The sequence below is a fragment of the Mirounga angustirostris genome, unplaced genomic scaffold (assembly GCF_029215605.1).
Source record: "Mirounga angustirostris isolate CCGP_5_RB_7025 unplaced genomic scaffold, mMirAng1.0.hap1 SCAF_7, whole genome shotgun sequence".
In the NCBI taxonomy this organism is placed as follows: Eukaryota; Metazoa; Chordata; class Mammalia; order Carnivora; family Phocidae; genus Mirounga; species Mirounga angustirostris.
Window position 1 is genome coordinate 52,853,471 of NW_026991715.1, and position 72,089 is coordinate 52,925,559.

The window sequence follows — 72,089 nt, forward strand, 5'->3', positions numbered from 1 at the left end:
CCTGAGTTCGAATCCCAGCTTCTGCATTTAGCAACTGGGTGACACTGGACAAATCACTCTGTTTTTTTGTTGCCATCTGTACAACCAGATAATGATAATAGCTGCCTTGTAAGTTCTTTGAGATTTCATTTATAACCGTGACCATGTGCTTAATAAATAAGTGTTAAATAATTAAAGGATAAAAGAGATACAGACTGGGGTGCCTGGGTGGCTCAGTCGTTAAGCGTCTGCCTTCGGCTCAGGTCATGGTCCCAGGGTCCTGGGATCGAGCCCCACATCGGGCTCCCTGCCCCACGGGAAGCCTGCTTCTCCCTCTCCCACTCCCCCTGCTTGTGTTCCCTCTCTCGCTGTCTCTCTCTGTCAAATAAATAAATAAAATCTTTAAAAAAAAAAAAAGATACAGACTATCTTTGAATTTCTTTGCTGAAGAAATGGCCTCATCAACAAACAGAACCCACGGGCAGACTTCACCTTGTGACCAAACTGAATTCAAGGGCTCAAAGATAGAGGTATCTTCAGAGGTAAAACTTGGAATGAGGAAAAAATGAAGCTGTGTGCCACCTACTATTTATAGATGTGTGCTGGAGACCCGATTGTTAAATATTCAGGAATTTGTGAGCCAGCTGTTAAAATGTTATTAGCTTGAAATTGGCCACAGTAGGAGTATTTATACCATGAAAATTGGCAAAAGTTACAAATTAGGACTTTAAATTTTTTTCTGATTCTCACAAATGCTGTGAAGAGTAAGTGGAAATATTTGTTAAGCCATAAAGTACTATACAATAATATTTGCCTCTTGAACTACTTGATAATGCCTTTGATCTCTGCAGTGTTTGGCTCCACCCCAATAACGAGTCCTTGATGCTTCTGGCCATCACTCATTTCTTCTCCAAGAGCGCAAGGAAAATAAAATGGTGATCTGTATAGGACACCATGGGCTCACTAAGAAGTGTGTTATTACCTCAGTTTCAATCACCTTGTATGACATACACTGTAAATTTCTTCAATTTGTATCGAAGTTAAAAAAAATTTTTCAAATATAAATTTTATCCCACATTTAAAAATTAGGGGCACCTGGCTGGCTCAGTTGGTAGAGCATGTGACTCTTCACCTCAGGGTTGTATGTTCCAGCCCCATGTTGGATGTAGAGATTACTTAAAATAAATATAAATAAATAATAAAAAAATTAAAATTACATATATAATTTTCAGAGACTTGAACTACATTCAGTGCCTTGTTCTCCATCCCTAACCTCACCCCTGTTCACTAACTTTGCCCAGGTCTCTTCTATCTGGAGTGCTGTCTCCTCCAACATGCTGGCTTCCCCCTTCCCCAGCCTCCCACCCGGCCCAACATTTTTACCTCATAGATCTCTGTCCATGTATCAGTTGGGAACTCTTTCCTGATCTTCAGAATCAGGGAGGATGTGCCTTTCTACGTGTTCCCATTGTAGCCTCCTTGGACCTATAAGAAAATAATTTCTTATTTCTGTCAGTTACGACCATTTAAAAAGAGTTTACATCTCAGTATTCCCACAAAAAGATGTTCAAGATCTATTAAGTGAAAAAATACAAAAAGAAATATGTAATGTGTCTTTAGTAATATTTATACAAAGAGATACGCTTAGGAATATGTAGAAGAAATACCAGAAAACAATTGCAAATGGTCATCTCTGAGGAAGGAGTTTTAATTTTCATTATATGCTATATTTTACTGTCATTTTTTTCATAATAAAAAGAAAGAAGCCAGTTCACTTTCTGGTCCCTATTGATAGGCTATGCATTTTTTGTTCCTTGTTTATCCCCAACACTTAGTGCAATGCCCATAGTAGATGCTCATTAAAAACTGATAAATTACTTTATAGTTTTTTCCCCCATAATTCCTACATGGACACATTTTTATAGAAGAGCAGTTTTTCTATAGAAGAGCTTACTGGTGTGAGTAGAAAATTAGCAAATGAATCCTGAATAGTTCAGAAATTTACAAGCTGATGTCTAATAGAAGACACAGATATGTGCACACAATCTCACTAACATAAATCACCCACTCAGGATTCTTAAACTACCAAGTATTTATTTTCTAATAAATCATGGAATGGAAAGGAGGCTGAGAGCAAAGGGACCATTTCTGAAGTCTCTGATCACATCCAAGTACACATGGATCCTCAGATTTCACCACTAATGCTGGATTCACTCCATGGCAAAGACACTCACTATGACCACTTAGTCCTCTGGTCCTCCGTCTATTTCAAGGAATAATTTACTTAAAACGTTTCTAGCATATATGAGCTGGCTATACATACTAGAAATTTAATTCAAGCAGACCTAACTTTCTTATCGTCTGTGGCTTTGAACCAAGGAGTAGGTCACCAATGGAAGTGACACCCAAAAGCTACCTTTAGATTTGAAACTGTATTTATATATTTGAAAATGTTAGTATTATATTACATACATTAATATATAATTTTCCCCTCGGTAAGAAAACCCCAGCTTCTTACTAAATCTATGAGGGTCTCCATAGACCTCCATGGTCTGACTCCTGCCTGTCTTTCTGGCTTTACTTCCTTCCATTCATTCTCTCTCCCAAGACTTCCAGTCATACTGCCTTTGCTGTTCCTTAAATACATCAAGCTTGGGGCACCTGGGTGGCTCAGTCGGTTAAGCGACTGCCTTCGGCTCAGGTCATGATCCTGGAGTCCCGGGATCGAGTCCCGCATCGGGCTCCCTGCTCGGCGGGGAGCCTGCTTCTGCCTCTGACACTCCCCCCTCTCATGTGCTCTCTCTCTCTCATTCTCTCTCTCAAATAAATAAATAAAAATCTTAAAAAAAAAAATACATCAAGCTTATTCTTGCTTCAGAGTCTTCGTACTTATTGACCCTCCAACTGGAAAGATCTACCCGGAGGACTCCTTTTGAGTTGCCATCTCAGTTCAGACAAGTCCTGTTTGCCAGTAAGGTCTTCCACGGCACTAGATGGAAACAGTGCCCTCCTCTGTCCCCACTACTTGCCCTATCACAACATCATGCTTTTTAAAAAATACCATTTATCATCTTCTGAACTCATCTTGTACATTATTATCTCTTTGCCCCTTGGTTTCTGTAAGATGGAAACCAGGGTTAAGAGTAGGAACTTTGTCTATCTTATTCACATTACCCTGAGCCAAGAAAACACATAGGAGGAGCACAAGAAATACAAATGAATGTCTCAGTCAAGCCACGGAGGTCTTTCTAGCCACGTGATCCCCTCCTCTGTTCACGGAGAAAGCAGCAAATGATGTAGCTTCAGGAGGCCACAAATTTGCTTGAGCGAAAGGAACCCCCACACACACTCAAGAGAACTGCTATGCTATAAAATGTTCCCAATGCCCTGGGGGTTTGGAAACTGGAGAGCTGAGCAGATTGGAGTCTTCAAGGCATGGAAAATTCCCCTCAGTATACTGGGTAGGCCATTGCTTTGGTTCCAGAAGCTCTTTTTGGAAATCTTATATGGGGTCAAGATTCAGAATGTTCACCAATTCCTGTACGTTTCATGAATATTCTCTATTTTTGGATGTACCTGTGAATGAGACCAAGAAAAAACCATCCCTCTCTTAAAAAGCAGTTATGCATGTTTTCTGGGAGACAAGATAAAATAAAGAATCAGAGAAAAGTGACATTTCTGACATCTCTAACATCTTTTTCACATGACTTAACAGATTCTGTCCCATAAGCATCATTAGCTCCGATTTGAGAAAACTGTTAAGAAAGTTAAGAAAGCCCACACAGAACTGGATTAAACCCCCAGTTTGTCAATCAGGATGGTCTTCAAAACTCGGAAGCCCTCTCTTCTGCCTCACGAAGTCTCTCATGAGGTCCTTAAATAGCAGCAACCAATTGTTCAAGAGAAGGACACAGACAATTATATCACAAATCCCTTAGCTCTTGAATCAGCTCTAATATACACTGTACAAGTTCAAGGGTTCCATTACTAGTAACTTATGTCACCATTTTATTTAATAGGTTTTCAACCAAAACCTGTTTCCTCAATGGTTTGAATGCTCTATGAAGACAACCTCACTGTTCACAATAGTGTGTTCTTTAATGTAAAAATCTTGGATTTGTCCTCCTGTTTTCATGTATATTAAGACTCTTATTTTTAAATTTTTATGTATATGTTACTATATCACTATATCAATTTTTTAAATAAGCGACCTCAAAATCATTGTGAAATTAAGCTAAGTATAAAGAATAAATTATACCATATATACTTACTGTGGCAGACTACAAAAACATCCATACATTTTCAGCTTCTTTTTATCCATGGCCTTTGCCATATGCCTTCACTCCTCCCAGAAGGAGGTGGAATCTTGTTTTCCCATGCCTTAAATCTGAGCTACTTTTGTGACTTACTTTAGCCAAGAGAATACGGCAAAAACGATAGTAGGCCAGCTCCGAACTCAAGCCTTGAGGCCTTGAAAGCTTTTCTTCTTCTTGGATCTTTGAGATCACCACATGAATAAGCCCAGGCTGGCTTTTTTGAGGATGGGAAACATATGGATCATTGGTGCCACTGTCCCAATCAACAGCCAGCCACATCCCAAAAGCTGAAACACCTAGATGATTTGTCACTCACACCAGGTTCATAAGGGTGCCCAGCTAAAACTAGAAGAACTATCCAGCTGAGCCCAGCCTAACTAAGCTAAATGGTTGTTTTCTTAAATAACTAAAGAAGCCATACTACCTGATAAACCTATATTCATAACAGCCATTAGCACGTATGTGCTAATACATAGTAAGTCATTTGCTTACATAATCTCGGGCTTTTGAGGTTGATATAGCTTCATTTTACAGCTGATCCTTACAGAGGTCTAGTGAGTCACCTTTCTTCTTCTCTATGGTAAAGTAGATCAACTTACTAAATTACAACTACAGCAAAAGTTAGTTGAAGCTCCTTAGGTTTAGATTTTCTAGTATCTCACTTATATACCTTCCCATTTGGCCTCCAAAGAAAACATATATGAAGCCTGAAAAACTTTTACAAATCATTCTTATTTTTGCTTCAAAGGTAACCTTAGAACACTGAAAGGGAGAGACAAAGTCAAGTTACACAGAAGAGCCAACTTAACAGGGGAGGTTTTGCCCATCTCCTGACAGACTGATTAAGTACTGAGGAAGCCATGTGCCCTCTGAAGAATCCAGCCTGTTCTTGGTTGCCTGAACATCCCTGAAGGTTACTCTGTAGATCACTCCTCAGAGGGCTTTTGAGAATACAAATTACTCATGTGGAAATTTATGGGATGATATGTCTTGAGAATGTCTTTGAAGGTACACAAATGAACATTCTGTTTTCCTGACTACGAAACTCAAACAGTACCAAATCACAGGCCAAATTCTGTTTATTCTTCTTGTCTTTGTCCACTAAGCATCCCTCCCCAGTGAGCAGACATAAATCAGCCTCCCAGTGTAAGGATCTAACAACTTCATGAGAGACTGGGGGGGAAAAAAAAACAATAGTGTCCTTTCATGTTGGCTCTGCAGTGTATAACCTGTAAGACTCAAGATCTCCTCCAGTAAAAGAGACAGGTTAGGCATTCCAGTGGTTGGCTGAAGGTTATATTATGGGAGGATGAAATAAGGTGAGAGAGAACAAAATGTTCCTCAATAATCACATCTGTGCTCAGAAGGGCAAATACAAATTCATAAACTAAAATCAGCAATATTTAAATATTTCTACTTGATGCATTCCATTTTTTTTTATACTCATTCTGCCTCCAGTTTTTACTTTGCTTCTTGTTATTGTTTCTGGTATTTTATCTACTTTATCAATCCCTTCCTTCCCCCAAGGGCTCCGTTTGTGTGTGTGTGTGTGTATCTGAGTGCACACACATAGGAGCGATGGGCTTTGTGGACAATGGAGGTGGGGATGGATGGACCCAGAAAGTGAGAATGAGGCCGATGGACTCATAAAAGTCCAAGAAAAGAAAAAGGCATTTGATATAAAAATATATCCAACTGGATAACAAATTCAATTTACGAGCCTTAGGAAGGACTTGGTTATAATGGGCCATGTTAAATTTGATTGTCACAAATTTTCAGAAGGACCCTCCTTATACCTCACTTCCTACAATGACAGTTCTAAGTCAATTCATTAACTAATAGCTCTGCAGGGTTGGCCCTCAGCCAGCTAATGCTCCCTATCATCTCTGCTTTTTAGTATCGAATACAAATTTCTATTCTTCACTTGTTGTACCTTGTTTATTAGACTAACCTTCTGACATTTCACTAATACTCATTAGGGTAAAAGTGTGTCAGCCTCCTAGGCAGACAGGGTAACTGAGTGCTTCAACTGAGGGTCCACATGTGGTGCTCCTGACCGATGGGGAAAGGGCAAGTGAGCCTGGAAATACAGGCGAGAGACGGTGCAGAAATGTGGACAAGGGTAGACACTACAAATTAGCTTCCTGGTTTTTCTGCAACCTTTCTGCCTCTTGTTAGAGGAAAAAAATTCTCAGAATTATTAGTGCTAATATTTTGTTATTATACTTAATTATAGAAATACTTAACAGATGTATATAGCTGTAATATTATCCTAAAATCCAAAGAAATGTAAATCATTTAATTTTTACAAATTTAAATTTATACATTTTTATAATTTAATGAAATGGAAGATTTTGGTTTTGCTCAAATGAAATCATCCCTCTTAGATCTAATAATATAAAGATGCATGTGCATGCTTAATGACTTTTTTTTTTAAACTTGGATCTTTTCTGAAAGCTGTTGAGTCATTATTTTTAATTTTTGTTTGTTTAACAATTTAATTTTTAGTCATCAATTTATTAGGCTGATGAGCCATTCAAAACTGTGTACCCATGGGGTGCCTGGGTGGCTCAGTCGGTTAAGCATCTGCCTTTGGCTCAGGTCATGATCCTGGGGTCCTGGGATTTAGCCCCACATCCTGCTCTCTGCTCTGTGGGGAGCCTGCTTCTCCCTCTGCCTCTGCTGCTCTCCATGCTCATTCTCTCTTTCTCTGTCACTCTCTCTCTCTCAAATAAATAAAATCCTTCTAAAAAAAAATAAAAAAATAAAACTGTGTATACAAATGCAATACTGGGGAAAAAACATTAAATTTCGTTTAATAAGGGGAGCTGGGGTGGCTCAGTAGGTTAAGCATCTGCCTTAAGCTCAGGTCATGATCTCAGGGTCCTGGGATCCAGCCCCACTTTGGGCTCCCTGCTCAGCAGGGAGTCTGCTGCTCCCTCTCCTTCTGCTGCTCCCCCTCGCTCATGCTCTCTCCCTCTCTCTCCCTCCCTCTCTCTGACAAATAAATAAAATCTTTAAAAATTTTTCATTTAATAAAAAGTTTTGCCTGCATTTTTATAACTCCCCATTCTGCCTCCTATGAACTGCTCCACCTGCATGACTATAAAGAAGGGCACCCACCACCGTGCTTGCTCAGAGCACCATCATGGCAGTGACTGCTATGACTGAGGCCTTGTGGAGCTAGGCCGGTCTTGGCTGCCATTGGCTGAGAGTCTTCAATTTCGGCAAACACAAATGCCAGTTCAGGCATGGAAACTGAGTAGCAGCAAGCAATTGCAAGGTGACTGTTCAATGTCCAGAATGGTTTATAGTAACATGTGTCAACACACAAAACAAAAACCATCACAGAAATCCTATACCTCAGAGGACAGAGAGAGCAGAGAACTCACTTGTACAGTGGGACTGGGGAAGGAGGAGTTATATTCAGGCAGCTGCTAACTGAAGGTAAAAAGATTTTTTTGCTCAAAAGTGCTCCTGATTTAGATTTACCTTTCTCCCTTAGAGAACACAAACTAGAAAGTTAAAAATGTAGTTCCTTTAAGAAACAATAACCTAAAAACTTTGTATCTGCAGACCCAATATTCAAAGTGACCATTCAAAGACTATTTTCAAGTTTATCAAGGTAAAAGCTGCTCCCTCATGGAATTTTACTGTCTCTTGGGGAGGGGGGAATCCTTCATGTCATAGAGAAATGAGACAATAACAATAAAATTAAGCAAAAATATTTTCTGTCCTCTTTAAAAAGTTCACCTAAAAACCCAAGCGATTATTTTAAGTTCTGTTAGAGGGCCACGGTCATACAAGGGATAGGTTTGTCCACCAGGGCACTCAAAATTCTTAATTAAGCACCTTATTTCACCTGGCATTCCATGCCTTTCCCCACAAATGTCCAGCCTATATACATCCCCCCCATCAACATATATACACCTTCCCCACACCTTGCTTTAACTCAAGTGTCACCGTCTCCCCCGGCATCCTGCTTCTCTATAACAAAATATGTAGACGTGACAGGCATGGGATACTGTTTCCTGGCACTAAGTTGAAATAATTCTGGCAACTGGGACCCCAGAGAGCTTTCAGAGATTTCACCATCTGAGTGGCTGGCTGAGTTGCTTAAGATCACAGACCAACATAATAGCTCAGAGAATTATTGCAATATTGGGGAAAACATTCCAGAACAAGTCATCACTATTTACAGTAATAGCTTAAAAATGTTCCCAATATATAACTCTGTCTACTTGACTTAAAATATAACTATTACGTATGTAAGTCCTGACCTATATAAATTGGTGTGTTTGTACATATACCAGGGTAGGTAATGATGTGCCCTCCGAGGACAAATCATTTGGTTTACTTTGTAGAAATGTGTACTTCTTCTTTTTACCAAGAACACCACCCCCCCACACAATCTATTTTTAGAATAGATTCTTACAGCTGAGGCTGCTAGTTATTCTCTACTATCCATTCTCACCTTCTTTTCTAGTATTGCAATTTTTAACATGCACGTGGCTGCTCTAAATAGACGCCATGTTACCCAGCCTCCCTTGCAGCTGAGCATGGTCCTGTGAGGAAGGTCTGGTCAATGGGAAGTAATCCAAAATGTCAGAGAGCAGCTCCTGGGAACCTTGAGAGAGAGTTGGCCTACACATGCCCTTTGCCTCTCTCATCACTTCCTCCTGCTGTCTGGGAAGATACCACCTTGGACCATGAACAGGAGGTCACACTGTCCAGAAAAAAGCCCAGTGGACTGTTTTCTAAGGATTTCCTGGAGCAGAGCCATGCTACCAGCCCTACACAATTTTATTCTACTCTTTCACATGAGAGAAATCCATGCATGTTTCTGGAGCTCCTTTGAGTTTCTATAATTTGGGATTTTTCTGTTGCTTGTACACAAACCTCAAGTTACAGGATGCGATTTGGTATGAAGCAAATTGCTAAGTCCCCATCTGATGGCACTGAGAGAGCACAAAGATATAGGAGAATACAGGAAAAGGCATTAAATCTACCAAGAACAATAAAGACTTTTGAACAGATGTCTATTAAAGTGAGGGTGACCATTTCCATACAAAATAGAGGATCAGTCCCAAGCCCACACAGGATAGGGTGAGGGTGAGTCAAATGTCAAGAGCTGTTTGAACAGCTTGGTGGGCTAAAATGAGGTAATCCAGGGGCGCCTGGGTGGCTCAGTTGGTTAGGCGACTGCCTTCGGCTCAGGTCATGATCCTGGAGTCCCAGGATCGAGTCCTGCATCAGGCTCCCTGCTCGGCAGGGAGTCTGCTTCTCCCACTGACCCTCCTCCCTCTCATGCTCTCTGTCTCAAATAAATAAACAAAATCTTTAAAAAAAATAAATAAATAAAATAAAATAAAATGAGGTAATCCAGACCCATGGCCTCTTGGTCCTAAGCTCAGAGGTTCGAAAGGAAGACTAGATGGAAGGGACTTTGAGAAGGTATGTGGGCTAGGCTGACACCAGCTCAGCTCCCGCTCCGTGAAGCTGAGGCAGCCGGCTCTAACCTGTGACCACCCCCCTACCCCACCCCACCCCGCCACCCTGCACAGTCCCACGTGGAGGACAGCCCTGCACAACTGCACTCGTGTTCTCTAACGCCCCCACTGCAAAAATAATCCCCAGCTGCTCCAGTCGCGCTGGAGGCCATGGGGACCAGCCCGGCCCTACACTCCACGCTCAGAGTCTGAGAGGGAAGGGCAGCCCACTCAAGCAAGCATCGGATGCCTCAAGAGTCCCCTTCCTTCTCCAAGTGTGGCAGCTGCTCAAGAAGGAAGGAGACCCAGATAGTGCTTGCCATCCCACATACTTGGGAAGCGCCCAGGAATTGCAGCAGAGGAGGTAGCCGTTGCTGGGTGCCCAGGCTCCCCTCGAGAGGGACTGAAAAGTACAGGGGTGCAGAGTTAAAAAAAAAAAAAAAAAAAAAGTCCGCGGAAAGCCCCCACCGAGGCGGCAGTCAGGGTGAAACTGAACAGGCTCCCGTCTGCCCCAGCATCAACACCCGGAGGGGACAGCTGGTGTGACCCGGGCGGGATTCCACGAAAACCAGCCGGGACTAGAGCCGCAGGAACTGGAGCCCAGCAATGTCTGAGAGATGTGCAAAGGCACGGGGCCCCTCTGGAGAACAGGGCAGGGGCAGCAGAGACTAGGAAAGTGCCCGGATCGTCCAGCAAAGATGCAGGTTTTTCGGTGCCACACTATTTCGAGGGAAAGGGGTTTATTTTTAACAGTTGGTTCGGGTCTCTGCTTCCTCATTTTCTTAATAGGGCTCAGACATATTCCTCTCAGAAGGAATGACACATTCGTCTGCTCCGGTGACTCCTTTTGATGTGGCGGCTTCCCCTGTTGCAATTCTGCAGACACTCGGACTAAGAAGATAAATACCTCCTACATAGACAGCGCTCTGCATTTCTCAACCTGACAGTCTCCCACTCAGTCATTTGGACAGCGCTTCGGTGAAAGTGACCAAAGGTTCTCTGCCTGGTGGGCAGAATAGTAACTAGAACAAGTAGACAGAAGTGCAAGGGCACCCAGAGAAGGACTGGCCAGACGCCCGACTCAGGCTGCCTGCGTCAGCTTGGTAAGTCCTCCAAAGCACCATCCTATCACTGCAGGGGGGAGCGGTACGGATGATGCTGATGATGCAAAATGCTGTTAACCTTGACTCACCCAGTTTTTAATTAGTTTGAGTATCAAGAGACTTGCTTTTCTTCTCTCTCCCCCTCTTTCCCCTTGGTCAGCTCCTGGCTTTTAAGCACCACACCACCTGAAAGCATGCTCTTAGATTCTCTCCAACCAATGTACTGATGAGATCCTTCATTCAAGGATACAACAATATTAGATCATTTCCCGTTACTGAAATAATCTCCGCACACTCCCCACCCCAAACTAAACACTCTTAAATTTTCTGAAATGAAATCACCAAATATTTATTGAGTACCTATCATAGGTGTCCTGAGTGTAATAATGAGATCAATAAGACACAATGGCTGTCTTTGAAGAGCTCGTGTTCTGTCTGGAAAGGACGGACACATGGACACACACACATACACACACACACAAAGTTAAGTGTTTAAAGACAACTGAGAAGACACATTCAAGGTTTAGTTGTTATTTTTCCAAATGCATGGACAAAAACTATTGTATTACTGAGATGGAGGAGGGGCCTTTTGCCTAAGTCACAAAGGAGGCTAAAGACATCAGGAACCAAACAGGACTGTGATAGCCTATGTTGTAGGCTGAATTGTGTCCCCTTCCAAAAATTCCTATGTTAAAATCCTAACCCCCAGTGCCTCAGAATGTGCTCTTATTTGGAGAGAGGGTCTTTATATAGGTAATTAAATTAAAACAAGGTCATTAGTATGGGTCTGAATTTACCAGGACTAGTATTCTTTTAAGGACAAATTTGCAGAGACACATCCAGAGAGAGAAGACAATATGGAGAGACACAAAAAGATGTCCCTCTACAAGCCACAGAGAGAGGCCTCAAACAGACATGTCCCTCACAGCTTTCAGAAGGACACAACCCTGCTCACACCTTGATTTTGGACTTCTAACTTCCAGAAAAGTGAGACGATGCATTTCTAGATCACGTTTTAAGCCACCCAGGCTGTAGTCCTCTCTTACGGAAGACTGTGGAAAAGAACACAGCTTGTCACATGGGTAAGATCAGAGTAAGCCCAGGAGGATGAGGCAAGACTTACATGCGAGCGAAACAGCAAAAACAAAATAACTAAGCCAATCAGAATGCCAGGCGTCATCTGAGAAAAGCAGTTTACCTAAAGCAAAACGTTCGTGTAGAGGAATGGTAGAACAGCCTGCTCAGGTGAGGAGTTTTCAGGTCTGTGCGTACTGGGCTGCATTCTCCACTAAGGAATTTGGGGTGTATTCTAAAGGCAGGGGAGTTTAGTGGCATTTCATCAGAGGCCATGTGATAATAGGGATGGTGTATTAGGAGAATGGTGAACAAGACTGATTAGAAAAAGAAGTCTGGAAGAAAGTTGGTCAGTTCTAAAAGTGGTTCTTAAGCTTGACTGCAAATTAGAATCACCTGGTGTGATTGACGGACTGACAGACAGACCGACCGACCCCAAGGATATCCACAGCTTCATCCTTGAAACCTGTGATGTTACGTCACAAGGCAAAAAGACTTTGCTGACTTACTTTAGGGTGACATGGGGAGATTATCCTGGCTTATGTAGGTGGACCCTGTGGGAGAGAGGGGAGGGAAATGGGACTTACAGAAGAAGAAAAAGGCAATGTGACAACTGAGGCAGGGCAAGAATAGACCACATGATGTGACCACTTATGAAGGAATGGAACGGCTTCTAGAAGATGGAAAAGCCAAGGAAAGAGATTCTCCCCTAGTGCTTCCAGAGGGAGAGACAACTTAAATTTGGCCCAGTGAAACTCATTTTAGACTTCTGGCATCCAGAATTATAGGAGACTATACTTGTGTTCTTTTAAACCACTAAGTTTGTGGTGGTTTGTTACGGCAGCCATAGAAAACGAAAATACCTGGGCAAGATTTACCCAAGTTTGCTCTCTGGGCCTTGTCCCAGAACCACTGAAATCAACGGTGGGGCCCAGATAGGGCTGCGAAGTCGAGGGCCTCTGAGGCAAAGAGTAGGCAGTATCCAAGACCTGGAGCAGGAACCAGGCTACAGAGAGGAAGAAAGAAATGCTGAAGATATGGTGAAGAACAAAACACCTGCGATATATTGGCTATTCAGCTACCTCATTGAGGGAAAGAGGCACGAATCAAAAATGCATCAGCTTTAGAACCTGTGTGTGCAGAGTACCCATGCCTTTCACAGACTGGGGAAGGAGGGCAGGCGGACCGTGAGGGGGGTGGGCTTGGGCAGCAGGTACTTGTACAAGCGTGCAGTGGGAACTGGGGGAAAGCAGGGCTGGAGACAGGATTTAGGAATGATCATTAGAGGTGGAGTTTGAAGCCATGAGAGTGAAATTTCCAAGGGAGTTTTGAATAGGAAAAAAAAATGAAAGGGAGGGAGAACAGAACCAAGCCTCTCCCATACCATCATGAAGGGAGAGAAGAGTAAGGAAACAGAAGTATATTCATCAGGTTCTCTAGACAAATGGAACCAATAGGATATATACAGGTATACAGATTTATTATGAAGGATTGGCTCACACAATTATAGAGCCTGAGAAGTCCATGACCTGCTGACTGCAAGCTGGAGGTTCTGGAAAGCTGGTGGTATAGTTCCAGTCCAAGCCCAAAGGCCTGAGCACCAGAAGAGCCAACGTCCAAGAGCAGAAGATGACAGATATCCTGGCCCAAACGGAGAGCAAATTCACCTTTCCTCTATCTTTTTGTTCTACTCAGGCCCCCAACAGATTGGACGATGCCCACCTGCATTAGTGAGGGCTATCTTCTCTCCTCAGTCTACAGATTCAAACGCTCCTCTCTTCCAGAAATATCCTCCCAGACACACCTAGAAACCATGGCTTACCAGATATCTGGGCATCCTTTAGTCTAGTCAAGCTGACACGTAACAATAGCCATCACTAGAAAGTAAAATCAGAGTGGCAGAAGGCGCTACAATATTGTAACATAAAAGCTTGGTGGGGGGGTGGGGGTAGAGGAGGCATGCTTGGGAGATGGAGGGGAACACAGCGAGGTCACATGGTGCACAGATGGCAAAGAGAAGGAGGACTTCGAAGTGGTGGCTGATTAAAGGTCATCAGTGACCTTTGAGAAGGCAGTTTCGATGGTACAGAAGAGGTGGCAGCCGAAGTCAGATTCCCAGGCTGCAGGAAGGAGTGGGTGGGAGGATGTGGAAGAGATAGCAGAGGCTGGTTTGGGGAGCTCTAGCCATGACAGCAAGATGAAAAATGGAGTCACAGCCTAGCAAAGCAGATGGAGGTAGCTTAGCCTAAAGGGTTCTGGGGTCACGTAGGCCTGCCAAACCCCACCCCAGCTCCTCACGACCTAAAACTTGCATTAAGCAAATTGTTTAATTCTGTGTAGACTCGGTTACCTCATTTAAAAATAGCCACAGTGATACCTACACCAAAGACTTGCCATGATCAGATGAAAACAGAAGAGGTAACTCGCTTATTTTAAGTGTCTGGCACATAGTAAGTGCCAAAAATTGACATATGTGCCGAAGATGGATATTGTGAACGGGCTCTGGAACCCCACCTTCTTATAAATACGGTTGCTAGGTAAGATACAAAGACTCACAGTTAAATTTTAATTTCAAAAAAACCTCCCCATTTTAATATAAGCATGTCTTAATCATTTCTAGGCCATACTTACACTAAAAAACGACCTGTTGTGGTGTCAATTTTCTATTGCTGCTGTAGCAAATCATCACAGTGAGTGGATTAAAACAACACAAATTTATTATCTTACAGTTACAGAGGTCAGCACTGGGATAAAATCTGTATCAGCAGGACTGCATTCCTGCCAGAGGCTCTAGGGAACAATCCACTTTCTTACCTTTTCCAGCTCCTGAGGCCCACCCACATTCCTTGGCACACCGCCTTCTTCCTCCATCTTGAAAGGCAGCAACATTGCACCTCTCCATTCTTCCTTAGTCATACCGCCCTCTGAGTGCAGTTGGCAGAGGTTCTCCACTTTTAAGGACTCTGATTAATTGGGCCCAGCTGCATGATGGAGACAAGTCCTCTTTCCAGGCTCCTACGCTTAATCACATCTGAAAGTCCTTTTGCCATGTAACACATTCATGGGTTCCAAGGATTAGGAGATGAACTTATTTGGGGGTGGACATTATTCTGCCTACCACACTGTTTATCTAAAATTCTAATTAACTAGATGTTCTGTCATTTGCTAAATCTGGTGACCATGACCCTACCGCTAAAACTTTAATTGGGAAAAAAAAATTGCTTACTTCCCCCACCCCTAGAACCCCAACTATACCTTCTATTACTTCTTGCCATTTGATGATCTTCCATATTTGTTTCACTTCATGCTGTTATGTAAACAGGTTTGAGATCAAAGTTTTATGAAAGAAATCTGTAGCTATTCAGGGAAAAAATAGAAAATTATATAAAGAGAAATTCTACTTTATTTTGATTTTCATTATAAAACGAGATTTTGATTTACATAATAGGATATACTAAAGAAAAACAGAAACCATTCTAGGTATTTCAGGCAGGAAAAAAAATTTAATACAGGGAACTGGATGCATACAGGAGGGCTAAATGAGTTAGGGAAAGCCACAAGCTTTCCAAATATGCTGCTCGCTTTAAGAGACAGGAAGATTCAGGGACTAAAGGAAACTGCTAGTAGTGATGTCAACTGCTTCCAGCTCTGAGGTGGTTGATTCACAGGGGAATGTCTGGGATTCTATGCAAACTCTGATATTTGCTGACACCCACACACCTGTCCACTTCTGGCAGAAGAGCAATAATATGGCTTCTATGTCACAGAATGGGAGAAGATATTTGCAAATGACATATCAGATAAAGGGCTAGTATCCAAAATCTATAAAGAACTTATCAAACTCAACACCCAAAGAACAAAGAATCCAATCAAGAGGGCGCCTGGGTGGCTCAGATGGTTAAGCGTCTGCCTTCGGCTCAGGTCATGATCCCAGGGTCCTGGGATCGAGTCCCACATCGGGCTCCCTGCTCCTTGGGAGCCTGCTTCTCCCTCTGCCTCTCTCTCTCTCTGTCTCTCATGAATAAATAAATAAAAATCTTCAAAAAAAAAAAAATCCAATCAAGAAATGCACAGAAGACATGAACAGACATTTTTCCAAAGAAGACATCCAAATGGCCAACAGACACATGAAAAAGTGCTCAACATCGCTCGGCATCAGGGAAATCCAAATCAAAACCTCAATGAGATACCACCTCACACCCGCCAGAATGGCTAAAATTAACAAGTCAGGAAATGACAGATGTTGGCGGGGATGCAGAGAAAGGGGAACCCTCCTACACTGTTGGTGGAAATGCAAGCTGGTGCAGCCACTCTGGAAAACAGTATGGAGGTTCCTCAAAAAGTTGAAAATAGAGCTACCATATGATCCAGCAATTGCACTACTGGGTATTTACCCCAAAGATACAAATGTAGGGATCTGAAGGGGTACGTGCACCCCGATGTTTATAGCAACAATGTCCACAATAGCCAAACTGTGGAAGGAGCCAAGATGTCCATCGACGGATGAATGGATAAAGAAGATGTGGTATATATATATAATGGAATATTATGCAGCCATCAAAAGGAATGAGATCTTGCCATTTACAACGACGTGGATGGAACTGGAGGGTATTATGCTGAGCGAAATAAGTCAAACAGAGAAAGACATGTATCATATGACCTCACTGATATGAGGAATTCTTAATCTCAGGAAACAAACTGAGGGTTGCTGGAGTGGGGGGTGGGAGGGATGGGGTGACTGGGTGATAGACATTGGGGAGGGTATATGCTCTGGTAAGCGCTATGAATTGTGCAAGACTGTTGAATCTCAGATCTGTACCTCTGAAACAAATAATGCAATATATGTTAAGAAAAAAAGAAAAAGAAGATAGCAGGAGGGGAAGAATGAAGGGGGGGAAATCGGAGGGGGAGACGAATCATGAGAGATGATGGACTCTGAAAAAAATACTGAGGGTTCTAGAGGGGAGGGGGGTGGGAGGATGGGTTGGCCTGGTGATGGGTATTAAAGAGGGCACGTTCTGCATGGAGCACTGGGTGGTATGCACAAACAATGAATCATGGAACACTACATCAAAAACTAATGATGTAATGTATGGTGATTAACATAACAATAAAAATTTTTTTAAAAAATATGGCTTCTATGTCTCTTCTCCCTTCAAAATCTCATGCCTGTACCTCTGGTCGTCAGCGGAAGTCTTGAAACTACTGGCAAGGGATGCTGGGAAATGTAGTTCCCAGGCTTCCAGCCATAACAGTAAGGAAGTGCATAACAGATAAAGCTGGCCTATATAGCTAAAGAAACAAAAACCCCCACAAATTGAAAGCAGAAAGCTTTTGCCAAAGGAAAAGGCAAAATAATTATTTATTTTACTATTGTAAAATATCCAAATCCTTAAGTACCCAGCTGCAACTTTTTCTTTTAAAACAATATTTTGTTGGGGCACCTGGGTGGCTCAGTCGGTTAAGCCTCTGCTTCCACTCAGGTCATGATCCCGGGTCTGGGACCAAGCCCCTAGTTAGGCTCCATGCTAAGCTGGGAATCTACTTCTCCTTCTCCCTCCACCCCCCCACGTCCCCTCCCCTTGTGCATTCTCCCTCTCTCTCAAATAAATAAATAAAATCTTTTAAAAAAAATACTTTGTTCATTTGCTGTGGCTGTCCCATTGTCTTCTGGATTGTTCTACCCCTAGGATTTCACTGACTGAATACTCTTGCCATCAGAATTTTGCTTTTCCCATCTAAGGTGGCAACATATAAAAAGAGGAATGTTGGTAAATATGTGTTTGTTCCCGGGACTAATTCCTGACTTTTATTATCTGTTGCTGGGGAATAAAGTATACTCTAAAACTTAGTGGGGGCACCTGGGTGACTCCGTTGGTTAAGCGTCTGCCTTCGGCTCAGGTCACGATCCTGGGGTCCCGGGATGAGCCCCGCATCGGGCTCCCTGCTCAGCAAGGAGTCTGCTTCTCCCTCTGACACTCGACCTCCTCATGCTCCTTCTCTTTCTCTCTCTCAAATAAATAGATAAAATCTTAAAAAAAAAAAAAAAAAGTAGAGGCTTAAAGAATAATTACCTTTTTTTCATAGTTCTGTGGGCTTGGAATTCAGGGAAGAGCAAGGCTCTTGGGCTCTCCTGGATTACATTCAGTTAGCGGCCAGCAGGGTTAGAAGATCCAAGGGACTTCACGTAGGTCTGGTACCTCGGTGCCTCTCCATGCGGCTTCTCCCCGCCGTGTGGCTAACCTGCTCTGCCCCACAGCTCCGTCTCAGGTGGTCAGACTCCACACACTGTGGCTGCTTTCGCAGAGGGATAAAGTGGAACCTGCCAGGAAACAAATCCCAGAATGTCACCCATGCTCTATTCTACTAGTCAAGGAAAGTTGCAAAGCCCTGATTCAAGAGGAGGAAAAATGGGCTAGTACCTCTTGAACAGTAGAAGAGCTTGTGTATATGGAGAAGGAAGGAATTGATCGGTGACCACCTTTTTGCAGTGACTGGATTCTGTTCTCCCAGCTACTAAATTTGATACTTCCTCTCTTAGGTTATCCTCACTTCACAATTTGGAGCATGCTGGTTTTGGGTTTTTTTTTTTTTAATATTTTTATTTATTTATTTGAGAGAGTGAGAGGGATTGAGAGAATGAGTGGGGGGAGCGGCAGAGGGAGAAGCACACTCCCCGCTTAGCAGGGAGCCCAACTCAAAGCAGGGCTCAATCCCGGGACCCTGAGATCACGACCCGAGCCGAAGGCAGATGCTTAACCGACTGAGCCACCCAGGCGCCCTGGAGCATGCTGTTTTGGACCTTAACTTTTATCCTATTTCCTCTTATCCATCAGTAGCCTCTTAACATTTTTTGCTTATGTAGCCTATTAATAATAAATGTTTGAGCAAGTAATTGGATATATATACATATATATGCAAATATAGTACACAAATGTACTACTGCCAATCTATTTGTTAAACATTATTTAAATTTAATGTCTTTTTTATGTTTTAACAAGCATAAATATAAACAGAAGATCTTATACTATTTTTTTTACACTCCACTGTGAAGATCACCGATCTAGCCTTCCATTTTGGTCTCATGACGGCTTTCTTGAGTTTTCTCATTAATTCCCTATCCAAGCCCTGTCTTCCTACCCACAAAATGACTTGGAGATCTGGTTTCTCTTTTTTATCCCCTTCCTTTCCCAGGATATATCAAATATCTAATAGAGCTTGGTCCCACATTTCACAGTAGGTTTCTAAGATATAGATAAATAGATAGATAGATAGATAGATAGATAGATAGATAGATAGATAGATATGGATATAGACATATAGATATGTATATGTATAGCTATATATGTATATATATATATATCAAGTTCTCAAACCTGAGCATTGCCAAAGCTTAAGGTTTATAGTTGGGTAAAGTAGATTTGCTCTTCTTTTCTCCATGTTCAGATCCTTAATACTTGTATAGGTTTATAGAGGTACTCAGGTAATCTCATTCCTCCTTTAAAAAAAAAGCATTTGGGAATTAAATGCTGATCAGAATTCTTTGTGTTCTCTCAGAGAGAGTGGAAGACAGAATAATCTAAGCCTATCAGCAGGTGTAGACTTTTCAGCTCTGTGGCCTCAGACTTCTAATACAGGTGCTAGCAAATCGTAGGTGCCAAATAAATGTTCGTTATACTAAATGCTGGCCCCTTACTTCTAACTATCCAAGTGGAAATGTACAATTTGCTTCACAAGTACTTATCAAGAGATTCTGATACACACAAATATGTGCTTTTTATGATACGAAAACAAAACTCAAATTATCCCAAAAAGTATCAGATAGAAGGTAAAGCAGAAAAAATAGATGGGACATCATACTTGTAAGTGCTCTCCCTTCTTAGTTATGAGTACACATGAATTTCCTTCCAATCTTTCCCAAAAAGTGTGTGCAGGTGTGGAAACAGAAGGGGGTGTGCCTTAAGGCACTGAGCAAGGGTGAAAGGATTCAAAGTGATCCGTTGTGTTCCGTAGTGCGTTTCTGGCCAGGATTACCTCCAAGCAGGCCTCTGTAGAAAAGTAGAGAAGGGGGCCAGCTTCCTTTTCAATCATCCAGGAAGCCGCAGCCGCAGGACCCCCACGTCCAGGCTGCAGAAGACTCTGATGGCTTGGGCAGGAGCAAGGGAGAAACTGTGAAGGGGCGGGAAGCCTGCGGGCTGCCCAGGGCCTCTCTCGGGGCAGTTCCTGTGCTCTGGCTGCCAGATGCGACGCATACCTCAGGGGCCGGAGTGCAGGCCCAGGGGGGCCTCTTCCTCTCTTGTCTTGTCTAATTTAACACGGTTTCTTTCTGGCTCCCCTCAGCTTCAAAAGGGGGACTGGAGGGCTTGCCTACATGACAGAGTCCCGTGGAACTTTCCCAGTTGGTATTTCGAAATCAGCACTGCAGGCAGCCTGCCAGGCAAGCGCCGAGAAGCAAGGAATGTGTGCACGGGTGTGTGTGGGTCGGGGGCTGGAAGGGCACCTCGCCACTGACCGGATCCCGTTTGCTCCTTTCATTATCAAGCTGCTGTTCTTATTCTTTTTACCAAGACATTTTTCTTGCCCAAATGCAAAAGCTAGAGCCGCAGGGCCCGTCGTCAGTCTCTGGCCCGTTAAACAAACCAAGAGTGCCCTCGCTACGGTGGGGAAGCCGCAACCCAGCCCCCTCCAAAGGTGCTGCCAGGTCACCTCCAGGCTCCCTTCCAGCCTGCAGGCCGGGGGGAGGGGAGTGTCTGCTTGGAGGCAGCAGCTTCTGGGGGTTCTGCCATAAGGCACAGAAGGGTTCCCCTTACTGAGACTTGAGGGAAAAAGTAAAACCAGGATAGTGACAAGCAAGTTTCAAACCTGCCTGTCATCATTTACAGGGAAGACGTTGCTTTTAGATTTTCCAGAGTCTCTGTTCCCTAAGCCAGGCCTTGCTCCCCAGTCTCTGAGCCTCAGCCCATCCTATGTGAGACGAAAAGGTTGGGCTGGAGGGTCTCCAACGCCCCTTGCGGCTCTGACTTCCCCTGATCCCATGACCTCCTAATTATCAAGGATGCTGGAGACCAGCAGAGACCTGGAAAATCCGGAAGAATGGGAAAACCCCATGATCTAAATGTTTTCACCTTAGAATATCATTTCTTGAATTAGAATGCGCATGCGCGAAATCACGGAGCCACACACAAAAAGATCTGACTCTGGGGCGCCTGGGTGGCTCAGTCCTTAAGCATTTGCCTTCCGCTCAGATCATGATCCCAAGGTCCTGGGATCGAGCCCCGCATCAGGCTCCCTGCTCCACGGGAAGCCTGCTTCTCCCTCTCCCACTGCCCCGTTTGTGTTCCCTCTCTCGCTGTCTCTCTCTCTCTGTCAAATACATAAATAAATAAATAAAATCTTAAAAAAAAAAAAATTCTGACTCTGGTGGTTTCCCCACCCTGCCCCCTGAAATCCTGAAAATCTGCTCATCTTTCCAAAGGAATATAACTGAGTGCGTAAACTTTAGCTGGTCTCCCTCCTCCTCCCCACCTGGTCTTTCTCATTTAGTTAGCGGGAGAGAGGGAGATGCTTGGTTTAAAAGCTCTCTCTGCCCTTCATCTCCGCACCCGTTATTTTAATGATTGCCACAAGTATTTAACAATAGAGTTTTACACAGAATGCTAAGAGCACTTTTCTTTGTATTTTACAGAGAGACTGGAAACATATGGACTTTCTATTAATATTCATACCCCATGGCACAGCCAAATCGAGCTCCCAAATAGATGCATTATGATTTGGAGTTTAAAGGCTTAATGACAATAATGAAGGCAGGAAAAAGACGAATTTATTTTACATAGCTGAATGAGAAATTAATTCACGAAAGAGTAAATAAAATTTAATATGGTCTTCCAGCACCCTGAAGTAGGTGGTGCTGGATTGGGGGGGGGGGGTGACTGTGTTGTGCCAATAATCATGATCTCTCATTGTGCAGTCTCTCCTTTTGTTTCTCTGTATAGCTCTGTGAGGGTAGGCTAGGTGTTATTATCCCCCATTTTACAGATGGGAATACTGACTTAGTGAGATCGGGTTGCCCCAGCCGTCAAGACTATTTAAAGGGTGAATGAAGACGTCCAACTCTTCTGATTGTTCATTTCCCATCCACAGCACTGTTTAAAATATGGGTGATCATTCTGGAGGAAAGAGCTTTACCCCCTCTGCTCACTTGTTCCTGGACTAAGAGGGTCAAAGTCAGCGGAGGTGGAAAAGAGGTCAGCTCAGGGTTAAAACTCTTCTCAAAACAATTTGACCCTTGCCCTGCTACACTCAAATGCTCCTTCTTCTTCTTCTCCCAGGATTTGCCCAGAGACCCTTAATTACAAAAACTATAGCTCCTTTTCTCACATGTAACTGCACAGAAGCGTGTGGGCAGAGTCCAGTGCAAGGACCTTTCTGTTGTCCAAAATGATAGAGCTACAAATGGGATATGACGTTGGGTGGGACACTCCTCCATAATTTCATCATCTTCCTTGCTTTGTGTCCTTTAAGAGATGTGTAAATGTTAAAACTCTTGTTACCAACTAATGGAAACTTTCCATGTTTAATGTGAAATGGAGAGAAACTTAGAAACTTGCAGTAATCAGAATATGAATTTAGTGAATACATTGATACACTCATTTATTCTAATTCAACACTTTAGAAAAAATATAATTTCAGCTCTGCACAATTCACTGGTAGTTTTATGAAGAGAGACCCATTTTGATTTGTTTCAAAATTCAGTTAAAAATATTGCTGCCTGGCTTTATTTGGGGTTCATGTCAAGGATTTTTTTTCATGGTTCTTTTTTTATTGAGGCCCTGAAAAGGTCCATGAATATTCAGAGTATAAAAGAAGTCTTTAAAAAAGAAGACAAAAGAAAAAAAAAAAAACAACCCTCAAGAATGCTAGATTTTTTAATGAAAAATACTAAACAATAGGCTTCTCGTGTTCATTATTTAAACAAGATGAACTGAAATGTTTATCAGTCCACTTTGGATTGAAAAATTGCAGATCCTTCATTTTTTGTTTGCTAAATCATTTCCTTTACAATGGTTTTTCATGCCCAAGGATAGCATTTCATCCTCTGAAGACCTCTGACCTCATGTGAACTTCGAACTGACACAGAAGAAGCAGTTTCCAGTTCCATATTTTGGAGGGATTGGTGAGGGGGTATTTCAGGGAGGTCACGTCGAAAAGCCTGAAATACCAAGCATGTGTGAGCAGAACTGCTTCTGTAACTTGGAGACATAGAACCTGAAGGGCAGATGTGCAAACAGGGGATTCTGTTTCCGGGGGCCCCTACCTTTGACCAAATGGTCAATTTTTAGCAGTTATCTGGTGTTGTGACTTTGGCAAAAACAGTATGGTGGTTTTGAATTCTTTTAGTTTTAAATGCTTTTTCCCCCCAGCTCAGTATTTCTAATGCAACATGTTTTAGCCACAAAAGATTTCAACCTCATGTCTTAGAAAATGAACACCTCTCTATGGTTCTTGCCTTTCCTCATTTTAAACACACACACACACACACACACACTCCTAGTGGGAAACTTCTCATTCCTTTTAGTCTTCACCCCACCAGAGCTGGTTGTATGGATATTATCACAGACTGAATTGCTCCATCTTTGTTAAACATCATGTCATGTAATCACTGAAAATGGCTCTACAGTAGAAGTCTGTTAAAGCAGCAGCTTTTAAATCGAATGGATTTCAAAGGCTTTTCTATGCTTCAGTTTCCTCATCTGAAAAAATGGGGATAGTGATAAGAACTCTCTCAAAGGTGGCTGAGAGAATTAGAACAAGGAGATTCCATGAAAGTCCTCATTAGGTATTCAATAACGATTTGATGTGACGATTCTAAATTCAGGCATCTTTCGTTCTTTGAACCAAGGTCTTGCTGGACTAAGGTTGAGGGTACGTGGTGATGCTGAGATGTGCATCCTTGGACAACTCTGAGAGGAGATGGGCGGAGAACTCAGTAACCCAGTTTATGGTTAGCCATCCTTCGGGGGGTCTTCTCGTCCCCTGAGTTTGTCCTGATGTCCAAAGTGTAAGTTTTCCCTTTCAGATCAGGGAATAAAAAGGTGCTCTACTTCTCCTCTGCCAATCTCAAGCTCCATACTGGCCCACACTGTGAGGGGACAACTCAAGCCTCCTCCTGAATGTTAATTCAAATAGCTACATAACAGGAGCACCAAAAAAACAGGCGTTTCGCTTTTATAAGGTGGCCACTCTTGAGGAAGGTCAGAGACTCAGAATAAGATTTGGGCCTAGAAATAGAATAAGATCAATCGGCCTTTATTTATGGAAGTGACTTGTACCAGCACCATCCTGCCAGGTAAAGTGAGTCACGGGACCCCTTCCCTGTCCCTTGTCATCGGGGGGAGGAAGTGACAGAGGGATCCCCAGGCATCCTGGGAGGCTGTGTGTGTTTGCAACTTGAAGAGAGACTTCTTGCCTCTCTCTTGTTCTTTTTGTACGCCTGCTGTCAAGGCACCTCTGCCTCGGCCCACCTGCAACCTCCTCCAGGATCCTCTGCCATGTTGTCCGAGGAGCTGCTTTGTTCCTTTTTGGTTTGATTTCTTAGAATGTGAAAATTCTCTAGCCAAGAGTTTTTTTATTTTGTCATGCTCAAGTTCGCATGTTTTCGTCAAATAAGGAAAATCAGGAAGTTAAATGCTCTCTCCTTCTGTTTCTCTCAGCAACTCAGTCAGTGCCACACTAACATGGAATTAGGACTCCTGAACTCAAGCCCCGTGCGAGATCACCCCACCTGCATCCAGCACCAGAATTTCCCTGAGATCCCTGCCACTTGGGCATAAGTCAAAATCTAGCATAGGAGAGGAGAGACCCACATCAGGATGTCATGGAAGGATCAGTGAACTAAACTCATCTCCCCTTCCTTCTAATATCCTCCTGGAAAAAGAATCTCTTCTTACCCTGAGCCACAGAAGCTAATGCTTATGAGGCAGACGGCTTGGGTATGTACTTCGCTGCCTGCTGGCTGCAGACCCTGAGCTCAGGACTTCACCTTCCTCCCGCTCGGTGTCCTCATCTGTAAGGAGGACACAGGGACTGTACCTCTCCCTGGCTCTTCTCCCAGTCTGTTGCCTCTTTCCTCCCAGGTATAACCCCCCAGGTGCATCTGCCCAAAGACATCTGTCCTGCCCTAGCTCTTGTTTGTATGCTCATTCTGGCTTCCCATTTTGCTGCAGCCTCCTCTAAATTTAACGCAGAACTCCAGAGCGGTTTCTTTTGAGTCACCCTAAAGGCACACACCTTGCCAGGCGCATGCCGGAGGTGCGCGTGCGCAGTTGAGGCTGCGCGAAGGGTGCATGACGCCGGGCCTACAGAGAACGTCCTTAGAACCTTCCTGACGTCAGGCAACCACCTTGAGATCAGCCGAGTGGAACCTCCGGCTGAGGCGTGTGATTCGCGGATCCCTGCGCGGAGGGCTGTGCAATCCAGGAAGCAGGAGTGCGCTGCGTGCAGAGGCATTCCAGGAATAGTTTCAGCCGGGAGGACAGGGCGGGGCCGTGGCTCCTGTCCCCAGTGCACATCTCCGAGGCAGCGCCGCGTGGGCGGGGACGCTCACTCTGGGCAGCGGGGGGATCACCTGGGGAGGTCAGGGACCCGGGTCAGGAGGACGAACTCGGGCACCAGCGCAGCCACGCTGACTGCCAAAAGAAAGCGAGAGCGCAATGACCAAATTTGAAAGAAGCACGTCGCCTGTGTCAAGGAAGCTCTTAGAGAAACCGGAAGCATGATCAGCTGGCACCCAGCTCCGAAAAGGAACGTTCAGTGGGTCTTCAAGGCCTTTGTTCTCGCGGAAGTTTATCAAGATGAGCGTCTGCTGAGCACAGCCGGGGCGATTCTGAGAAGCGAGATGCAGCCCCCGCCCCCTGCACATGGGCCCCCACGGTCATCTCTCTGCAAGGCCCCCGGAGGAGGGACGGTGCGAGGGAGAATCCCGGCTCGGGGGGAGCTCCCACCGCCAACCCCCCTCGGTGCCGCCCTCCTGCGTGATCACTCTAGCGGACATCCAGTGACAGCTTCCCCAAGCAGTTTCCTGGGCTGCGAGCAGCCGAAGCGTGGCCGGCCGGGGGACAGACTCTGCTCCCCGAGATAAGAACCCAGGCAGCAGCCTGAGCCAGGCCAGAGGAAGAAGCCTGTGTTCTAATGTGTCTACCTAGAGGAAGACAACTTTTTTTTTTTTTAAAGACAAAGCCGTCCTGCGTGCTAGCTGTGGTCTGTTCGCTCTACGGCAAACTGTGTTAAGAATATGGTGCGCAGGGTCACATTTCATTCTTAAACAACCCCGAGAGGCAGATTCTCTTAGTCCTTCCGTGTTATGGATGAGGACGTGGGAGCGCCAAGGGGCAGGACAATCTGCTTACCACCTAGAGCTGTTTGTGTTACATGTGGAATCGGAACGCGCCATGCTCCCTCCCACTATGATTTTGTTTAGTCTCGAGGAAGAGGGTGGTGATTTGAGTCTTGGGTAGTTGGGGTGCCTTTTTTTAGGCTGTGTTCTCAGGGGTGTCTCAGTGAGCCTACTGTACCTGGGGGGTGAACAGGGAATGGTGGACTGGAGAAATTCTTGGTGACACTGAGTCCATCATTCTAGGGCGAGGCTGTCCCAAGGCCCACCTACAGGTAGGATGAGGCTTCAGTGTCCCTGGCTGAGTAGCAGGTCTGGGCGGAAGTCCCCGAGCACAGGGCAAGGGGCCTTTTTAATGAACACAGACTTGCTCCTGCCCTGTTCCCTCCAGGCCCTGCGTGTGCTGGCCCCCCCTGCTATGCAGGGCATTCATACAGAACTCTCCAGGAAATGACGGACAGGGTAACCTGCCACTCAGGAGGAGTTGTCACTCTCAGGAGAGACGGCAACCTTTAGTCCAAGAGTTCTCAAGCATCAGTGCCCTTAAAATCAAATTCTCAGCCCAGGAACTGGCATGCTAACGAGTGTCCCAGGTCGTTTTGAGGTAAGTAGTTCTTAACGCTGGTCTTTGTGGAACATCACTCCGGGCCTTACATGCCACAGGATGTAGGTCATCTTCCCAGTTAAATAAAACAAGGGAAGCGGACACCAAAAGTTTCCTTGTCAGAGGACAGCCAACAACTTGGGTGTCTGGGCTAACCACTGTATCTTTCCAGGATCTTTTTATTTTTGAAAAAGAACGAAAAACAGTTTGCTCACAACCAGCACAGGTGAATGTTCTTAGAGGGGGGAGGCGGTGGGGCAACCCCCTGTGAGGCCCTCAGCTGCCTTGATGAAAGTCACAGGACAAGATGATGTAAGTATGAATGGCCCGGGCTGCATTTCGGGGGGGGGGGGGGGAGTCTGTTTCCCAATGGTACTATAAAACGGAAGATTTTCAGGTATAAAAACAATTGTCTGGAAAATGAAGGCAGGTAGTCATTTGGGTGTCGGAGGGTGGCTGTTTTTCAGGGTAGAGGGAATGTCCCAACCAGCCTCTCTCCTGCTTACCAAAGTAACAGGCTTGACCTGGGCTGTGATATGAAAAGCATCATGGAGGCGTGTGGCCCAGAAATTTCTCTCCAACCGGTCTGACACTGTATCCTATATGGTTTTGCCTCTGGAGGCACTGGGAACTGCAGGATTACCCCCGTGAAAGTGCCTGAGAGGAAACTTAATCCCTTGTCATCTGCCATCTTGGTGGGGATTGCTCACACACCCTGGCAGCTAGCTGACAGAATGAAGGCAGCTAGGGAGGCATCACATGGACAACGGGATGGGAGAGGGCTAATGAGATCGGGGAGGCCACCTAATGGGGGGGGGTGTGCTCTCCCATGACAAAGGCCAGGTCTGGTCACTCCCTTCACCCTTAGGATTAAAGTTGGAACTATCCCTGTCCTCCCCCGCAAAAAACCACGAGTGCCCTCTCCTCAGCTTACCCCATTCCTTAGATTCAGTACACTAATTACGAGTCCAAACAGCTGACCATATCACATAGTCTGGCTTCTTCCTTTTTCAAAGGAATGGAGCAAGTGTGTGGGGTGTGTGGGTGTGTGTGGGTGGGGGTGGGTGGGTGTGTGTTTAGGAGGTGTACTGAGTTCCAAAGCTAGAGATTTCCTTCCCTTTATACACCGCTTGGGCCCTTCCATGGGTCCACCAGTTTGGACCATCCTAGGACCTGCACAGACAAGAGGCAGAGGCTGGGAACCTGTCTCCTAGGGGACGACAACTCCCAGGTGGAGCTGAAGCTGCAGTCAGTGGCCCCGTGAAAGCACCTGCCTTCCGGGAAGATTCAAAGGCCAGATGTCAGCCACCTCATACCACCTGCCCGTTCCCTGCACTTCATTCATCAAGTCAGCAGGGCCGAGATGGGCAGAAGTAAGAAAGGCAGGTGGCCGCTACTCTCCTCCTAGCTGACACTCGGGAGCAGACACTCAGGGTCACAAAGCATGTTGGAAGACAAGGGAGACAGTGAGGTTGGGCAAACGACAGCCTCTTGGGTTCTCAGTTCCCTCAAATGTAAAACAAATTCGTTGATCATTGATTGCTTTCAGGCGCTAAAGTTGTATGATTCCGTAAGATGTCACCACTGTTAATGGGGCACACATTTCATTGGGTGCCTATATAGAGAGGCATCATATGGGTGTTTAACTTACATTAATTCAATTATACAAGTTTTCTCTTTTATATACTTAAAATAAAAATGCTGTAAAATTATATTTTGCATACACATAAGCATCATCTATTATACCAACACAATATTGGACAGGGTTATATGCCCAGAACCTGTATGACTGTAATTTATGGGAGACTTAAATGTTTTTCTCATTTACCTTTGATTGCACCTGACTTTAAAACCTAACCCCACAGAAGGTGAGGTTCCACTGAAAGTATTATGTGGCTAGGGGTGCAGAGGAGTATAAGGAAAAGGATGTGGGTCTGAAGTCAGATTGATTTGGGTTTGAATCCTGGATTTGAATCTCAGCTACGTCATCTAGTGATGGTGTAATCTTGGACAAGTTACTTAAGTTCTCTTGACCCCAGTTTCTTCATCGTCAAGTAAGAATGAATAATGATACCCACCTCACAGGATGATGTGGAGATTCAGTAAAACAGTGTGTGTTACTCTATGATATAGTAGATGTGACTACGGCACCTGGGATTGTGTATCACCCAGTGTGTGATTTATTTGTTGTGTACGTGGTGCGGCCCACATACACTGACATGTCTAGCATTATTTCAGAAAGCCAAACGAGCATTTTAGTAGCCATTCACGAAGAGAATGAAACTGTCCTGATGCATCCCTAAAGACTCCTCGATCCTGGGCGCCTGGGTGGCTCAGTTGGTTAAGCGACTGCCTTCGGCTCAGGTCATGATCCTGGAGTCCCGGGATCGAGTCCCGCATCGGGCTCCCTGCTCAGCAGGGAGTGTGCTTCTCCCTCTGACCCTCCCCCCTCTCATGTGTTCTCTCTCATTCTCTCTCTCTCAAATAAATAAATAAAATCTTAAAAAAAAAAAAAAGACTCCTCGATCCTTTCCTCCCAATATGTGTTGTGTTCCAAGTTCAAGCAGAGGACTCTACAGACATAGAAACTTGGAACATTGTGTTTGTTATCGGCTCCTCCTTGACATGTTGAAGGATTTAAGAAGTCCTGAAGTAGAAATACTTGTTTAACTTGGTTTAACCCAGTTTTCTGACATGTTATATCCCCTAATACTAATGTCCCTGAGACCTGGCCCTTGGAGCCATTTACCTCGGTAAATATTTCCAAAAGGCACAATTAAGAGAGCCTAGGTCACTGTTGGCATGTGTTAGCCTACCTTCGAGGAGCCCCCAGCTGGGCACATAGGCTTGTGCTGGGCAGACAGGCTCGTGCGTATCTATTGGGTAGGAGCACAATGTAAGTAGACAAATGCATCAGAAGTGTGCACTTTTTAATTATTTATTTATTTGAGAGAGAGCATGAGTGGGGCGGAGGGGCAGAGGGAGAGGGAGAAGCAGGCTCCCCGCTGAGCAGGGAGACCCACTTGTCTCCATCCCAGGACCCCAGGATCACGACCTGAACCAAAGGCAGATGCTTAACTGACTGAGCCACCCAGGCGCCCCAGAAGTGTGCACTTTAAATAGGCATTGCAAGCATCAACTCAAGTTGGAGATGCACTAAGTAGGTGTTAGGAGCTAAATATAAGCTGGCAGTAATGAAGAGGACTCACATAGTCCTTGCTCTCAATCTCCAAGCTTGTGGAGCTGATTTAACAGTAGGTCGAAGGGACAAAAGGGAATCTTTCCCTACCTCTTCATGTCGGAAGCTCTAGTGAGCAGGTTCAAGGGCTGCCATCCGTCACAGTTGAGTGTGGGATTGATTTTCTGCCCCTGGCCCTTGGGGAATGGGCATCTTTATCTCCACATGACCTGTCTCTACCATAGGGTGCTGCACGGGGGGAAACTGTATTCGGGGGCCTGAGTCCTCACCCCAGGCACTGCTACATGGGAGCACTCAGGGAAAGGAGGTGGTGAAGGAGACAAGCCATGAAGGGATGGAGGTATGAAAAGAACAGGATGCTCTTTAATTCCGAGAGGTTGATTCCTTGCAGAAGAGCCCTTTTGCTATGACAATTAGTAGTAAGGGTCTCCTTGAAAAGGGAATGGACCTGAACCCTTGCTCTAGCCTTTGAGAAGATAAATGGGTCTCTCAAGGGACTAGATAAGCCCCGTGCCCAGCTTTACCATGCAGAGATGTCTTCAAGGTCATGGGCCTCGATGGCCCCTCATGTGTAACCACCTGCCCCCAGAGTCAACCTGGGAACCTATCTCAAGATGTACATATTTGCCTCTTGAGGTGAGAGATATTCTATTGCTATTTCTTCTGCTTTGCTGTATAAATTGTGTGAAATTTCATCCTGCCTCTGTGGTGTCTTGTTAGCTACCTATCTGCTCCGTTGTGTACACTCAAGTAATAAATCAGTTGCCTTTCTTTCCACACTGATGTGAAGACAGCTCTGTTTGTTGGCTAGACTTTTAATTCCCCAACAGTAGGAAGGGCAGGTTGAACTTCAGCTGTCTCATTCCAAGCAGGAATTCAGGCTCCTTAAATGATGAGAACAGGGTAAATTCTAACAGTTCGATACTGCCAGTGGGAGTGCTCTGGGGGGAATGAGAAAGGAAGGAAGAAGGAGCTTTGGAGGCTGAAGCACACAGAGCAAGAGCATCAGGGGTCATGGGGGGAGGGGGTCAGGAAGACCCTCCTGGTGTAGACCCTGTGCCTCTCTCTTTACCGAGGGGCTTCACTAAGCTTCTGTGAGCCTCCCTCTACTTAAAGCTCACTTCTCCTTCTTCCCCAAATTTCATCTCCTTTCTCTTCCTCCTGGAGAGAGGGATAAGTCAGCACAGGAAAGCCATGATACTGAGACACAGGAGGGAAAGCATGCTGCCCAGGGATGGCTGAGCCCCGTACTTAACAAGCGGGGCAGGAAGTTGTCTTGCTTCCTGTGACTGCAGCATGCAGCCCAGTGGGCTCCCCCCCACCTCCCCACCCCCAATGCTCCACAACTTCCCCTCACTGCAAATGCCACCTGCTGTGGGCCCAGTACGAGAACAAGAGCAGTATGGGTAACAAATTCAGAAAAGCTATTGCTGATTTACGGGAGTCTGATTTCCCTCTAAGGAGTATCTGCTTTGTAAAGTGCAGAAGGGAAGGGGCAGGGGTGGAGCTGGGGCCCTCAGACCCTTCCCCTGCCATTCACCTCTGGCCTCTGCAAATGCTTGTGGAGCAGAACTTCTGGTTGAATCATATGCTTTGAGGTGAGAAAAAGGAGGCTGATAAGCGGGGGGAAACGGCAAAATGCTTTGAAAATGGCACGATTACAATCTGATCAAATAAACCAAGTAACCTTTCTTTCCAAGTGTAACTGTCTGACGAAGCGAGTCTCAATTCCTCCCTCTGCCTCACTCTGCCCCAGACGTGCTAGCTGCTGCCCTTCAGCATTTGACAAGACGCGGACAACCAGGCAGCTTTCCATATAAAGGAAGGACAGGCGTTTCCCTTTTAGCTAACATTCCCCTTTAAGAAAGAAGCGTCCGTGTGGCAGGTTTCCGTTTGTCCTACTTCATGTGCCATGACTCGCATCCACTTTCCATTAGACGCCCCGTGCACCTGCCGAGTGGAGCTCAAGTGAGTTTCTGACCATCACTGGGTTTCAGCTGCCCTCCATCTGGACAGTTCTGCCCTGAGTTTTTCTCTATTCCTAGGCTATCTGTGACATAGTGACCCATTTTATCTCTTTCCGTTCAGAAGTAGCTGTTGTAGGAGGGGGTGGGGGAGAGGATGAATCACTTTATATCCGTAACGATGCAAGCCATCCCCAAACATCAGACACTTTTTACTGTTGAAGTCAGGTCCTTGAACAGGCTTTGAAGGAAACTTAACAAAGCAGTTACCTCTGGCTCAAGACCTGGTATGAGGCTGCACAGCATGAAATAGAACTTCACAAACTACTTCAAAGCCCGTGGAGATACAAGTTTCGAACAGGAAGACCATGTCCCTCTGACCACTGCAGCATATTTCCTTCCAGCCAGGCAATAAGCCCAGTGTACCAGCAGAGTTCCAGAGTCTTCCCGACTTAGCACAAAGCTGCCATCTTGTCGTGTCTCCACTTAAGTCCTCCCATTAGTGGGCCTAATGATACCGTAACTAATAAATCAGGTAGAGCCTGGCTGCCTCCTAAAAGATGGATTTGCCTTGATTCTCTGTACCACATGCAAGTAAGCAGTAATTTATACATTGCCTGGAAACCAGTAGCACAAACACTGATAAGTACATGTTCAATTGAAGCCAAATGCCCCCTACTGTTCATGAAACAAACTTGGATGCTCACTCCCAAGTGTCAATCATCTTGAATCATGCTGGTCGAATTTAGCTAATGTCTTTTTTTTTTTTTTTTCAAAGTAGCATCTCCCATTAAGCCAAATGATGCCTTCAGGCACAGTAGTCCTTTAAAATGTTGTATGGTATTGGAGTAGAAAATAATTTAAATGTGAAAAAATGTTAAGTTTATTTGGACAATTGGTTATATAGCCAGGGTTAAATGTTTGTATTTCAAGTTACTATTTTTAATCAAGAGTTTTCAAATAATTACAGCCTAAAGGAAACCACAGTAAAAATTTTAACCAGAAATTTACTCACTGTAATGGATAATTACCAAAGAATAAATAAATAGCATTTATGAACAGGAAAGAAAGAAGAGTTGACAATGTTCAAAGTTGCCAACTTCGAAGAGCAGAATCTCTCCCCCACACCTCGCCTCCTCCTCCACACACCTCTCAGCTCCCCTTTCCACCTTAATCAGGAGCTCAATGACCTTCTGCACTTCCCCTCCATTTCCATTGAAACTTGCCCAATGGAAAAGATCTGAAAGTCATTTTCATTATGGTGTAAATGACTGATAACCTAAGTGTTACATGTTTTCAGATTATTCATTTATTTTAACATACTACATAATGGTTCAGTCTAAAGAAAGAAGCTCTAATGGGAAATTTAGCAGCCAGACCATGGGTGAAAAATGATTTTTGCCAGTAAGCATGGTGGCAATGGGGGAATGACTTCTCAACCCAAGTGAGGTCTTAATAGCATCGACATTTTATTTTGTTTTTAAAGATTTTATTTATTTGAGAGGGAAAACACAAGTGGGGCAAGGGGCAGAGGGAGAGGGAGACGCAGACTCCCCACTGAGCAGGGAGTCTGACACAGGCTTGATCCCAGGACCCTAAGATCATGACCTGAGCCGAGGCAGAAGCTTAACCGACTGAGCCACCCGGCTGCCCCAGCATAGACATTTAGAGCTATTAATGAACATGGGATAAAACAAAATATTGGACAAGTACACTATTTCAAAAATAGTTGTGTTCCAAAAATATAAGTGGCCTCACTAAATGTAGTCAGTGCAATACATGAGATTTGAGCACTTGGAAAAATTAGCAAGAATAAACATTGAGAACCCGCCCACGCCCCCCCCCCAACACTTTTTAAAGAGTTTACTATACAGTCTTACATTGAGGGGATGAAGCAAAGATCTCTTGAGGTTCTTGGAGGACCTGACACCAGAGGACCATGGAACCCAAGGCCCCTGCCCCCAGGTGTTCCACACATCTGGGGAGGACAGAGCCTGGGGAAAGGCTGTAAAATGGGGTAACTACCGTGTCACTGGTGACCTTTATTGAGGACAATTCCAGAAGCCACTGTTCTCATGATGAAGACCAAACATCTCAGGGCCCTGGATAATCTGGCCCCTGCCAAGCATTCACCTCTCTGCACTACCTCCCACCCTCACCCCAGCTCTTTGTGCTTCAGCCAAGGGTCTTTGCACTTGTGTTTCCCAACTCTGAAACACTCTTCTGTTCCCCCGACTGTTCTAATTAATTCTTTCTCACCCTTCAGATTGCAACCCAGTGGTTCTAGCCCCTGAGAAGCCACTCTGACTCCCCAGACTAGACAAAGTCTTCTGCTTTCACAACTCCTACTCTTTCTCTCCAAAACCATTTTTCCTAGTTTGTAGTAGTTAAGTACTGTCTGTGTCCCCCACTGCTCTGTATATACCACAAAGATGGGAACGTACTCATTATTTTACCTTTGTGTTCCCAGTGGCACGGACAGTGTTTGACACATACTGTGTGCTCAATAAATGTTAATAATCAATAATTCTTCTCATCACGTGCCATGGACTGCATGTTTGTGTCCCCCACAAAATTTGTATGTTGAAGCCTAATCCCCCAGTGTGATGGCATTTGGAGGTGAGGCCTTTGGGAGATAATTAGGTCAGGAAGGTGGAGCCTTCAGAATTGGGGTTAGCATCTGCGTAAGGAAAGATCATTCTCCACCATGTGAGGATATAGCAAGAAGGCATCTATCTGCAAACCAGGAAAAGGACTCTCACTGGATACCAAATTGGCCAGCACCTTGATTTCAGATTTCCCAGCCCCCAGTACTGTGAGAAATAAATTCCTGTTGCTTAAGCCACCAGTCTCTGGTATTCTGTTATAGCAGCAGGAACTGACAAAGACACCAAGGCAGCTCGGGAGAATTAACAAGCTGTGTAATCTTGAGCACATGCTTAATTTCTTCAAACCTCAGTTTCCTTATCTCTACTACGGCATTAATAACAGCAGCACCTATTTCTGAGGATTGTCTTGAACATTAAATGAAATAATACATGCAAATCATTTAGTACATATCTAGCACATAAAACACTCAATTCCTATTATTACTGTTACAAGTTACCTCTGTGAACCAGATTTCTCCTCTATAAACTGATAGTTTTGAAGGTTCCTTCTGGCTTCAAACACACTATGACTCCTAACTAATCCTAAAAGAGAAGGTCTTTGTTACCTGGATTTGTCAACTTGACAACTTTAACAATCAATACCCTAACTTTTTTCCCAGTTAAAAAAATTCTGCAAGGGGGCGTCGTTAAGCGTCTGCCTTCAGCTCGGGTCATGATCCCGGGGTCCTGGGATCGAGCCCCGCATCGGGCTCCCTGCTCTGCGGGGACCCTGCTTCTCTCTCTCCCACTCCCCCTGCTTGTGTTCCCTCTCTCGCTGTGTCTCTCTGTCAAAAAAATAAATAAAATCTTAAAAAAAAAAATTCTGCAGGAACCAGCAATGATTCATCAGCTTGTAATATGCATGAATTTAGGGCAGGACCATTAACTTTATGAACTTGCATCTCATGTACCCAAACTCTTCATTCTTCTCACCAGATTCTAGGAAGCACAAAGAGAGGATATGGAATGATGAAACTCCTTTTCCATCTACTGTCCTGAAGAGGGGCATGTTTTAACTTTAACTACGTACAATGTTTTACTTCCAAGGAAAAACATGGCCTGTGCTCTTATAATGTGTAATGGAAAGTTTTATACCCATTTTATGCATGAGAAAGTTGAGGATCTACGAGGGAAGATAGTTACCGAAAAATCACACAGCTAATCAGGCATGAAACCAATGCTAAATGAGCTCAAAGGTTTAAGCTTCCTGATCAGACATCCCACTTCCCTGTGCTTACCTGGCAAGTCCTCTAAGTGTGGCTATACTTCGTGTTTGTTTCCCACAAATACATCCTTATTGATAATGTCATTAAAGTAAATTTCATCACCCACTTGGAAGGGCTCTGTCTTATCCTGGCAGTGTTTTGCCTTCCAGAAGAACAGAACAATGCACCATAGTTTCCAAACGCCTTTCATTTGTCACGGGGACCTTTGCTATTTGGATCATACTTCTTCCTTCTCAGACCTGAGCAAAAATAGTACTTTCGTCCAATAATTGTCTCTGTAATAAAGACAATTTCAAAAGTAGGCACTTTCCCCCCAAACTCCTGTCTTTCTAGTGCTTTGTTTTAGGCTGACCCATGCTAACTAAAAATGTTTCAATGACATCTGAAGCTAGAGGGGGACAAAGTGACAAGAAAAAAATTATTAAAAACAACAATCACTGTTGGCATAAAGCTTTATAGTTTACCAAATGCGGTAGCTAAAGCAGGTCTCATTATTCCCATTTTATAGATGAGGAGGAGAATCACTCAGATTTTCTGACTTCATATTCTATGCCACAGCTACAATTATGCAAGATTCCTGAGTACTTCATTACCATTGTGATTTTCATTTCTTTACCATTCAAAACCAGAAGGGCATTTGCCTGAACTTTTCATCCACATGAGCCGTCAGAGAAATCAGAATTGGAATCATCAGCCAAAATTTACTTGAAATAAATTTACTTATTATTTTCCAGCTACGCTTTGGACAAGTTATTTTTAAAACAATTGTACATCAGTAAAAGTCCATAGGAACAATGAACACTCCCTAGACTTCTGATGGAGAAAGTGAATTCAGAGCAGACCTTGATATGGTGTCAACATGAAACAATGCCTGGGCAAGTTCCATTACAGTTGCACAAACAAAACCAAGGAAATGGGAGAAGAAAGGAGAGAAGTAAAGTATATTTATGTCCTGCAGGGCTGGAGCTGTGGCAGGAAATTCCAAGTGAGAATTCTCGTCAATGCCCCACCACCTGACCCTGGGACTGTGAAGCCAGGCATTGGTTGGCCCATCCACAGGCTCCAGAGGCTGAAGGGGCCTGGACCTCACTTAGATTTCCCATGGTCCCCAAAACCTGGCCACTCCATTTGTAGGGCAGCTTCCCTTGCTCCGAGAAGCCTTGCAGACTTCCAGCTTGAAGCAGGAAGAGCTGCCTGTCTCCCTTCACCCTTTACATTACGGCTATGTACCTCATTCACTGATTCCTGCCTCAGCAAATCTTTGACCAAGTGTTTGAGACCTAATAATTGGGAATGGACAACCTGAAGAGACAGGCTATGCGCCTGACACATAGTAGATATTCTCAAATCGTATTACAGAACAATTAGTTGGAATGCTCATTTAAAATGCAGATTTCTGGGTCCTATCCCTGGAGATTCTGATGTAGTAGGTTTGGGATAGGGCCCAATGTCTGGATTTTAACCAAACACTCCAGATGATTTTGATGTAGGGGATCCAGGATCACACTTTGAGAAACAACAGAGTGCTAAATAACTGAACAAAAAAAGGAGTGCATCATAAATGAGTATCACTACCTGAATAGCATTTCCCACATTTGCCTTACCATAAGAATTATCGGGATACTTATTAAAAATACTGATTCCTAGATCTACCCGAGTATTAACAATCTCCAGGGAAGGCATCTGGAAATCTAGATTCTTAAATAAGTGCCCCAAATGAATCTTCTGATGAGGTACCTTTGAAGAATAATACCATAGACTATGGGTTTCTGTAGTTTCCCCAACCCTTACTTCCTGTTCTTTAAAGCAGTGACTCAGGGTGACCACATCCTAGCAGGTACCCAAAGCTCCTGCTGTCTTTACTAAAACTGCTTCTTCACTGGAATACCATTTTACAGCAGATTAGATGCCTCAGCCCTATCCCAGATGATACTTCCAGTAAATAGTCTATAGTTGTGGATCCAAATAGGTTTCAATATAATCTGGTGAGATTTCAAGATATTTAATATCAGTACTGTGCGAGTACCAACTAATAAAAGTAGACCAAAAATATAATACAAACATTTTGTGTTTACTATCTAACTATCGGTCCCTAGTATTTTAAGTGATAGCTTTTCAGTTGAGTAAGCCTAATAGAGCTTGGGAATACTGATGGATTCTCAAGATTCCCTTATACTTCATCTCTTGCACCCCCCTTTATATGAGGCTTGAGAATGAATGCTAAATATCTTCAAGGTAATGGCTGGCAATGTTGCCCAGGGTTGGTTAACATATCTTTCCCTGTTGAATTTGTGCATGCTCGGTGCCCGGACATCTAATCCTCACCAGACCAGAAGTTTTTAAATGTGCAAGCCTATTGTGCCTGGGGAAAAATGTTGAACTTTTGCCTTTGTAATAAGATATGCTCCAATTACCAACTTTAGCAATTTAATATAGTTGAATAATAACTGAATGGGACACTTTGTCACTCAGTCATTATTTAAGCTCCTACTGGGGGTGGAGTGAGGAGTTGCTGGAGGTCAGCCTATTCCCGGGGGAGCTCAGTTGCACAAATCAACTGAGGGTTTTTTTTGAGTGTGTGTGTTTTGTTTTTTTTTTTTGAACAGTATTACAAAAAATGAAAAATTCCAGGAAATACAAGTCAAACTATAGATTTGCAAAACACTATAAAAGCTCAAGTTCAATTTTTAAAAATGGCATCATGTTTAGTGTTAAGATATTTTTATACATGGAAAGTATGTTGGAGGGATAGAGCAATCACCTGGATAATTCAATCTAAGAAGTGCCTTGAAGGTGGACAGGATCCAGATAGATGAGGTCATTTTTGCATGGGTCAGAGAGAAACATGAAAATCTCCCCTCACTATACATTGCTTGTTACCTCAGATTCTGAAGACATTCCAGGATCTGTTACAAGCTTTAAGCACTTGTATCTCGCTTCCATGTGTACAAAGACATTTCTGCTGAAAATTGCAAGGTCTCTATATGTGAACCTTGAAGAAGCCAAGGATTTTTGTTTATTTTAGTCTTAGGGTTTTTTTCTTTCAGATGTACTGTAAAGCCAATTGATTTCCTATGTCTAGGACTGAGGCTTCATTTGCCAATGAAGAAACTATCACATGTAGACTTTTAATTTATGTACTTAGTGTATATACTGTGTTCTAGAGTCTTGTGAAAGTTAATGAGGGAAAACCCAGGTGGCCTGTGGTCATTTGGGAAGGCTGCCTCTCCTTCTGGAAGGACACCTGGTTGGGATGTGGCTGGGCCACAGAATGTTGGGTCAGTAATGGCTGCCGCTGTTAGGATGGAATGAAGCCCTCAGGAAGGATATGGCACTCTTCCAGGACATAGGAGTCCTGATTCCTGCAATCCACAATGCTCACTCTACTTTTTATTTTGTTTTGTTTTTCATTTTTTGTGGTTTTTTGAAGATTTTATTTATTTATCTGAGAGCAGGAGAGAGAGCGAGAAAGAGCATGAGCAGGGAGAGGGAGAAGCAGGCTCCTCACTGAGCAGGGAGCCTGACACGGGGCTCGATCCCAGGACCCTAGGATCATGACCTGAGCCGAAGGCAGATGCTTAACTGCCCCTACTTTGTGTGTGAACATCACTACCAAAGAGGTCATAGAAGTTTCTTGACCTCATATTTCTACAGCAAGGAAGGACCTCACCTGCTGCCAAACCCAAGGATCTTTTCATTTCCAGGGATGCTTAGAAGACTCATGGGAGTTGCAGGAGTTCTGGAAAGAGTTCCAGAAGGTATAGGAAGCCCTGAGAGACATGCACCCCACCAAAAGAGGCCAGAGATCTCATGGGAGTGGCTGCTCATCATCCACCTCCTCTCCTACTACCCCACCTTATGACAATCCCTAGGGTTTTATAAGCCATAGACTGGGCTGAGGGACCAAGCACAGGTCAATAAAAACCTCAGGTCTGGGACTGATAAATTATTTAAGGCACCTCAAAGGGTTTTACAATTATTTATAACTGGTGACATTGACACCTACTTATTGTTAACAAAAATTTTTATCCTTTCTGGGGCATCACGGATAGAAATGCTTATAGACAGATAAGCATTCAGTGCAAAAGATTGATTTCCTTGATGGTATATCTAGCCCCGTGATATAGTCCCTGAAACTCACCAAAGATATCACTCTCACATGGAGACAGAAGTTGAAAAGGACTTTGCCTAAAGCACCAGTTTTCTCTGGTTAGAGGCCCCATGGCAGGTACCTTTCTCCACGCCCTGTGAATGGAGAGAGAAAATCCTAGTCTATGCCTCAGATTTCAGTTCAGGGAACAGAACTGCTTATCTAAAAAGATGCAGTGGCTATGGTTCAAAGAGTATTCAGCTTTTGTTTCAGTGGAATCAGAATCCCCCTTTCACTCTCCCGGCCCACTGTGAACTGGTTCTTACAGAAAAACAGATTGGCTGCTCCATAGTGGAGCTGCCAAGAGAAATTCTGAGCCACACTTTGGTAAATGGAAGCCGCCATCAGCATCGCATGCCCTTTTGGAAGCATCTGAAATGATCTTGGTTACTGTCTTCGGTAGTGTCCCAGCTATGGCCTTACCTGACTCCTCCCCTCCCTTCATTTGAGTCTGATCTCATGACCACACCCCATCTCTACATCATCACCAGCTCAAATTCCTCCTTTGGACCCACCCCTTCTTGCTATTCCTATGGCCACTCTCAGCCTCTGTTTCTAATTTTATCTACCCAACCAAGCCTTAGTTTATCTGCCATAGCGGATTATTCAAGCTGAACACAATCATGTCTGCTAGCCCAGCCCAGGCCCATGCCTATCAGGAAGGCCTAACCTCATCCCAGGCCCTTGCTCTGGCTCAGTGCCTCTGGTGTCTGTTGCACAATTGGGCACCACGGGGAGCACGGCTGCCATCCACAAAGACCAAGATGGAAAATATGAGCCATCCATTTGGCAACAATGTTGGCATCCTCTTTAATTCATGCTGCCAAGCCCTGACCAGAAAGATCTTGGCCTGCATATTGCCTGATGCAGTCAGTCCAGACTCAGGGCAGCTCATCATGGCGAGTAGAGCCAGGTCATGGTGGGTAGAGCCAGTTATAATGAGATTTATACATGCAAGGAAAGGACAAGAGAAGGGGATCCAGACTCCCTATCAGCTTGTGCCCACCAGACCTAGGCTAGAGGAAAATCTAGAAAACTTCATGAAATTAAACAGTTCAAGTTTTTTTAATTATTATTTAGAAAATGATCAAAGGGAGAGGGGGGAAAGATGGCAGAGGAGTAGGGGACCCTATTTCAACTGGTCCCCGGAATTGAGCTGGATATCTACCAGACCACTCTGAGCACCCACGAAACCAGCCTGAGATGTAAGAAGATCTGGATCTCTACAAACAGAATATTGCGGGCAGTTGGTTTTGAGGGCAGTTGGTTTTGAGGTACGAAGCGGAGAGCCGTAATTCCGCGGGCAGATATCTGAGGATAAACGGAGGCGGGAGGGTGCCTGGACATGGGGATCCTACCCCGCCGGTGAGTGACAGCCTCGCGCGCTGGGGACGGGCACAGACCCGCAGACCAGTAGCAGCGGGGAAAGGACTTTAGGGCAGCCCCGGGGGGTGGAAAACCAGACCGGCGGGGTCGCATGCACGTGAACTGCAGCCCCCTGGACAGAAACCCGGAGCAACGGTCGCGCGCAAGGGAACTGCAGCCTCCGAGCCGGAAGCCTGGTGCACCGGGGTCACGCCGGTGAACTGCAACCTCAGGGGTGGAAACCCCGAGCGGCGGAGTCGCGCGAACGCGAACTGGGAGAGGCTGGCGGTTTTAGAAGCACAAAGGGCAGAGACGAGCCCCGACCTGGAGGCAGGACTGGGGGCGCCGCGGAGGGGCGCACAACCGAGGCCGCTGCAGTTTATAGCAGCACAGACAGAAACGGAGACGGTGTGGCCTGGAGAGCTCACTGAAGAACAGACTGAGGTCTCTCTGCTCGGAGGCAGAGGGTTGGAAACCGTCTCTTCTGCTCTGACTCGTGGAAGAGACGCGGAGCCGCCAGGGAAAGGCGCCAGAGAACAAAAGCCCCAAAGACTGATTCCCGCTGAGCCCATCCCCCGCCACAGGGGGGCAGGGTAACTCTGCCCCAACAGGGTTGCCTGAGTAACAGCGCGGCAGGCCCATCCTGCAGAAGACAGGCTGGGAAAACAAGAGGCCAGCAACCCTAAGGTCCCAAGAAGACAGGTGCATCTTGCTTGGGTTCTGGTCAATAATTTGGACTCTATACATTCCCTCAAACACCCATCAACAGAATGACTAGGAGGAGGAGCCCCCAAAACACAAAAGACTCAGAGATTAGGACTTATGCTGCAGATTTACAAATGGATGCAGACATAACCAAGATGTCAGAGATGGAATTCAGGCTAGCAATTGTGAAGACAATGGCTAGAATGGAGAAATCAATTAATGGCAACATAGAGTCTCTAAGGGCAGAAATAAAAGGTGAATTGGCAGAACATAAAATTGCTATCAATGAGATCCAAGCCAATCTAGATAATCTAACAGCTAGGGTAACTGAGACAGAAGAGAGAATAAGTGATCTGGAAGACAGTATAATAGATAAAAAGGGAAAAGAGGAGGCCAGGGAAAAACAGCTCAGAATCCATGAAAATAGAATTAGAGAAATAAGTGACACCATGAGGCGTTCCAATGTCAGAATAATTGGAATCCTGGAGGGAGTGGAGAGAGAGAGAGGGCTAGAAGATGTATTTGAGCAAATTATAGCTGAGAACTTCCCTAATCTGGGGAATGAAACAAACATTCAAGTCCTAGAGGCAGAGAGGACCCTCCTAAGATCAAGGAAAACAGGCCAACACCCCGGCATGTAATAGTAAAACTTGCAAATCTTAGAACCAAGGAAACCATCTTAAGGGCAGTTAGGGGGAAGAGATTCCTTACGTACAGAGGGAGGAACATCAGAATAACGTCAGACCTATCCACAGAGACCTGGCAAGCCAGAAAGGCCTGGCAAGACATATTCAGGGTACTAAATGAGAAGAACATGCAGCCAAGAATACTTTATCCGGCAAGGCTTTCATTTAGAATGGATGGAGAGATGCAGAGCTTCCACGACTGGCAGAAGTTGAAAGAATATGTGACCACTAAGCCGGCCCTGCAAGAAATATTAAGGGGGGTTCTATAAAAGGAGAAAGACCCCAAGAGTGATCTACAACAGAAATTTACAGGGACAATCTATAGAAACAACGTCTTCACAGGCAACATGATGACAATTAATTCATATCTTTCAATAATCACTCTCAACGTGAATGGCCTAAATGCTCCCATAAAACGGCACAGGGTTGCAGATTGGATAAAAAGACAGGACCCATCCATATGCTGTCTACAAGAGACTCATTTTGAACCTAAAGATACATCCAGACTGAAAGTGAAGGGATGGAGATCCATCTTCCATGCCAGCGGACCTCAAAAGAAAGCTGGGGTAGCAATTATTTTATCAGACAAATTAGATTTTAAACTAAAGTCTGTAATAAGAGACACAGAAGGACACTATATCATTCTTAAAGGGTCTATCCAACAAGATGATCTAACAATTGTAAATATCTATGCCCCCAACATGGGAGCAGCCATCTACATCAGCCAACTGTTAACCAAAATAAAGAGTCATATTGATAACAATACGTTAATTGTAGGAGACCTCAATACTCCACTCTCAGCAATGGACAGATCATCTAAGCAGAAAATCAACAAGGAAACAAGAGCTTTGAATGATACACTGGACCAGATGGACCTCACAGATATTTACAGAACATTCCACCCTAAAACAACAGAATACTCATTCTTCTCGAGTGCACATGGAACTTTCTCCAGAATAGACCATATACTGGGTCACAAATCAGGTCTCAACCGATACCAAAAGATTGAGATTATTCCCTGCATATTCTCAGACCACACTGCTCTAAAACTGGAACTCAATCACAAGAAAAAATTTGGCAGAAATTCAAACACTTGGAAGCTAAAGACCACTCTGCTCAAGAATGTTTGGGTCAACCAAGAAATCAAAGAAGAACTTAAACAATTCATGGAAATCAATGAGAACGAAAACACATCGGTCCCAAACTTATGGGATACTGCAAAGGCTGTCCTAAGGGGGAAATATATAGCCATCCAAGCCTCACTCAAAAAAATAGAAAAATCCCGAATTCACCAACTAACTCTACACCTTAAAGAACGAGAGAAAAAGCAACAAACGACACCTAAGCCACGCATTAGAAGAGAAATAATTAAAATTAGAGCAGAAATCAATGAATTAGAAACCAGAAACACAGTAGATCAGATCAATGAAACTAGAAGTTGGTTCTTTGAAAGAATTAATAAGATCGATAAACCACTGGCCAGACTTATCCAAAAGAAGAGAGAAAGGACCCAAATTAATAAAATTATGAATGAAAGGGGAGAGAGAATGAAAGGGGAGAATGAAAGGGGTGTTAGTCATGACTAACACCAAGGAAATAGAAACAGTTATTAGAAATTATTATCAACAACTATATGCCAATAAACTGAGCAATCTGGATGAAATGGAGGCTTTCCTGGAAACCTATAAGCTGCCAAGACTGAAACAGGAAGAAATTGACAACCTGAATAGGCCAATAACCAGTAACAAGATTGAAGCAGTGATCAAAAACCTCCCAACAAACAAGAGTCCAGGGCCTGATGGATTCCCTGGGGAATGCTACCAAACATTCAAAGAAGAAATAATACCTATTCTACTGAAGCTGTTTCAAAAAATAGAAACAGAAGGAAAACTTCCAAACTCATTCTATGACGCCAGCATTACCTTAATCCCCAAACCAGGCAAAGACCCCATCAAAAAGGAGAATTTCAGACCAATATCCCTGATGAATATGGATTCCAAAATCCTCAACAAAATCCTAGCTAATAGGATCCAACAATACATTAAAAGGATCATCCACCACGACCAAGTGGGATTTATCCCCAGATGCAAGGGTGGTTCAACATTCACAAATCAATCAATGTGATAGAACACATTAATAAGAGGAGGGAGAAGAACCATATGGTCCTCTCAATTGATGCAGAAAAAGCATTTGACAAAATACAACATCCTTTCCTGATTAAAATTCTCCAGAGTATAGGGATAGAGGGAACATTCCTCAAGCTCATAAAATCCATCTATGAAAAACCCACAGCGAATATCATCCTCAATGGGGAAAAGCTGAGAGGCTTTCTCTTAAGATCAGGAACACATCAAGGGTGCCCACTCTGACCACTGTTGTTCAACATAGTACTAGAAGTCCTAGCAACAGCAATCAGACAACAAAAAGAAATAAAAGGTATTCAAATTGGCAAAGAAGAAGTCAAACTCTCTCTTTTCGCAGACGACATGATACTTTATGTGGAAAACCCAAAAGACTCCACCCCCAAATTACTAGAACTCATCCAGCAATTTAGTAATGTGGCAGGATACAAAAGCAATGCACAGAAATCAGTTGCTTTCTTATACACTAACGCAACTGTAGAAAGAGAAATTAAAGAAATGATTCCATTTACAACAGCACCAAAAACCATAAGATACCTCGGAATTAACCTAACCAAAGAGGTAAAGGATCTATACTCTAGGAACTACAAAACACTCATGAAAGAAATTGAAGAAGACACAAAAAGATGGAAAAATATTCCATGCTCATGGATCGGAAGAATAAACATTGTTAAAATGTCTATGCTACCCAGAGCAATCTATACCTTCAATGCCATTCCGATCAAAATTCCAATGACATTTTTCAAAGTGCTGGAACAAACAATCCTAAAATTTGTATGGAATCAGAAAAGACCCCGAATCGCCAAGGAGATGTTGAAAAAGAAAAACAAAGCTGGGGGCATCACGTTGCCCGATTTCAAGCTATATTACAAAGCTGTGATCGCCAAGACAGCATGGTACTGGCACAAAAACAGACACACAGACCAATGGAACAGAATAGAGAGCCCAGATATGGACCCTCAACTCTATGGTCAAATAATCTTTGACAAAGCAGGAAAAAATATGCAATGGAAAAAAGACAGTCTCTTCAATAAATGGTGCTGGGAAAATTGGACAGCCACATGCAGAAGAATGAAACTCGACCATTCTCTAACACCATTCACAAAGACAAACTCAAAGTGGATGAAAGACCTCAATGTGAGACAGGAATCCATCAAAATCCTAGAGGAGAACATAGGCAGTAACCTCTTTGACATCGGCCACAGCAACTTCTTTCAAGACACATCTCCAAAAGCTAGTGAAACAAAAGCAAAAATGAACTTTTCGGACTTCATCAAGATAAAAAGCTTCTGCACAGCAAAGGAAACAGTCAACAAAACAAAGAGGCAACCCACAGAATGGGAGAAGATATTTGCAAATGACACTACAGATAAAGGGCTGGTATCCAAGATCTATAAAGAACTTCTCAAACTCAACACCTAAAAAACAAATAATCAAGTCAAAAAGTGGGCAGAAGATATGAAAAGACATTTCTCTGAAGAAGACATACAAATGACTAACAGACACATGAAAAAATGTTCATCATCATCAGCCATCAGGGAAATCCAAATCAAAACCACATTGAGATACCACCTTACACCAGTTAGAATGGCAAAAATGGACAGGGAAAAAACAACAAATGTTGGAGAGGTTGTGGAGAAAGGGGAGCCCTCTTACACTGTTGGTGGGAATGCAAGGTGGTACAGCCACTTTGGAAAACAGTGTGGAGGTGCCTCAAAAATTTAAAAATAGAGCTACCCTATGACCCAGCAATTGCACTCCTGGGTATTTACCCCAAAGACCCAGATGTAGTGAAAAGAAGGGCCATATGCACCCCAATGTTCATAGCAGCAATGTCCGCAATAGCCAAACTGTGGAAAGAGCCGAGATGCCCTTCAACAGATGAATGGATAAAGAAGATGTGGTCCATATATACAATGGAATATTACTCAGCCATCAGAAAAGATGAATACCCAACTTTTACATTAACATGGATGGGACTGGAGGAGATTATGCTAAGTGAAATAAGTCAAGCAGAAAAAGTCAATTATCATATGGTTTCACTTATTTGTGGAACATAAGAAATAACATGGAGGGCATTAGGAGAAGGAAGGGAAAAATGGGGGGGGGGGATTGGAGGGAGAGATGAACCATGAGAAACTATGGACCTGAGAAACAAACAGGGTTTTAGAGGGGAGGGGGGAGGGGGGATTGGTTAGCCCGGTGATGGGTATTAAGGAGGGCACGTACTGCATGGAGCACTGGGTGTTATACGAAAACAATGGATCGTGGATCACTACATCAAAAACTAATGATGTAATGTATGGTGACTAACATAACATAATAAAATTTAAAAAAGAAAATGATCAAAGATATTCTCCTCTTTAAAAGTTTTGATGTGATTATCACAGGAAAAACTGAATATGTTTTCTGTCCATATAAAGCAAGTATGATCTTTTTCCAGGAATAATGGAAACAGGAAAATAGATGTGGAAAATTAAGCAAATGAAGTAGGGTACATGTTATAATATAGAGAAGAGCTGTGTTATTGCTGCCTACAGAGTGCTAATCCTGTGTCCCAAGTGATTTTGAAAGCACCTTAAAGAAGCCAGGGAGAAAATTAAGCACTTGCATATACATTTCTTTCATTTTAATCTTTCCCCAAATCTTTCAAGTTAAGTGCTATTTCCCCCACTTTGCAAATAAGGAAACTGAGGCAGCCTCAGAGAAGTTAAAGCATTGCTCAAGGTTGCAAAACTAACAAGTTGTTGAATTAGGAGTTGAGCCCAGTCTACCAGACACCAAAGCTCATAACTGTGTCCAATTAAAGGTTGTCATTAACTTAGACAACTGTCTTCTCCCTGGAGCATATGCCAAAAGAAGTTTACCAACATTCCAAGACGATGTCATCAGGGAGAGCATGGTCAAGTTACCATTGTAGGAGTCCTTCCAGTACATTTCCCAAAACTAATGTTGGAAGTGTCGGAAGGTGAGTTCGGTAATTGGTTGACTTTTATTAGATGATTTATTTTAAGCTGCCCGGCCTGATGAAGCAACAAGCAGGGGAATGAGCTTGGTTTGAAGATAGATTTCTGATCTTCTGGGAAGTGTTTCTGCTTTAATAAGCTTTGACTCTCAAAGGAAATTCCTAAGGACGTTCAGTCACAACCTGCTGAGCCACCAGCTCTGTAAATACACACCTGCCCATAAGCACACACGCACACAGGAATAGAAAATTCTGTAGCCGTGGCAGAGCGGCTTTCCTCGGGGAGCGGTCCACTGTAAACAGCAGGGAGGAGACTGCTGGGGCGAAATCTTTTTTTCTTTCAACTTGAGTCCAGGGACTGGGAACTGCAAATTAATGACAACAGATAAACAGGAAAAAAGACAAGGTTTACTTAATGGACCTACTCAGTGATGGGTAACTCACTTCAACAGCCACGGATAAAAAGAGGCTTTCTACGGGGCTTTTTTTTTTTTTTTTTTAAGATTTTATTTATTTATTTGAGAGAGAAAGAATGAGAGACAGAGAGCATGAGAGGGAGGAAGGTCAGAGGGAGAAGCAGACTCCCTGCCGAGCAGGGAGCCTGATGTGGGACTCGATCCTGGCACTCCAGGATCATGACCTGAGCCGAAGGCAGTCGCTTAACCAACTGAGCCACCCAGGCGCCCCTCTATGGGGTTTTTTGATGGCAGTGGGAATGGGCAGCCTGTATCTAAGGAGCTGAATTCATGGGAAACTCCCATCAGAGTGGGGTTAATGGCAGCCTGTATATTTCAGAGGCTCTGCTTTGGTCAGATAAGAGGAGTTAAAATAAGATTTCTTTCTGTACATTTTTTAGCTCAAATGTTTTCACTTTAAGATCAACTCTGGAGGTCTGAATGGCTCCCCCCATTCTCTCCATCGGAAACTTCCCTAAAAGTTTCACCAAAAAAAAAAAAAAAAAGAAGCAGCAGCTTGAGGAGCGCCTGGGTGGCTCAATCATTAAGCATCTGCCTTCAGCTCAGGTCATGATCCCAGGGTCCTGGGATCGAGCCCCGCATCGGGCTCCCTGCTCCGCGGGAAGCCGGCTTCTCCCTCTCCCGCTCCCCCTGCTTGTGTTCCCTCTCTCGCTATCTCTCTCTCTGTCAAATAAATAAATAATATCTTAAAAAAAGAAGAAGCTTGATTGCTGTGGAGAAAGATTCCAATTAGAAGATTCAAGGAAAGATATAGGAAGGGAAAGAAAAACAAAGAATAATGGTTGGAGCAGACTACAAACCCAGTTTCTGAGTCAAGAGGGAAGCCAGTTAAGATTTCTACATGTTGGGGGATACCTGGGTGGCTCAGTTGGTTAAGCGTCCAACTCTTGATTTCAGCTCAAGTCACAATCTCAGGGTCGTGAGACCAAGCCCTGTGTTGGACTCCACACTGGGTGTGGAGCCTGCTTAAGATTCCCTCTCTCCCTTTTCCTTTGCCCCTCCCCCATCTCCCCTTTTCAAAAAAAAAAAAAAAAGGTTTCTAGATGTTGGGTTCAAAGCATCTTTAGTGAGGATGGTAGTGGTAATGTCAGTCATGCTTACTTTCTGGAGCAGAATGTGGAGGATGCAGGTGTTCTAGTGTTTATGAGTAGCCCACACTGTTGTGGTAATAAATCCTTTCAAGTTATATCATGTTGTCCAGCTTCAGTTTGCTGGGCTTCAGGAAAAAAGGCAGTTTTCATTCTCAGTGATACCAAGTCAGAATGGGAGAAAAACTGGAAACATTAATTACCAAAAAATATGTAAGACAGCAGGGTACAGTTTACAAAGAGGTGAAAAACAGCTCAGAAACAATGAACAAGACTCAATGCTGATAACACAGAAGGGTAGGTTATTATTTTTCATGGAAACATCAAATTTTTCTCTGCAATCATCCCCATCTTAATCAAAGATAATCAAAGTAAGATTACTCTTCTTTACAAAATAAGCCTAGTCTCACTAAATTTGGCCTGATCATTTACATTAATGCAGCAAGAGTGGTAAATGACCACATAGGCCTTTTTATGTTTGCTCTACTCTATTACAAGGAATCTCAGATTAGACTTCTAAATTCCTTTTGATGCTTATAAGCCAAGCCAAGAACCCATCAGAGTTCATGTTCAGTTCCTATAGATTTGGGTGATTTCCTCTTTTCTTGAGATTCCCCCAAATATTCTAAAGTTCCTGGGGCCTTCCAGAAAGTGACCTCTGTACTCACCTATAAGGCTGGGAAACCTATAAGCCAACTAGTTAGCAGGCCAGTCTTTTCAAAGGGCTTTGTAAACATTGACTCCATAAAGTCAATCCTAATTCCTTAAAAGTCAATCCTAATTCCTTAATACTGTCCGGTCATAACTGATTCTAAGCATATTATTCTCAAATAGGACATTTTAATCAAAGCCTTGGTGATAAAACCAAATTTCTCAATTATGTCCTGTTATAAGGAGAATGAACAGATTCTTATTGAACTTTCAAACAATTATATTGCAATGAAAATCAGAATATGCAATAAGAGTTTCTGAATTTTGGAGGGATCAGATAGGGAGAAAAAGATAAATGTTTCACTTTTATTTACAAAGATATAACCTACTAAATTGTTGTGAATTATAGATAGCTTAAGAGATAAGAAAAAATACACAAAAAAGAGAAAAGAGAAATTGTATCTAGAAAATTAAACATTAAAGAACCAGAAATGTTCCAAACAAATGATCAAAACTATAAAAATTATAACCATTTCTTCATCTGTTCATTCAGTCCCATGTAATTAATTCTTGTTCAGCTTGATCTTGGGTTAGCAATCTGATGGACTTACAAGCTTCACTAGAGTTCTGGAAATCCTCACTCAGTCCAGGGGCATGTTCTCAGTTATTTAAGCAATGCCATCAGAAGCCTGCAACCCAGAGTACTTGTTACAGACCTTTCTTTGGTTCTCTGAGATATCCTTTTGTTGAAGACAAAATGTTCTGGCTTGTAGCTAATTGTAAGAGTTTTTAGGAAAGCACCAAAATAAAACAGTAACTACTAGAGAATGACAAAAAAATTAAAATGACCATGGTTAAAGTTTGATGAGAGTTCATTGTAAAAAATTATGCAATTGATGAAGAAATTTGGTTGTTTATGTGACACACAACATTTTAAGGTAATAACTGGAATTATGGCTGATAACATTGTATCAAGACATATCATGAATAGGAACGGCACTAACAACTTTCTAGGAAGTTAATTTATATCTCTCTTTTTACAAGGTAAGAGAAATAATCCTTTGAGACTTTCCAGAGACTCTCTGGAAAGTCTCAAAGTCAGTTTGGGGTCAAGGAGACTTCATTTAGAATTTGATTTTAGGTAGCTGTCCAAAATGTCAAAGGTTTGAACATCCCATTAAACAAGATCACAGATCAGTTTTTTGAGGAAGGGAGAAAAAGAGACTTGGTTTTCTAAAATAATCAAAGACATGATAAAGCACTGGAAATTATTTCAATAAAACACAGAATCTGTGTTTACTAAAAGGTAAAGAAAATCATTCACAATTTCTTATTAAGAACAGACTAATAGTCCAACAAACTTTTTAAGAGAGAGAGAAAATCAAATTCTGGCTTTGCACTGGTACATACTGATATTAAAACTCATTTTAAACGTTATAATAAATCCATTCAATCTTAGCCAGCTTGACCACAGGAGATACGATTCTCTCTCTGTGCACTGCACAAACCCTCAATCCTCGACCCTTTGCAACTTTCTAAATCCATTCATATTTTTGTCCCTCACTTTTCTCTTTCTCATTCTGAAACAATCTTTAAACAATTACTTTAGGACAAAATTACTCTTTTTTCCCCCCTTAACAACAAATACAATCCAATATTACTTGAATACTTTGCATTCAGAGTTTTTATTTCTTCACTCTTATTATTTCTTATAGCTTCATTTACATATATTGATTATAATTTTCAATCCTTAGTAACCTTTATTTTGCAGAGAAAACTAAGAAGTAGACAGTTGTGAACTGACTGTCATATACCAGTATTCTGTAGTTAAATTAGCAAATTTATCAACATAGTACCTCACAATTTCTACAGGCATATGCTTCCTCATTGTACAATTTCTCAATGTGACAAAAAGACCATGCTTATTAATAGATCCAAATATCGTTAGTCTCTCTGTATAAATAAGAAGCCCAAAGTAGGTAAAGTTATGTTCAGTAATTAATGGCTCAGTGTGTTACCTTATCTAAAAGTGATCTTATTTTCAATGAATATACTTAACTCAGTAGAACTTTAAGATTTCAAATTACCAAAAAGATTTTGGAAACTACATCTAAGCAGATACATAATGAAACACAATTATTATTGAACTAAAGTTTATAAGAGCAATGATTAAATTTGATTAAAATCAAATCCTAAAGTTTTACTCTCTTAAACATCTAATAAATGTAATATTAGCTTATTTGATTAATAAACTTAAGTAGTCTGAAAATATATGTTTGCATCATGATGTTGTTAACTCAGAAGACACAGTTGTTCTTATTAAGCCAACAATATTAAACTGGTCTTATTTATCAAAGACTTACCCAAATGATGTGAATTTGAAAAATATCTGTTTTAGTTTCTAGGTTTCTCAGTTTGGGGGAATTTTTAATTTATTTAAACATTTATTCTTCTTTGCCAATTAAAATAGAGCTCCTTTAAGGAATTTTATCAATTAATTTGACAATACTATCCCAAGGTACGAAAATACATTATATAACATGCATACCTAGACATACATACATGTACACACAGAGATCTTACAGCTTTCACAGTAATACAAAACTCACTAGTTTATATAAGAGTCAGTTTTCACCTTTGCCCCACTTTTTATTCAAACTATGCTTCTGGATGGAATGTTGTTTGTTTAATAGAAGGGCTAAAGCTTTTTATCAGTATTTGTGGGGGAGATCTTCGAGTTCTTTCTCTCTGCCCCAATGTCTGATCCCATAGAGGCTGCAGTTTGGGCTCAGGTGACTGTGTCAATGGACTGAGACGTTACTTTTTAGAGGCTGGGTGTGCTAAGGAAATGGGCATAGTGGGTTTCTTAAGGGGGAACATTGGTGCTTATCAGGAGGAGAAATAAATTTCTCACATTTTATGACAGGAAGCAGTAGTGCAAGCAACTAGAAGCAAGGCACCCCTTGGCTGAGAGCCAGAGTTATTTCCTTGGATGTTTGCATTTGAGAGAGATGGCTTTCAGGTTTTTGAGAAGACAGTTCTGGGGAGTAGAAGATTTACATCTCGAAGAGGGACAGGCAAGATGCAACCTCTTAAAGTAACTGCTCCAAGTAACTTTCAGGGGTTTGGCTGGGACAAACAGTAAATTCTCCTGGTAGCACTGAGCTTTCTCAAGTAGGCATTTTAAAGGGGGAGGGGTGTGGCAGGTGGATACAATTATTTGTGTGAGAGTCTGTAGTTTTTAATAGGTCCAGGTTGAGGCGTAGTTAAGAAGAGGGTTCGGGGAACCTGTTTGAGGAGGCTGAGGCCTAGCCAATTACTATTTAAGTTTTTCTTCTTGAGTGCAATGTCCTGGCTTTTTAAAGTATCTGCAAGCATCGTGAGACAAACAGGGGAGGATTGGGGATTGGTAAGGAAGATGGGTGAGTTTTGGGTTACTCCTAGAGCCACATTTCTGTTTCATAAAGACTTGATTAACAAGGTGAGGATGGTTATTTTTAATTCTTCAAAGAATGGAGTGGCAGCCTCAGTAATAATAGTAAGGGGCAAGCCTGTCCATCCAACTACATTACTTTGAATTTTCTTATTTATATCAGGTGGAAACCAAAAGATTTCCATGTTCCAAGACTTCTGGGTTTAGACCTCTATGTCTTTGGAATGTTTTTTATAAATCATTCAACAAAAGCTTAGGATATATTTTTTCCCTCTAAGTACATCATTCTACTTGAGCCCAATTAACCTACAGAGGAAGGCTTCTAGAAGAGCTTCTATCAGGCCCTGATTATCTGCCCCCAAGTGGGCCATTTGCAGGGGGAAGGTGGTGGAGGGGTTTGTGGTAGGTGTAGATTTTAGTTTCTGCTCTAAACCTGATTTCTGTTCTTAAATTTGTTAAAAGAGCCTTTTAAGCTAGCTGATCTTTTGTGTGTGTGAGTGTGTGTGTGTGTGTGTGTGTGTGTGTGTCCTCCTTTCAAGATGATGTTGCCATACTGGTAATAGGATATTTGTTTAAGGTGAGAGCTCTTTAAAAAATCTTTACAAATACAAAAGCTTTTCTAAACCAAAGGATCTGTTGTCGGCCAATGATGATTTAAGATCTCCAAGGGGATACCTGTTTCAAAGTGTGACTCAAAACCAATAAGCCTTTCTATGACTTAGCCATGGACACAAGAGGCATCCCCCCAAAAGGCAGGAAGATGAAGCCCCATGATACTAAGTCACTCCCAATAATAGCCAAAGAGAAAAAGCCAAGAATCTCATTCCAACAGGTGATAAGAATGGTGTCTGTGAAAACTTGTGTCTCTAGATTCTCATAAAAGCGAGACCCCTCAATCACAGACCTTCCTACCTTTCATAGTAGGCGGAGGATGCTGGAATGGTTCTTCCCAGCACTAGCAAGTCAATGAGGAAATGAAGGAGGAGGCATTATGGACTGAGACACTTTATTTGGATTTAGATAAGCCCCCTAAGAGCTGGCAATGGTTTGCAGGACACCAGCAGCAAAAGGAGTACCCACACTTATTTGTGCCTGCAGACTACAGATTCCCATGCCTCCAACCTAAGAGCCTCTTCTGAGCACAGATCCGAAAATGTGCACTCCCAGGCAGACAGAAAACCAGAGAGCGAATGCTCTCCCTAGATCCAGACCAAGCTCTCAAGACATAAAATGAGACAATCAGGCCGCAAAAGCTATCCCTGGGAAGGAAAGGATCTATAATAAGAGCACTCAAACCAAGAGTCACAAAATACAAACAGCTAGTTTGCGTAACTGTTTTCTCCTGCTAATTTGACTCTTGGCAAGAAAAGTAAAGGTGAGGTGCTTGTTGCCTTGCTCCATCAGACCCTGAGCACCGGTAAGGAGATCTACCTAGGTCAGCTGGGTCAGAGGTCCTCAGATCTGAGCAGCAGTCTGTAATCAACACCAAAACTGTTAGGAGATAAACTTTTCTTCTTCCAACTCCTGTTTGGTCATTGGGGGCCTGCAAATTAACTGACAACAGATAGATTATCAAGAGAAAAGACAAAGATAATCTATGCATACATGTTGAAGTACTCAGTGATAAGGCACCCACTCAATTGCCAAAGATAAAAAGGTTCCTGTACCAAACCTCACACAAAGGGGTGGTAGTGGTGTTGGTTAGGGCTTTAATAGGAAGGAATGGAAGGTTCTGCTCTGCTTTTTGATGCTACTGGGAATGGGCAGTCTGTCCCCAGGGCAGCTGAATTTGCAGGAAACTCCCCGGGGAGGGGGGATTAACGGTAGTTGTATTTTCTTTTCTTTTCTTTTTTTTTTTTTTTTTTACGGTAGTTGTATTTTCAGGACACTGCTGTAGTCAGATAACAGCAATTTAGATAAGATTTCTTTTTGCATCTGCTTTAGCTAACACGTTTTGTCTTTGACATGATCTTTATACCAACCCTGGTCTGAGTGGGTCCCCACAAGATTTAAGACTTGTATCATTACAAGAACTTTTAAAAAGGAAAACTGCCTGGGTCCTTCCTGAGGCAAGTTTTGAGACAAGCAGTATTTCTGTGATGGGCTTGAGAGCTTTGGGCAGGTTCACTGAGGTTCCTGGTGACCGAGACTTTGCTGCCTAATACAAAGGCACTGTGGGGTCATGGATACAGTCTCCACACAGGCTGAGATCATCCTGGGCTTCATTCCAACAACACGAGCCCTGGCTTCTGTGCCCACAGTGAGGGCTGGCATTTGACTTCATTAAGTCCCCAAGATCCAAGACGATTACTTGCCTTCATAAAATTATTGCATATTTCAAGACTTAAGTAATACCAGTTTTTGAACTGTTTATATATATTTTTTTGCTTTTGCCTTTTACCTACCACAAGCAGGAAAAGTAGACTATATTTTGGGGTCACAAATTGATCTTATAAGCTCAAAAGCAGACTTCCAAGGAAATACTGTTATCAGTGGAAATATCCAGAAGAAGAGGTGAAGTACAAAGTGCTAATTTCAAAAGGTCGTATTCCATATTCTCTATTACTTTGAATTAGTGCTATCTGGCTGCAAGGAGACCATACTTCCTGCTTGTGAAAACCATGCTCACAACTTCAGGAACTCTTCAGTTATTAAGATGGCTGAGGAGGACATCTCCTGAAAAAATCGTGGTCTCAAATTCATCAGACTGCTTGCACAGAACACAAAGCATAGAAATTAAAGAAAAATGAGCCACCAGGTGATCTTTTTTTAGAAGATGGAAAACCTCATAAAAAGAAAGGCTGGTTTATGTCTATAATACAGACTCTCAGGATGAAATTTCTTCAGGATGGGCAGCATGTATTTAGGGTTCACTAACCTGCTGGGACACAAGAAATCAGTAGCAATGGAGGATAAGAATGTAGACTGAATGGTTCAGAGTTTGAGAACTTCTTTATAGAACTAATTTAGATATTGCTAATTCGTGGTTCAAATGCTGGCTCCCCAAAATATTATCAGACTAACCTACTGGTGCCAGATAATGCTTTGTTGGGGGGAGGGGGGCTGTCCTGTACATTGTAGGGTATTTCACAGCAATCTTGACCTAGACCCTCTACATGCCAGTAGTACCCCAAGTCATGACAATCAACAATGTCTTATGACATTGCCCAGTGTTCCCTGGAAGGGAAAGCTGGACCCAGTTGAGAACCATTGCTTTACAGGTAACTGAGAACACTACCTTGACAGTGTTAGTAGAGGCTTAGAGTGGGGAGGTCAAGGCTGAGAACATTTTGAGACTGTGAAGCCTGGTTTTTCAATGTGTGTCTTTCAGTGAGGGGGTGGGGGAGGTCTGGTTAGGCTTGGGTGAGGGTGGTGATCCAATCTTTAGAATTAGTGAACTCAGCAAGGTGAAGATTTTGAGGTCAGGGTTTTGAAAATGCTCAAATTGATATAAAATTGTCCCGTCATGTTTTCTATCAGTGAGTTGATGGGTCTCTGGGGAAGTTCTTGGAATGAGCAACAAAGTTATTTGTAACTATTATCTTCCTGGGCGTTAGCTTTCTGGAACAGTAAACGTTATGCTGATGAAGACCCTAGAATAGTAAAGACCTGTCCATGTAGACCGTGTGGATGTAAATGGTTTTGGTTCTTGGTGGATTTTTAAGTTCCTTGTTTTTTTCCCCTTAAGGCTGCTACCTGTTTTGCCTACTATTAGCATATTGAGAAAGAGCCAGTACATAAGAGACCACAGAGGCAGAGGTGAAGAGCATGGACTCTGGAGTCCCTGTCAGGGCCTCACCCTGGTTTCACTACACTACTAGCTGCCTGACCTGGGTGAGCAACCCACTCTCGTCAAACCTCAATTTCTCCATCAACATAGTGAAGTTAAGAATAGTATCTCTCCATCCGGTTGTGGTGCAGTTTGAATGAAATAATATATGTCTAGTGCTCTGAACATAATATACACTCGGTAAGTGTCAACCCACTATGCAGAACTGTGAAAAAATAGCCACAGCAACTGTGCACCTCTGCATGAACCATCATGCTTTGGGGACCTCCATCATTATCTTTCCCATAAGCCCTAAGAAAAGACTGAGTTTAACAAAGAAGCTGAAATGCTCTCTCTGCACCCTGGAAATATGACGAAGTGAGAGTGGCTAAGTGTTCTAAGTTCCTCCACCCATACCCTTAACTGAACATGCTCTTTGGTCACCATGAATATTGGTGGGGTGCCACAGGCTGTCCTTTAGTGATGTCACTGTGGGGAAAGTTGATGAACAATAAGAGCACCATGGCACTAGCTTGGGCTAGGTTCAAAGCTACTTTTCTGACACTCATCCACTAGAATATTCATCTCATCTATTCTCCATGGTATGTTTTAAAGACATCACCTTGCTTTAGTAGCAATGACCTTGAATCCATTACACTGTAGAATTCTACTCTTTGTTCTCTCCTAGTTCTGAAAACAAGTCATATTCTATAAGTGGGAGACTCACTTGTACTGTGCCAGGTGCTGGTGTAGGCACTTCATAGAATTTTCTCATTTAATCATCACTCTATAAGATAAATACTGTGATGAGAAATCTGATACTCACAGAGTCAACATAACTTGCTGAGGAGAACCCACTGATAAATGAATGGAGGCAGGATTTAAGCCTATGTCTCCTGAACTCCAAAGTTGGTCATTCCTCCACTATAGCATGATGCCTCTATATATCTCTTTCTCAAAACAACAACAAACAGAAAAACCCAAAGATATCAAATACATCCTAAATCATGGTTTTACAGAGCCTGGGTCCATGTACAGTACTGGACCAGATGAACTGATTTCTGGAATGTTGGCAAGGAATAGAGACAATCTGTCAGTGTGAGATCTAATCTGACCATAGGATGACTGAAATAACTGAACAACAACCTGAGGAAACCACAATGTCAGTCCAGCTGTTAAGTCCAATCTTAACAAATGAATGACGTAGATGCAGCCCATTGGTTGACAGTAATTGCTACTGATGGGACTGGGAGGGGAAAAAATCCCTACACACCATCCTGTCCCTCCCAGTGAAGTTTGAGGGCTATATACATTTGGCAAAGTAGTATTAAAATAGCAAAGGTTATCAACAAAATGGTAATAGGCTAGGGGAATTTGACTGGATAACAATGTTATTGAGGAGTGACATTGGAATGAAAAGTTTCAAGAAAAGTATGTTCAAGAGTAGGTTTTCTGGAATAGTGTCCTTTTTTTTACAGTGATGGTGACATTATTGTTTTCAGGGAAGGTGATTCAGTAAATGGGCAACTAATGCAATTTGATTTTTAGATCTCTGTAGGTTGTGGGGTTTTTTTTTTCTAGCATGAATCAGAATTTATTCAACCTCAGCTCTGGCCAATGCTAGCTATCTGATTCTGTGCAAATCACCTGATATCTCTGGGCCTCAATTTCCTCCTCTGTAAGAAAGAAGGATTGGATATATGATATGGAGCAGGTCCCTTACTGCTCCTGAGTCAAACTGACTCAAAAAGATGTTATTAACAGACTAGTGCCCTCTACAGGCAACTTGCGCCACACCATGAGAATTAATTAAAGGGGATGTCAGCAAAATTCTCTTGGTATATTTAATGTGGTGACTTAGTGTCCAACAATTATATTTTGTTATCCAATAAACCCGGTTGTGAAGCAATTAAAATTCTAGCTTTTGTCTAGATCTCATTCCACAGATAAGAAATGTGAGGACTACCGTGGCTGTGAACTTTTCCACTCCCTTTGGAGTAAGGCTAGAGCTTGAATACAAGTCTCATGATACTCAGTTCACTGGTGTCCAGTAGTGACCTTTCCAGTCCTTCACAGTTGTCTCCAAAATGCTCTTCCCTCCCTTTATCAGACAGCATTGGAACTCAGCATTTTCTAAATTTTTCTATGTACTTACTACTCTAAAGAATTGATGAACTGTGGATTTTCCCATTAGAGCAGGAAATGGCCGCTTCAACATTGCCTGGTAATTATATAAGCACCTCATTGTAAGGCTGCTTTCTTGCAACCTTTCCTGCTACTGATGGGGAGGTCGTTTACTGACATTGCCAGCAGAAAATGTATGCATGCTCAATATCTGATTGATTCACTTTCAGTTCAAGGACTGCTAAAAATTTCAACCCTTCATGCTGAGACCTACTCAGAAGTTGGGACACACTATTCATTGCTAAGGTGGAGGACACAGAAAAGAAGTGTCCTGGACAGCTTTCAGTAAAAATCTGAGTCTGTTTAAGCCTACTTTATAAATTTCTTAAATTAATTAACATTTCAATTTTTATTATTTCATAAGCAGCATTTGCGCCTTATAGAAAGTTATGAATTCAGATAAAGAAAAATAAGAAAACGATAGCACCCTGTTCCTACCCCCACTGATCACCACTGTTTACACACCTGTGCGTATACCCTGAAATCTTTTTCTATGAGTTGCTGGGGTTCAGGGAGGTTGAACCAAGAATGTACCATTTTGGCAGGTGGCCTATCTCAACTGAAAGCAATCAAGGCCTAACACACTCAAGAAGAGCTTTTTACCTCCCCCTTAACTGCCTAAAAAAATTTAGACAAGGAGCCAACACCAGGAAGACAGCTACTAGCGGAGATAACTCTTTTTTACATCGGAAACACTTCTCCGCGTGTAATGACAAACATTTGTTTACCAAACATATGCTCTTCCCATCTTTCTATGAATCATTTCCCTTCCTTTTTTTTTTTTTTAAAGATTTTATTTATTTATTTGACAGAGAGAGAGAGAGCGAGAGCAGGAACACAAGCAGGGGGAGTGGGAGAGGGAGAAGCAGGCTTCCCGCCAAGCAGGGAGCCCGATGCGGGGCTCCATCCCAGTACCCTGGGATTGTGACCTGAGCTGAAGGCAGACGCTTAACGACTGAGCCACCCAGGCGCCCGTAACCTGCTTTCTTTAAAGATACCCATCTTTCCTTGTCAATTCATCTTCATCTTACCTAAAGCTCAGCCTATCTTCAAATTTCCCCTGCTTGTCCACAAAATGTCCTTTACAGTTGGTTTATCCAAACCGAACTCAAACCTGGGATTCTGCATTGTACCTAGTTATTACACACCTTAAAAATCTTTAATCTAGGGACACCTGGGTGGTTCAGTTGGTTGAGCGACTGCCTTCGGCTCAGGTCATGATCCCAGAGTCCTGGGATCGAGTCCTGCATCAGGCTCCCTGCCCCACGGGAAGCCTGCTTCTCCCTCTGACCCTCTACCTTCTCACGCTGTTTCTCTCTCTCTCTCAAATAAATAAATAAAATCTTTAAAAAAATAAATAAATTTTAAAAATAATAAAAAATCTTTAATCTAGCATGATTTCATCCTTCTATTTTTTTTTCATTAAACTTTGTTGAAAAGAACAGGGCAGGATGAGGTTTTGTGTGTTTTTCCTTCCTTTTCTCTCTCAGATTTTATTCTTTACATAAACCAGAGTTTTAGGAAATTATAATAATTTATATATTATATATTACATATCATATATATTATAATAATTATATTTATGAAAGATAAGACATTCTCTGTCTTATCTTTCCCTGCAAGAGATACTGCTTTCATGGTGTAACAGATGGGGCACCTGGCTGGCTCAGTCAGTGGAACGTGCGACTCTTGATCTCAGGGTTGTGAGTTCAAGCCCCACATTGGGTATAGAGATTACCTAAATAAATAAAAACTTTAAAAAAGAAAGAAAGAATAATGGCATAACGGATGGTCAACTGCTTCAATCTGAAGCTTTTCACTTCAAATGAAATCTGTAAACCTGATCAAACATCTCTATTTTTCTTTAATTTCTTCCTCTTCTCCCATCCCATCCCCCCACTCCCAGAACAAAGGAAATCAGTCAAAAGGATGTCAGGCCCTGTGTAAGCTATAGTCGTAAACAAAATGGGCCTGGCCCTTATCCTCAAGAAGCTTATTATAGTCTAGTGGGGGAGTGAGACCGCATGTAGATCATTAACATTAAATGCTCAATTAAATGATGACACATACAAATGCTGAGAAGGCGAAGTATAGAATAAAAGGGGTTGGGGCATGAGAGATGGCTCAGGGAAGAAAGGGGCCTGAATATATTAGGGAAGCCTTCTCCCAAGGAACAACATTTAAATTGCGGTTAGTTAAGCGGAGCCGGGGGGGGGGGGGGGGGGGGGGGGGGGGGGACGACTCTTCCAGGTACTGGGAACAGCACTTATGAAAGTGCTGAGATTTAGGGATCATGTCCAGCCTCACTGGGATGAGGGGTTGAGGGGGAAAATGGACTGAGCTCAAGCTGGAAAGTTATGCAGGGGCTAGCCCATTCAGAGGCCAAAGACCACATGAATGATTTTTTGCACTTAATCATACAGGCAGGAGGGAGCAATGAAGAGCTCTAAGTAGAGAAGACACATAATCAGACTTAGGTTTTACTGAGATTGCACTGACCATTGTGAGGGCAGTATATTGAAGAGACAGGACTGGATACAAGGAACCAGTTAGAATGCCATTGTGATTGTCCAACTGAGAGATAGTGCTCTGGCCTAGACTAATGGGTGGAATTGGTTGCATAAGAGTGATTTCACAGATATTTAGTTAATTAGAGAATGGAGTAAAAAAGACCTGAGGACTGATTAGATGGGGAGAGGAAAGGGAGGGGTGCAGGAAGGGGAGGTGCTACACAGTGATTGCAGCCCAGTTCAAACTGGCTTAAGCCTGAAAGGAAATGGATTGATTCAGGGATGGGAAAAGTTCTGGGAGTAGATGAGATGCTTCAGACACGGCTGGATCCAGGAGTTCAGATGATGTCTTTAGGAGCAGGTCTCTTTCTGATTGTTTATCTGCTGCTTTGGCCTCACTTTTGTGCTCAGGGTGACAAGATAGCACCTGGCAGCCCCAGGTCCATATCCTCACAGGGCAGTAACTCCAGCAGAATAGAACATTTCAATATTTTCAGGAAATATCATTCCTCCTGAAGCAAACAGACCTAGGGTAGGGGAAGAAATCTGAGGAACTATTACGAACACAGTGGGGAATGGATGCTAGGCAGATGAGAATGACAGTACTTATTATAGGTAACAACTAGGACTTTCACAGGCACAACTGAGTGGATGGTGAGGTCATGTGCTAGAGGAAGAGTAAAGTGTTGCGAGGAAAGACCACAAGTTCAAGTTTGCACATGTTCCTTTTGAAGCCCATTAAACTTACACATGCAGGGCGCCTGGGTGGCTCAGTCGGTTAAGCGACTGCCTTCGGCTCAGGTCATGATCCTGGAGTCCCGGGATCGAGTCCCGCATCGGGCTCCCTGCTCGGCGGGGAGTCTGCTTCTCCGTCTGACCCTATCCCCTCTCATGCTCTCTATCTCATTCTCTCTCTCAAATAAATAAAAAAAAAAAAAAAAAAATCTTTAAACTTACACATGCAGATGTCAAGTAGGCAGATGGATACATGGGTCTGAAGCTCAGTAGAAAGTTCTTGGCAGCAGTACAGTTTTGGGAGTTATCAGTACACAGGGTATGGATAAGATCATCTGAGAAGTGTGTCAAATAAGAAAAGAATTAATGGATGAGTAGAAGAAAGGGAAGGTGCAGAGCAGAATGCAAAAGGTGTGGTCAGCTAGTTAAAAGGAAACCTAGTAGGAACGATCCTGTACAAGTCCAAGATGTTTCCTAAAGGTGACTATGGAATGTCTAACTGTGTGTTATACCTTTGAGAGATCAGATAAAATGAGCAAGTGTCCACTGAACCTAACACTCACTGAAGAGTGAAAAAGAATTTAAAAAGATGGCAAAGAGGACAAGTTTACTATGAATAGATGAAGGCTCACAAAATAATAGCTAGAGTACGAGATGAGGGTCTAAGGAAGGTTCTGTGTTTTGTCTTTTTTTTTTTTTTTGACAGACTTTAACTTTTTGAGGAGGAACATCGGAAATACACATGCTAAAAGATAGAAGAAAATGGGATCCAGAGCACAGTGGATGGAAAGACCTTAGAAGAGAGAAGGACTACCTCCTTCACTATAAACAGAAGGGAAAAGGATGAATACTGATTCAGGAATGCGTGTAGATCTCATGGCCAAAAGATGAAGTCATTTCCACATGATGGCTTCTGTTTTCTCTGTGAAGTAGGAAGTCACCTCCTTCTAATGAGGAAGGGATCTGAGGTTTGGAGAGAAGAGACCTGAAACAGGGTCAGAAAAACAAACTGGAGATGGAGTGGGATCTCAGAGCAGTGCCTCTGGCCCAACAAAAGCTGACTTTGGCATTCATCTGACCAACTGGTGATTTCCTACAGCAGCTCCCAGCAGCCTGAGTGCCAACCCTGAGGAGATGGACAGCTGGTCGGCAAATGTGATGGAAGAATACAGTAAAAAGGAGTTGATGGCTGAGCAAAACCCTACCCTAACACTATCCACAGGGTCCCAAAATTCAGCTGCATGCAATGGAGAGCCTTGCTGCGCCTAGATTAGTGAAACGACAATGGGGGATGGATGCCTGATGTCTACTGAATTCTCATCTACAGGATGTGTTCTCATAGGCTTTTATTGAGTGTACACAACCATGATTGAAAGGCTGGACCATGGAATCCATTTGGGTAGAGAGGGAGGTGAGGAGAAGAGGGCACCAAAAACGGGAGTATCATAGGAGGATCCGAAAAGTGGAAAACAGAGAGGGCTGGCCATCCACAACACAGAGTCAGCCATTGGAAAGAGAGAAAGCCTTGCACCCAGGCAGCGGGAGGGGTCCGCTCCGCCACGTATTAACCCATGTGGTCTTGCCTCTGGTTCAGATTCCTGATTTAAAAATTGGGAATAATGGTATCTTTTCTGCTTATCTCACCAAGCTGTTGTCAGTGATCATGTAAAGTGCTCTAAAAGTGTGGGCTGTACTAGAAAACAAACGCAAATGTCTCTTTTTTCCATTGTGGTGGAGAGGGGGTGGGTGGAAAGAGAGGCGGTTACCCAAGAACTCACCACTGAGTCGCGCTGGTCTTGCGTGTGCCCCGGGCTTGGGTTTGGGGAGGAAAAACACACTGCACATACTCTGCCTCCAGCTGTTGCTACTTACTAACAAGCTGCTCTTCAGCGTCGCTGTGGTTCTATTTTTCAATTGTTTGTTTTTATTCCACAACAATCTAACCTTCCTGGATCATTCAGACACACTAAAACATTAGATCAGGGCACGCAGCCGGAGTACTGATGCTTCAGAGTGATAGTGTAGAGGTGACCCAGTCTCTCCCCGATGCAGCTACTGTCGTTTTAACCCTTCATTCCTCTTTTTTCTCTTTTTCCTATGAATCCCCTACTGTGGGAAAAACAAAACAAAACCCTTTTCTTCCTATGATTGTCCCTATTGCAGTAAATGGCACCACTACTCACCCAGTTGTTCAAGCCAAAAACTTGGGATTCATTCTTGATTCCTGCCTTTCCCTGATATCCAATCCACTGGCGGGTCTGGTTGACATGACTTCCAAGAACAATCCACCTCTCGAGGTCTTGACCACAATCGCCAAAGCCCAGCAACCATCATCTCTCAGAGGGACAACCACATTAATGCTTACCTGGTTTCCCTGTTTCCATGTTTGCCCGCCTATCATGTATTCTCCCACAATCCATTTTCTAGAGTTCTCTTTTCCAAAGCATAGGTCATGTATCACTCAGAATAAGATCTGTCACCCACCCCCACTTCACTCAAGCTACCCTAGCCTTCCTCTGAGTCCTTGAACTTGCCCAGCTTGTTTTAGCCTTGAGTCCTTAGCCACAGCTGGTCTCTTGCCTCTGAAGGTTGTTCTTCCTGATCCTCATGTGGCTGGTTCTTTCTTGTTACTCAAATCTCAGATTGCCACTTCCTCAAGAGTTCTTCCCTCTCGACACAGCCAAAAGTGGGATGAATGATTTCATCTGTCTCACAGAAACATATACATCCTTTACCCTGTCCTTTCTTGTCTACACTTCCTTTCCTTTTCACCCTTAAAAAGTTCTCTTTAATCCATTTTTTAAGTTAGCTTTGGGTTATATTAAACATCACTCAGAATTCGCCAAGCACCACTTGTGTGGCTAGATGAGTGGTACAAACATTGTCTTGGGGGGCGGTCAAACATATTCCTCCCTTCCCCCTTCCTTCTCTTCATTCCTCCTCTCTTCTTTCCTTCCCTTTCTCCTTCCTTCTCTCTCTTCCTTCATTCCATTACATAAGTATCCCATCGGCTACCATGATATAGCAGAGTCACATTTCTAAACATAAAGGCAGCTATGGTATAAAGAAAGGAGTACTTGATTTGAAGTCCAAACACTTGGGAGAAACTCTACTCCTATATCTCAGCCTCAGTTTTCTTATAATTGAAGTGGCAATAAAAATTACTATTTCACAAATTGTTGTGGAGTGAGATGGTTAAGTGTATCAGTTATCTACTGCCACAATAATGCCACATAACAAACCACCTCAAAGCCCATTGCTTAAAACAGCCATTTACTATTCTCATTCTTCTTTGGGTCAGCTGGCCAGCTTTGCCGATCTGGCCACGGCTCATGCGTGTATTTGCAATCAGCTGTCCATTCAGCTGGGCCTAGCTGGCCTAGGATGGCCTTCAGCTGGGGTAACTCATCTCTGTTTCCTACGGTCTCTTATCTTCTAGGCTAGTCTAGGCTTGTGTTTCTGGTGATGGCAGGGCTCCAAGAGAGAAATTAGAAGCCACATTTCAAGTATCTGCTTACATAAAGTGTGCTAGTATCCCATTGTCCAAACAAGTCACATGGCCAAGACCACTGTCAAAGAGCATGAATATAATAGAAGTACGAAAAACCCACTGCTAATAATGCAATCAATTCACCACAATGGGAATGAGTCATGATGACGTGTAGCCTCCTCCTCTGGGAAGCCTTTTCTGATTGCCCTCAGCACTCTTTAATAGGCTTCCATCATAAATATTATTCATGAGGGGCACCTGGGCTCAGTCATTAAGCATCTGCCTTTGGCTCAAGTCATGATCTCAGGGTCCTGGGATTGAGCCCGCATTGGGCTCCCTGCTCCATGGGAAGCCTGCTTCTCCCTCTCTCACTCCTCCTGCTTGTGTTGCCTCTCTCGCTGTGTCTCTCTCTCTGTCAAATAAATAAATAAATAAAATCTTTAAAAAATAAATAAATATTATTCATGAATATTTACTGAATCCCTAACATTCTCCAGACTCTATGCGCTGGAGTGCTGCACACACAACAGTAAATGTGACCAAGTCCACTGCATTGCAGTGGGAGAGGACTCAGTGAATAAGTAAATGCATGAAAATATACATAATTTCACATACTGGTATGTGCTTTAAGAATACTGCTTTGTACGGGGGAAATCGGAGGGGTAGACGAACCATGAGAGACGATGGACTCTGAAAAACAAACTGAGGGTTCTAGAGAGGAGGGGGGTGGGAGGATGGGTTAGCCTGGTGGTGGGTATTGAGGAGGGCACATTCTGCATGGAGCACTGGGTGTTATGCACAAACAATGAATCATGGAACACTACATCTAAAACTAATGATGTAATGTATGGGGATTAACATAAGAATAAAAAAAAAAAAAGAATACTGCTTTGTAGCTATTTAAAGCATGTCAGTCTCTTCCTCTATGCTGAGATCTTCCTAGGGCAGGGACCAAGTATTTTCATGACATCTCCACTCCTTAGCACAGTTGTCTGGCCCATAGGTGCTCAATAAATAAGAAACTGAAAGTGGGTTAAAGAGGCCGGCAGAAGACATGGTAATAAAGAGTGTGAAGCCAAGAACTTTGCCATGGCGGTAGCTACTCATTCTTGGGCTCTCATTCCTTTCAACACTTATGTATTCCCATGGGAAGACACAGGGACTGCCTTTTCTCCCTGACCCTCCTGACACGGATGTCTATCACCCAGTAGTGACTCTGACCAACAGCTCTGGCAGCATTTGTCCAGTTCCGCTTCTCTCCTAATCCAAAGAAGCATTTGCTCTCCACATCTCAGCACTTGCCTATCTCAACACAGTCAACTGTGGTGGCAAAGTCAGAGAGGACAAGGGATATGTGGGCCTGGGTGCTTGCCACTTCCATTGGGGAGTATGAAAATGGAAATGAATGATTTTGAGCAGAAAGGTTCCACATTATCTCACCTCTCTCAGTGTGAATCAGAAGTAGACTTGGACTACAATTTACATGTTTTGTCAATAATCATTAGTTCTTTCTTCATCTGGCTTGGCTTCTAGACCCTCTATTTAAATGTTATTCAGAGCTTCCTTCCAAAAACTAATATGCCTACTTGAAGACACTGGTTGGTTTAAAAAGCACTGATGTGGCTACTTGTCAGGTTTTGAAATGCTCAGCCACTGAGCTTCCTTTCTACATTTGGGATATCCCCACAGCATGAGTCTTGGTAGAAAGCAGAACCTGCCTCCCAACTAGAAACTGAAAAGGCCATATTCTCGCTTTCCTTCTTCTCAATGGCAGGGGTGGGATGTGCATGTCACTAAGCCCAACCAGTAAGATGCTCCTGCCTGGGGCAGTGGCACATTCTTCTCTTATTTACCAACATAGCAGAGGTAACACCACCAGTAGGAAACCGTGTCCTATAACTAGTATCCAGTGGAGCTATCTGTTATGGGTTGAATTGTGTTCCTCCAAATTCTTATGTTGAATTGAATACTTAACCCGAAGTATCTCAGAATGTGACAGAGGTAATCAAGTGACATTGAGGTCATTAGGGTGGACAACACGACTGGTGTCCTTATAAAAAGGGGATATTTGGACACAGAGACAAGCATAGAAGGTAAGACAATATGAAAATACATACAGGGAGACTGCCTTGTGACTATGAAGATGGTCATCTATAAGCTAAAGAGAGAGGCCTAGCACTGACACTTCCCTCATAGACCTTGGAAGGAACCAACACCTCGAAGCCTTCTACCCTCCAGAACTGTGAGACAATAAAATTCTGTTGTTTAAGCCTCCCGGTCTATGGTACTTGGTTACACCAGCCTTAGCAAACAAATACACCATTCTCACCAGAAAATTCCTGTGACATGGTTTCGGCTGTCACCGTTCTAGTTCTAGTTCTCCATCTTCAAGGCTTTTCTGAAGCAATTAAGTATCTCTTCAAGAAATTATTTTTTTGAGTAAGTTAGCCAAAGCTTATTGTTTCGAACTGAGAAACCCAACTAATACAAATACCATGTTCTGAAGAGTTTTCCCTCGATAGGTAAATCTGGGTTCTTTTATCCACCTCTCTCATTGAAACAGATCCTACTTCTGAGCTCCATGGTCCAACCAAAGTTTTATAGGATTGGCATATCTGTTCTTCCTCTGTGATTGGTGGGCTTCTAACTAATCTAGTCCTACTCCTCCCTTCCTTCAGGTAATATAAATGCAGTTTTCTTATAGGTCTCCCCTCAAAGCTAGCTGATCTGTTGAACTTCTTCAATTAAAACAACTAGGATCAAATAGTTGAAGTTATATTACAAAGGGAGATGTGCCTCCTGACACATGGTATGTTCTGCCAATATCAACCGGCTATCCTCCAGCCCCAGCACCTCAAAGGTGTTGACATTAAATGGAACATTCCAATTTTATTCCTGCTCTAGAGTGTGTTGTAAGTAAGCTTCTCTGTTGTCTTTAGTTTGGATTTCGTCACATTAACATCACAACTTGAACTCTTGGGGCGCCTGGGTGGCTCAGTTGGTTAAGTGACTGCCTTCGGCTCAGGTCATGATCCTGGAGTCCCGGGATCGAGTCCCGCATCGGGCTCCCTGCTCGGCAGGGAGTCTGCTTCTCCCTCTGACCCTCCTCCCTCTCATGCTCTCTGTCTCTCATTCTCTCTCTCTCAAATAAATAAATAGTCTTTAAAAAAAAAAACAAAAAACAACTTGAACTCTTGGCTTGCTAATACATTTTGATACAATATCCAGGTTAAATCTACAGCAATAGTGTTCCATTCCTTATAAATATATGACACTGAGGGTCTCTAACCAGTGGTTAGGTGAGGCTGTATTATCTGAACATAGGTTTGCATAGGCTCAAAAGACTGGTGAATTAAAAAATTTATTTTGTTGGTTGCTCTGATATTTCACACTTCAGGGGCCAAGGGGAAAAAAAATATCAGAGGAGTGGAAATTACTAAGCCCAAGCCCTCTACTTCAAGTTGAAGGCAGAGAAGAAGGAAGGGGGAAAAGCCTGATAGAGTATGATGCCAGCTAGTTTTTGCCCCTGTTTCTACTTCCCACAAAAGAATAGGGAATTCACCTTTGTTAGGGAAGAAACATGTGCTAGACACAATGCTGACTACTTCACAAATATTATTCAACTTAGTTCTTAAAACAGCCCTCCAAAATCACTACTACCATTATCATTCCCATTTTATAGATGAGCAAATATGTTTTCACAGTTAGTTGGCCAAGCCAGTACCATATATTACTCCAAAGGATGTTCTTTCTACTACACAGGGAAAAGAACATGGTGTCGCATCAAGAAACCCAAGAAGGAACAGAGTTCCATTTGCTCAAACAGAGTAGCTACAATTAAATAGGACAGGAAAGTCAAGTTGCTCCTCAGAGAAGTCAACAAAGCTGGATTGCATTATCACCTCTCATTACTCTCTTCTATCAGCTCATCTCTGACAACACAGGTAGAACAGCCATCTTCTGGGGACTATGCCTGTTCTTAAACATCTAGGATTTAATTTGTTCTGTCCATTTTGAGTACTCAGGCATTTTTTTCCTTTTCTACTCTCCTTCTCTCTGGCTGCCTCTTTTACAGTTCATAGTTGGAGTATTTGGTGTATATTCTATAGCCATTGAATGCTGTGGCCCCTTGTTCTCTCTGGAGAAAAAGATAGCATGGATGGTATGTATATAAGGCAAAAAGTTTTTTTCTTCCTTTCTCTTTTGTTCCCTCCCATGAGTAGTAATCTGGGTGAGTGATCTTGAGCAAGCCACTTAGCCTCTTGAAACCTGATCATTTCATTTATAGAGATGATGGTACCTTGTGTATCTGATGGCAGGGGCATGACCCAAAGCATTTCTTGAACCTCTACTCCCTCCACAAGAAGCATTACTCAAAACAAACACACTCTCTTTCTTATGATATGAATAATTAAGTGTTATTCCAATGACAAGCCTTAGAGAGAGATATCTTCTAGTGGGCATTCTTCTGAATGGCAGTGATAACTGGTAAACACCCCAATCTTGGGTTGCTGGGGATCAGACATCCTTGACTGCCCGCCCATTCTGCACATTTCACTGGTCACCGCCCCTGCCCCCAAATGCTGTACTTAAAAATTAGTTTCTCAAATCTTTTTATTTTCCAAATTACACTGGGAAAATGTTTTGCTTCTAGCACCACTAACACCGGGGTACAAAGCACACTTTGGCCCAGAAGGGAAGGGGGGGCAGAGTAATTTGGGAAGTGGAGTCTGACCTGTGCTTATTCATTTTTTAATCAAACACCTCCACATTGGACATTCCAAAAATATCATGGGAAATTCTTTAGGAAATTTTCATGGTTGAGATATTTGAACTTCCTGTTGAATACAGAAAGCAAGAAGTTGAATACAGAAAGCAAGAAGTTATACTTGGCCTCTCTCGCCAGAGCCCAGTAACGGCCTTTCCAATGGGGACATTTATTTGGAGCATGAATTTGAGGCTGTGAACCCAGGAGGGTCTCTGGTGGGGGTGAGAAGGAGCTGCATCTTTGTGAATGCTGTAAGTTACCCTAGTGTGTACTTCTTTCTTTGCATGGAAAAAAAGGGGCAGAGCCAAATGATAAATGAAGACTTCTTTATGTAGCAAGGGGAATAACCTACTGTTACGATTGAAACTCTCTATTGGACTTCTTCTTCTTCTTTTTTTTTTTTTGGAAATTAGAGGGGCTCTAGGGCTTGCTTGGAGATGCTCACCAGAATTTTTAAGGCTCGGATGATGCCAGGTTTCCTAGTGAGAAGCTGTTATTCTCTTTTTTTTTTTTTTAAAGATTTTATTTCTTTATTTGAGAGAGAGAAGGAGATAGAAAGAGAGAGCATGAGAGGGGGGAGGGTCAGAGGGAGAAGCAGACTCCCTGCCGAGCAGGGAGCCCGATGCGGGACTCGATCCCGGGACTCCAGGATCATGACCTGAGCCGAAGGCAGTCGCTTAACCAACTGAGCCACCCAGGCGCCCCTGTTATTCTCTTTTTAAAGAAAGATTGTGGTGGTGGTAGTAGTGGTGTTCCCAATAACCACAACAATAACAGTAATACTTAACATGATTAGGTATTTATTATGTTTCAGGAATCTTTAAATGCTTTATGTGTATTGACTCATATATTCCCATGATAAGCATAGGAGTTAAATGCAATTATTATCTACACTTAACAAATGAGAAAACTAATTCACAGAGACTTTCCACATGGTCACACAATTGGGAGTCAGGATTTGAACCTGAGAAGTCTGGTTCTA